Source organism: Gossypium hirsutum, chromosome A03 (assembly GCF_007990345.1).
Source record: "Gossypium hirsutum isolate 1008001.06 chromosome A03, Gossypium_hirsutum_v2.1, whole genome shotgun sequence".
Lineage (NCBI taxonomy): Eukaryota > Viridiplantae > Streptophyta > Magnoliopsida > Malvales > Malvaceae > Gossypium > Gossypium hirsutum.
The window spans coordinates 15362388-15434476 of NC_053426.1; the positions used below are offsets into that span (position 1 = coordinate 15362388).

General features: G+C 32.2%; 1 protein-coding gene, 3 non-coding genes and 2 pseudogenes across 4 annotated transcripts; 2 read left to right on the forward strand and 4 right to left on the reverse strand.

The window, feature by feature from the left end:
- Positions 1 to 29443: 29443 nt before the first annotated feature.
- LOC121225468 (small nucleolar RNA snoR31/Z110/Z27) lies at positions 29444 to 29544 on the reverse strand. The gene has a single exon (XR_005923340.1). It is a non-coding gene; the product is annotated as a small nucleolar RNA snoR31/Z110/Z27 (small nucleolar RNA).
- Positions 29545 to 29813: 269 nt separating this feature from the next.
- On the reverse strand, positions 29814 to 29916 carry LOC121225582 (small nucleolar RNA R30/Z108). The gene has a single exon (XR_005923444.1). It is a non-coding gene; the product is annotated as a small nucleolar RNA R30/Z108 (small nucleolar RNA).
- A 66-nt stretch (positions 29917 to 29982) lies between these two features.
- On the reverse strand, positions 29983 to 30087 carry LOC121225474 (small nucleolar RNA Z107/R87). Its single transcript, XR_005923342.1, has one exon. It is a non-coding gene; the product is annotated as a small nucleolar RNA Z107/R87 (small nucleolar RNA).
- Positions 30088 to 32995: 2908 nt separating this feature from the next.
- On the reverse strand, positions 32996 to 36127 carry LOC107891996 (UDP-galactose/UDP-glucose transporter 4-like; annotated as a pseudogene).
- Positions 36128 to 39820: 3693 nt separating this feature from the next.
- LOC107952334 (protein ORANGE, chloroplastic) lies at positions 39821 to 42723 on the forward strand. The gene is made up of 8 exons (XM_016887597.2): positions 39821 to 40282; positions 40386 to 40500; positions 40758 to 40874; positions 40990 to 41076; positions 41526 to 41602; positions 41957 to 42084; positions 42174 to 42310; positions 42504 to 42723. Exons 1-8 carry the CDS (start codon positions 40080 to 40082, stop codon positions 42579 to 42581), a joined length of 942 nt encoding a protein of 313 aa, XP_016743086.1. The 5' UTR covers positions 39821 to 40079; the 3' UTR covers positions 42582 to 42723.
- A 28976-nt stretch (positions 42724 to 71699) lies between these two features.
- The window catches only part of LOC107892073 (UDP-galactose/UDP-glucose transporter 4-like), a 1137-nt pseudogene continuing 747 nt past the window's right edge, over positions 71700 to 72089 (forward strand).

A 72089-nucleotide genomic window follows, 5' to 3' on the forward strand; every position in this document is an offset into this window, starting at 1 on the left:
CAAAACAATACCCAGGAAAGAATTAACCTAGACTTCATTTGTCATCATCAATCTAACTTGCATAATTTCTTCATTTAGTATCTTGATCTATAAAAATCCCTGAATTATGCTAATATCTCTATTCAAGACTAAGAGCAACTGACTCTAGGATTGATTAATTGAAATTACTTTCTAATTAAAACCCCTATTATCGCATTAACTCGATTTATGGATCCCTCTATTAGATTTGACTCAATCTGGTAGATTTCTGTCGTCCTATTTCTAGGATTGCATGCAACTCTACAATTACGCTAGATATACTCTTAGACAGGGTCTATTCCTCCTCTAATTTAAGCACATCAAGCATGGATTAATAGTCTAGAAATATCAAATCAATGAGTAAGCACACATAATTGAGAACAAGATCCAAATATTTGTTGCGTAAAATAGAAATTAAATAACAGAATCCATCTTAGGATTTATCTCCCTAGGTATTTAAAAAATTAGTTCATGATAGCAAATAAAAACATCCCAAAGACAACATAACCACAAGAAATAAAGAAACTCATAATAAACTTCAAAGAAATAAAAAGGAGATCTTCAATCTTGATGGAAATCTATTTCAAAGTCCACTTCAATGGTTTTTTCCAAGTTAATTTTTTGAGTATTCTATTACGGCTCACTCCTCTCTCCTCATCTTTTTCATGTACAGGTCTTAAAATCCTAAAAAGCCTAAAAACTATGCTTTTCTGTAGGTTTGAAGTGTGATTTGCAATTTCCACACAATCTGGCACATGGTAGTGTGGCAGCATGTATGGCTCTCACGGCCTTGTGTCCATCCCGTGTCGAATGGCCCAACCTGTGTGACTCTTGAAACTTGCTCCGATTTTATGGTTTTCGCTCCTTTTGCTTTCAATTGCTCTCATAAGTATAGAAACATGAACTTAAATGATTAGGAGCATAAAATTCACCATTTTAAATTGAACAGTCATCCAAAAATGCGTTAAGAATGAGGCTAAATGTAACACCCCTTACCCGTACCCGAGGCCAGGATAAGGTACGAGGCGTTACCAGACAAACATACAAACATTAAACTAAAATACGGGCCATAAAATTTCATTCATATTTCAAAACGTTCATTCACTTACACATAGTCCCTTATTTGAGTCTACGAAGCCCAAAACATACTTTAGAAAGGGTTCGGGACCAAACCGAGAACTTATGAAAATCTTGGAAATTTCATGCTTTAAGGCTCTATACGCCCGTGTCCCAAAGTCGTGTTCCATACACGGCTGAGACACATAGTCGTGTCTCTGCCTGTGTGGAATATACCTAGGCTATTTTCCAAGCTTTGGTTAACCTTAATCTCTTACACACTTATACAAAATCAAAAGCATTAATGATTAAATATTCTCAATTAAACCACAAACATAGCATTTTTATGTCATCATACATGTGTCTCTCATACTCATTTTACCTTGTTTATTATAGTACCACTTATACATTTATACCAAGATTATCATCTTACCAAATATCTTCAGCTTAATCATCAAGCATTCATATTTAAAACTAGATCATATCTTTATAAAATACCACAATTCAAATGCGCAAAATAACATGTTTGCCTGAAACATTTCAATTCAACTCCATACCCAACAAGCATTACATTGAGAGTAGTCATATATATATACATGTCATGATACATATCATTCTCTTTCTGTTTTCTTATAAACACATATCATTTATTTCATTATATCAATATTTCATATACCATAGTTTCCATGTATTCCACATATATTTATTTTCCTCCTCCTCCTCTCCATTCCACATCCTTAATGTATATAGCATTCTTGTAAGTACGATTTCACAATTTACTGATAAATGCTCACATCAAACTGTCCACACGAGTCATAGTCACTTACTTATTTATAATTCGAGCTAAAGAGCTCCAAATTAATATCCATAAATTTCCTCTGAAACTAGACTCACATATATTTCCACCATAAAATTTTCATAATTTTTTGTTTAGCCAATTAGTACAGTTTATTCATTAAAATTTCCCCTGTTTCACTTTCTGACAGTTCTAACCTCTCTTCACTAAAAATTAATTATCTCACAGTACAGAACTCGGATAATGTTCTTGTTGATTTATCTTGAAAATACACTCATTAGGGATTTTAAAAATATAATTTTAAGCCTCTAATTATTTTTATCCAAAATTTTGTGATTTTCCAAAGTCAAAATAGGGGATCACGTAATCATTCTGCACCAGTCTCACAAAAACATAAATATCTCAAAATATAGAACTCCTTTTCTTTCTCTGTTTCTTTTATATGAAAATAGACTCATTAAGATTTAATTTGATATCTCATTCAGTCTCTGATTCAATTTATACTATTTTTGGTGATTTTTCAAAATCACGTCACTGCTACTGTCCAAAACAGTTTTATTGCTAATTCACTCTTTCACACTTTCTTTGTATTAACCTCATTTTAACATACATATCACAAATCATTTTCACCATATTTCATACATCACAAGTATAGGCCCATGATCACAAGGTCACCATAAAATCATACTTGTTTATAACTTCACCACATCCTGGTCACTTAATGAACACATCATTCACATAATCAAGTTCCTGCACTTATTCATCACAAAACTCACAAAGCAATACATAGAGAGTCTCGCGTTGAACACTTCGGATCAATCCTCGATACTTGGTGGTTTCAGCACATAGCTCCACCCATCATATAGTTCGGCTCTCTTGTACACATGGTGAACACTCAGTACCACCCACGTGACCTAGCCAATTTATCTCGTAGCTCTCTTGTCTACATGGTGTCCTTCACCTAGAACCACACATGCGACCTAGCTACATATATCCCGTAGCTCTCTTGTCTACATAGTGTACACATAGTATCACCCATGCGACCTAGCTACATCATAATGTCTTGTAGCTCTCTTGTACACATGATGTGCACTCAGCACCATACATGTGACCTAGCTACATACTATCTGTATCATCCAATCTTTCCGAAGGTTCAACTGGGATTTCTCTCTCTTTTCCAACAATTTCACCAATCAAGTAATTATCCACAAACATATTTCTAATATTATTATAAAATATCATAATACAAGTAATATTGATGCATTACTTACATATAAACTTACATCTCATTTAATATCAAGGCAATAACATTAAATTACACATTGCCTTATTAAAAATCATATGAACTTACAATTTCCCATAATATCCATAATCATAGAAATCACATTTATGTATGATAATTCAATGCACTTCATTTACCATAGACATATTTTTAAATCAATTCATAAACTTGGCACCATAATCATTTAATTTAATATAATTTAATTAATTCACAAAATTTAACTTTCAAATATAAATTACAGCATTATTGCTGTATTATTATCATACCAACTTACATACTTTCAACACCTCGGAAATCATAATGAATATATCAATTTTAAATTGAAACATGCATAAATTAATGCTTATTATACATATGAACTTACCTCGATACTAAAACGGCTATTTTACTAACTTTCCCAATTTTCGATTTTTCTCTCATTTTAGGTTCAAATCTCATTTTCCGAGATCTAAAACATCATATTTTACTTATTTAATTAATGTACTATTCAAAACTGTCCTTAACTCAAACTTTGGAAAAATTACAATTTTGCCCCTAAACTTTTGCATATTTACACTTTTGCCCCTAGGCTCGGGAATTAAAATTAATCCCTTATTCTTATGTTTTATGACATTTTGATCACTTTTTCCTTCTATGGAAACATCAAATTCTCACTCTAACATATACTTATGACTATTAGGTATTTTTACCGATTAAGCCCTTCTACTCATTTTCACTCAAAACAGAGTAGCACAAGTTGTCTAACATAATTTAAAACCTCATATTCTATTATAAAACAGAAAAATAAACACATTTCACCTATGGGTATTTTTCCAAATATGAACCCTAGCTTAAATTATTGCTAGAATAAGCTTAATTAAATTACCGAGATTCCAAAAACGTAAAGAACTTGAAAAACGGGGTTAGAACGGACTTACTATTAAGCTTGGAAAGCTTGAAACCCTAGCCATGGCTTCCCCCATGCTAATTTCGGCCTCCATGAGAAAGATGAGTCAATTTTGGCTTTATTTTCCTTTTTATTTCTTTTAATTACCAAATGACCAAAATGCCCTTTCTTACTATACTTTCAAAAATTCCATCCATGTCCAATTTTTGTCCATCACTTAGAAATTGGTCAAATTTCTATTTAATACCTCCTAATTAATATTTCAAAGCAATTTCATACTAGAAACTTCTAGAATACAAGTTTTGCAACTTATTCAATTTAGTCCCTAACTTCAAATTGAACACTTTATGCATAGAATTTCTTCACGAACTTTTCACACAATCATGCAATCATATCATAGACCTCAAAATAATCATAAAATAACTATTTCTATCTCAAATTTTGTGGTCCCGAAACCTCTGTTCCAACTAGACCCAATTTGGGCTATTACACTAAAACATTTTACTTTTGGCATTTATCACATCCCCTCTCTCTCTTCTTTTGACCCTTTTCACCCTAACTTGAAATTTCACCTGAAACTCAAAACTCAAAGAGAGAAGATTACTCACTCTACCATTTTTATGTGTTTGATATAAATATCTGCTTTCAGTTCTTGTCTTTGAATGTGTAAATAAAAATTTTTGGTTTAATTTTGAGTTTTCATATCATTGATTTAGGCATGGGTAAATTAAGTAAAAACGAATATGAGCTATTCCCAATTGTACTAAATAGCCATTCTTTGTTGAAAGCATTGAATGGTTATGCAGGGACTTTGTTTGGTCCCGTAATACACCTTTCAGTGAAAGCTTTATTTGGTTAACTAAACACTCGCTTGATTGTAGTGGGCGGAATAAACACGGAGTGGTTTAGCCATTCTGTTGAACCAAACACATCATGAATGTTTCGGTCTCCACTACTAATCCATTCACATATTGATTTATGCATCCATAAAGACTCTTCTTGCTCTAGGATATCCTCAAGCTCAATCATTAATGCACTTTCAAGTGTATAGAAGTTTTTAGTATAGTGATTCTCCATAGCCCTTTGAATCCCTTTTAATCTCGCAACCATTTATCCTTTTTGAGCAAATATATTATTAAGGACTTCTTTGTTCCAAGCCTTGTAGCCTCTCTATAAACTCTTACATCATGTGCATGATATCTTCCTGATTTTTTTAGTTGTTTTGGGCTTTCTTTTTAACATTAGCATGCTGAAGCTAACTAGCAAAAGAGTTGAAAGGTCTAATATGTTCTGTGTCACAATCCTAATCATGGAATATCTAATGGCCAATAATCTAATTTTATTCCATGTAAATGGTGTGCTAAGGCTTAAGGGAATGCCTTATCCCATTGTTCATTACAGAGAACTCTATCAAGTCATTTGAAAAACATTTGATCTATTCTAGGTGAATGTTGACCCACCGACCTCATATCACACATTCTACAATCAAACAGGAAGTCTCTAAACACTTGGCATCCATTGTAGTGAATTTTTCATTTAAACACTACTCAAGAACCAATTGGAATCTTTTACAATCAAGTAAGGTTCATCTATATAATTCAAAATACTCTACAAAATCCATAACTCTTTTCTCTTGGTCTGATTAGGACTACTATAAATAATTATTAGTAAAAAAGATTTTAAGAGTAAATAATATAAACATGACAATGAAGTAATTAAGGGTGATGACCAAGAACATTAATTGTAATTAAATCTTTCCAACCTAACCAAATACCACCAACAAAACCCATACCTTTAATGCGATGAGAATTCTAAAATCTTATACTTCTTAATAGTAGTATTTGCCTTATCACCACTAATTTTAGTTTCAAGAAAGGCAATAACATCATAGTTGAATTCATTGAGATACTCTTTCAACAATTAAATGAAACTGGGGATGTCCATGCCCCCTTTCCATTCCAAACTAAAATACTAGAATTCATAACTAAAAAATAATTTAAAGGAATAAAAGAATCAGAATATTGTTGTCCAAGCTCATCTCCTCTGAACCATTCCCAGCCACTTCTACTTTATCATCTCCCATGTTCATATCGTCCAAAACTAGCTCTACCTCTAAGTGGGATGCAATATTGTCTATCGTCGTTTCCACCTTTAACATAGGTTTTGCTTGTGGTTTGGTTCTAACATATTTTTTATGTATCTCTCTAAAAGAATTTTGTCTTTGTTGTGAATCATCAAAAAATTATTTGGTTATAGTATATGTTGGGACCAAAGCTGTCTAATGTTGATGTTTAAACGTGTTTAAACAATTGTTCAGATAGACTTTCAGGATAGTCCAAGTGTTATTGGATGTTGGCATTTTTGGTTTGGACCTTTATGATTTTTTTCTCCATAAGCAAATGAATCCCAGAATGTGTTTTATTTCATCTCAAATCATGGTGATTGAGTTTAGCTAATTGTGGAAACTATGAGATCGACATGTCCTATTCTTTAAGGCTTATCCTTATCCTTTAAGCTATTTATTTGATGATTAAGTTTTTTATTTATCTTTGCTGATACTTATTTTGGGATAATTAATAGAGATAATTCATTAGATAAATTCATATTATAATTAAGAGTTTTACCTTGTCAAAATTACTTGGAGAAACTATCGATTTTCAGCCTATAAATAGGTTGCATTACCACACATCCTAGTTGTGCATGTCGAGTGTGTGTAGACTATTTTTTGGTTGTCTTTTGCTTTATATTTTTCGCTATTGTGTTAGCCTTTTATTAGAGTGAGGTTTTGGTTAAGTGAAATTGGGGCTATTTATTGGGGATGCAATTACTTCTTATGTAATGATAGATTGGATTTTAGTTAATAGGTGGTTAGATCAATTGTTGAATGAAATCATTCACTGAGTAAGGCTTTATTAAGTAGGATTAGTGTAACTAAATTGAATTAACAAACTTCGTGTGCTTATCTCTCTTTACCCTCTCTTTTTGCTTATTGCCTTTGTTCACTGTCTTGTTCAAAGTCATGTCTAGATATCAGATTGGACATCAATCTGAACAAGTATCAAACTGATTGCTTTTACAATTGGTATTAGAGAAGACTTCAAGAGTTGTACGAAGGTGATCCTTGGAACGACGAAAATATGCAAGTGTACACAATCGTATTAAGTAATAAAGTGACAAGTAAATGTCGAGTTATCGTACCCACAGGGGTTGTGCAAGAAAATATTTATGAAATGTAAAATAAAACAAGTTGGTGGTGAAAACAATAGTTAATTTAAAGAAGTGATCTAAAAACTAAAACTAATTTAACTAAGTAAAAAAAAAAGTAAAATAATCCAATGCATGATTTCTAGAAGATGGGTTTAAATTAATATGACATAAATGTGTTAGATGAATTACATTTTTTAACTTAAAATTACTGAACTCATACTCATGTTGTTACGAACAATTTCACGGTAACTTGGTATTTCGCTAACTAATGTATATACAAACATACTAAACCAATTAATGACTTGAACATATTTCAATATCAATTCAAATAATTAATCAATTTCGTAAGCAAGTATAAGATTAAGTGAAGTAAAAACATAGTCCTATATTGAAACAACTTAATCACAAGAATCTTGCAAGTTATGCAAGGCTAATGTACCATTCAATAACGTCGCTAATTTAACCTTCAACTACTGTTGTGTGATATTCGCGACAGGTTTAAAAAATTTATATTAATCGTTCTTGAAACTAACTATTATCACGATGAAGGCAAGTGTACCTATCGAACAGTAGTATAACTTTAGCAAGACCGGATTGTCGAACCCAAAGGAATCAAGAGTACTAGTAATTACTTTCTTTTTATTATCTAGCCTAAAAATTAAGGGATTTGTTTATCTAAACTAATTAACTAAACTAAGGGTGCACAGAGAGAAATTTGGGGAAAAGCTTTTGCGAAAACTTGATTGATTAAGACAATACCCAAGGAAAAATCCACCTAGATTTCACTTGTTATTTGACTGTGAATCAGACGATTTATTCATTTGACTTGATCCGTAGAAATCCTTAAGTTATATTATTATCTTTCTTGAGAATAATAACGTCTAACCCTAGGTTGATTAATTGAAATCTCTTTCTAATTAACACCCTAGTGTTGCATTAACTCGATTTATAGACTCCCTTATTAGGTTTCACCCTAATCCGGAAAAATCTTGTCACTCTATCTCTAGGCGTGCAATCAACTCCACTTAATTACGACAAATTTACTCTTAGACAGGGACTTTTGCTCCTCTGAATAAGCGCATTAACTTGAATCAATATCCTGGAATATTAAAACAAGAATTAAGAACACATAATTAAGAACAAGTCAAATATTTATCATACAATTCAGATAATAATAACAAGATCCGTCTTAGGTTTCATTCCCCTTAAGTATTTAGGGGGTTTAGTTCATAAAAGTAAAAGAAAACATCTTAGAAGAATAAAGATAACAAAACATAAAGAAAACCCAAAAACCCTTGAAGGAAATGGAAGGGAGATCTTCAATCTTGAAGGAGAATCAAGCTTCTAAGATGGACCAATCGGCTTCCTTCGAGTAATTCCTTACCTTCTACTCTCTGTGTCGCCTCTAATTGCCTCCTCATGTGTTTAAATAGGCTTTAGAATGCCTAAAAGCCTTCAAAAGTAGCCTTTTCCGAATAGGACTAAACTTGGGCTCAACAGGGACATGCCCATGTGACACGCCCATGTGACACGCCCGTGTGTGATTTCTTCAAGACCGTGCTCAAGGCTGTTAAATAGGCACGAGCATGTGGTTTACCCGTGTGAGGAGGTCCAAGCCGTATTAGAGCCTGTTAAACCTACACAGGCATGTGATCTACCTGTGTAAGGAACTCCAGGCAGTGCTGATTTCCCACGTTGGCCTATTTTCTCCGTTTTCTGCCTGTTTCTCGCTCTTTTTGCCCTCCTATGCTCACCTAAGTATAAAACATGAAATTAAAGAATTAGAAGCATCGAATTCACCAAATCTAAGGAGAAATCATCCATAAATGTGCTAAGCATGGGATAAAAATATGTATAAATTACGGTTTATCAACTACCTTAGAAGATTAAACATGCATCAATTAAATATTGTATTAATAATTAATTTATTTGTTACCTTACAATTATAATGCAAGTATAACATAAGCATGATTTTATTTAATTGAACAACTTACCAAGGCCTATAACAACACAAACATGATTTTAATAATCTTAGCGAACATAATGCAATCAATCTAACATGAATTAAATTTAAGTCATTTTAATTAAATCAACAACAAAAACACAACAAATATTCATGTTCATAATCTTAACATAGACAAGAAAAAGTAAAGAGAAGGGAACTAGGAAACAAATCCCGGTGTTTCTCCGAAGTTAGACTAGTGCGCTCCTCTTCTTCTCCACTTGTTCTGTCGATTCAAGGCCTTCAAGAACACTTAAATGTTGCTACTCCAAGGTGAATGCAAGCCCTTTTTCAAGAATAAAAATCAGAAAGGGAAGAGGATAAAGGAAATGGGAAAAAATGAAGGAAATAGAATAAAGAAATGAAGAGATGTGTGGGAAATGAGTTATGTGAAATGAGGAAGCAAAAAGGAGTATTTATAGGTGGGATTGGCTGCTAAAAATAGAAAAAAATTATCAGCCACTCCCTCTCCCTTGGCCAGCCATGCATTGAGCAAGTTTGAATGATTCAAACTTGTTATTTTTAGCTTGGGGCAAAAAGTGAAAGGCACAAAAAGTGGAAGTGTTTGAATGGAATTTAGGAGAAGTTCAAGGGTTGTTTTGGAAGTGTGAAAATCAGATAAAATTAACTGATTGGGTCAGTTATATGGACGGTTTGGGCTGCCCCATTCTTGTTGGATCAATCCTCTTTTATTTAGCACAATTGGGTCATTTCCTTCTTCAGACTTTATATTAATTTTTAACACAATTAAAGTTGGATAAAAACTAAATATAAAGTGTGAATAATTATTATTAGACTATCATTGTCTGGAAAAATAATTAGCCTTGCTCTTGATTCACTTGATGCACAAATTACCCTAAAGGTTCAGGCCTTTCGAGTTGTCTGTCGAGCCAATTTTCACGTTTGGCGTAAAACTGTCGAAAATAAACCAGATTTGTGAAATTTTATTATAAAAATAATTAAAATTCAATGGTTAATAATTTAAGTACAAATTAAATATTTTATAATTAAAGTATGAATTTCAGTAAAAATTACTACAAAACTATATGAATTAGAGCTCAAAAGGTGCTAAAAAGTCTATATTTTGTGTTTCCAATCCTATGTTTAGTTTGTAACCATGGAATCATGAAGGAAGGTAGTTCAATTACTTAACCTCCATCACTACTTAATTAAAAAATCATGCATATTGAAAGGTTTGTATGAAAGCTTTTATCATGTCTAGTAATGAAGCTACTTGGGAACTTATTGAAGAAGGGTGGACTGAACCCATTATAACTATTGTTGATGGCACCACACGTCCCAAAGAAAGAAGCCAATACATTGTAAAAGAAATCATGGAAACTCAAAAGCTTTAAACGTCATATTCAGTGGAGTTGACTTGGATCAACTTCAATTCATTTCTACATATGAATCTACTGAGGAAGCATGAACTATTTTGCAAAAATAACATGAAGGAAATGCAACTATTTGAATGTTAAAATTACAAATCTTGACTACCAGGTTTGAAAATATGAAAATGAATGAAGATGAAACTATTTCAAATTTCTATACTAGCTTACCCGACATATCTAGTAAGACAATCTGTCTTGGTAAACATTTTTCTGAGGTGAAATAGGTGAGAAAAGTTCTGAGGTCATTTCCATAATGTTTTTCTATCAAGGTTACAACAATAGAAAAAGCCAAAGATATTACTACTCTTAGATTGGATGAGCTAATAGGTTCTCTTAAAACCATTGAGCTAAATCTAATAGGTTCTCTTAAAACCATGGAATCATGAAGGAAGGTAGTTCAATTACTTAACCTCCATCACTACTTAATTAAAAAATCATGCATATTGAAAGGTTTGTATGAAAGCTTTTATCATGTCTAGTAATGAAGCTACTTGGGAACTTATTGAAGAAGGGTGGACTGAACCCATTATAACTATTGTTGATGGCACCACACGTCCCAAAGAAAGAAGCCAATACATTGTAAAAGAAATCATGGAAACTCAAAAGCTTTAAACGTCATATTCAGTGGAGTTGACTTGGATCAACTTCAATTCATTTCTACATATGAATCTACTGAGGAAGCATGAACTATTTTGCAAAAATAGCATGAAGGAAATGCAACTATTTGAATGTTAAAATTACAAATCTTGACTACCAGGTTTGAAAATATGAAAATGAATGAAGATGAAACTATTTCAAATTTCTATACTAGCTTACCCGACATATCTAGTAAGACAATCTGTCTTGGTGAACATTTTTCTGAGGTGAAATAGGTGAGAAAAGTTCTGAGGTCATTTCCATAATGTTTTTCTATCAAGGTTACAACAATAGAAAAAGCCAAAGATATTACTACTCTTAGATTGGATGAGCTAATAGGTTCTCTTAAAACCATTGAGCTAAATCTAAAAGAAGGAAAGCTTGACAAATTGAGACCAGAAAAGAGGATTGTCTTTAATGTTCAACCTGCTATTTGGACAGGAAAGTAGACTAGGGAGGCTATTGATAAGCTAAAGGAGAAATTAGCCTTGCTCATAAAGAGCATGAAGAGATACTCTAAGAAGGTAACAAAATCAAGTGAGATAATGAAGACTCATATAAAGAGGGAGAATTCACAACCAAAGAAAAACGTTATTCAATACATGAATGCAAGGAATTAGATTACATTCAATCAGAATGTGCTAATATTAAGAAGAATTTATCTATATTCACTTGGAGCAATGAAGAGACCAATTTAGATATGGATGAAACAACTATGTTGATTGTTGGAAAAAAAACTTAGTTTGAAAACGGTTTTCTTGCACAGCGAAAAATTAAAATTTTGAAAATTGATCCGGTTTGTGATATTTATTGTAATAAACCTTAACTGAATTCATACTGGTGATTTTAGATAAGCAGATTCTTAATTTTTTTTTTATTTTCAACGAAACAATCTTCTCCTTTATTCTCATACCATGAGCTACTTCGAGTGTTGGCTCGAACCAATTGAATCAAAACACAGAACTAGAAAAGTTTTCATTTTGGTGTGAAAACGAAAATTCTCTCTTCATTAATAAAAATCGGTAATTTTTTTATTCTTAAAAATATGTTTATAAGTTGAGAATAAATTCGTTCTATTTTTTGGTAGAATAACAATCTCTCAGAAGTTGTGCTTATAACTCTACCGGTGCCATCTATTTATAGAAAGAGAAGGTAAACCCCTTGTAGAGTTATAAAAGTTTATTTCCAGTAGAAAATGATATCCTAGTTTAACTAGGATATTGGGCGGCAACCCTAGTTAATGATACTAGGGTTTTGTCGTCCCACCTCTTTACATGATGGGTTTTGGGTCTCTCTTATATCAGGTCCAATTGCGAGTACTTCCTGAGCCTTTTTGACCCAGTAACTCTGTAATATGGTCCAACCTAATTCAGTTTTTTTCTATTTTCCGAAATAAACTTTAATATTTACATATTAAATAATTTTCCAAATTTACCCTAGTAAACTTTTTGACAATTTTACCCTCGATAAAATTTTAATGATTTTACCGCTGGTAAAATTTCGAGAAAATTCATTCAATATGTCACAACTCAACATGTTCACTATGACCAAATGGTTTATCTTCATTTCCGAGCATCAAAACAGTCTAAAATCATAAACTCATTCTTTCATCATTTTTTAAGTAATCTTATATAAGATTGCAATTTTCCATTTTCATTTTTATTTCCATTTTTAGAAACCTATATTCATTTCCAAATTATTTAATTTCTCCATTTCGGAGAAAACCATAATTATTCCTAAATGTTTATCATTTCTTTTTTTCTATTCATTCAGTTCATTTCTATTTAAACACGTAATTTATTTCTGGTTCCAACGAGCTAGCGGAGGAATCGATTGGACATATGTAGTTGAGGCTCAAATGATTTATAATTAAGCTTCCTCTTTTCACCTATTAATTATAAAATCATTTAATTACGAAGTCATTCTACTATATATCGTGACTGAGCTCTCCTTAACGACATACCATTACGAAAGCAACTACTCAATGCTCATTCAATGACCTTGTCATAAGTGTGTTACCATTATAGGATATCCTTGATCTATTTGGGATAATATTCGTTCTCCCAATATGATCCTATTTTATCTCATGGTAACAATTACATCTTCCTTCATGAAAAGTCAATCAATATCAAATAGTGATCAAGTCATCCATCACAAAGACAGACGACCTGTGGCCACTTCTACTTTTCATCAACCATGTAATGCCAATGAGAGGATATCATTTACCTATGTTTTGAGCTATGAGTTCCACTACTATGAATGACGCTACATACTGAGTCGTACACCCAACACAACAGCTTTCGATTCCTTGTTATTTGAACTCAAGCTTTTATTTACATCAAAGTGTGTGAGTCACGCATACATAGTCTGCCATCCACTTAGGATTTAGATATGTCACATTATGAATGTCACAAGTGAATAAATCCATAAACAGATTCAGGATCTATTATTCTTGAGTCATGTCCGATGTACTATCAGTCTAGTCAGTTACATCTATGTGCCTATCTTTTGGGAGTCATCTGCTCCGATGCCCAACATAAAGCAATTCCCCAAATTCATTTGATAGACGACATATAAGTCTTTCAATTGGTTTTCTTATTTTCGATTAGACTAAGGACATATTTAAGTTCATCTACTAATACAATTTGTCTTTTTGTACTACGACCCGAATATATAATACCACTTAGTATTAGTTAAACATTTAGGCAACCAATTAGCAACATTTGATTCTATTTTCCTATGTGTGCAAAAACCATGTGATGATAATAATACAAAGTATATTAATTTAATTAATTAATAATTTTATTAATCAAACTGTTTGAAACAATTACAACTTTACAAACGAGTATACTACACTCAGGGCACCAAATCTAATAGCTTTCATTGTTGCTGTTCTAAATAATGTTGAGATAGAGAATAGAACAGTTGAAGAACTTGACTGTGGCATTGGATCACTTGAAGATGAACAATTCCAAATGATTAAGAAATTAGAAATTGTGTGTCAAAAGAATGGTAGCTTGTGAGAAGAAGTGATACTTTGAAGAAAGAAAAAAGGGAAGCTTAAAGGGCTAGTTCAAGAAAATGATGATGCTTTAAAAACTAAAGAGAAGGAGTTCGCTTGTTCAAATATTGTATTGAAAAAGTTTGGAGGTAAAAATAAGAAGTTGCTACAAGCTGATGAAAGATCAAAAGTGGAAAAAAAAAAGGCATGTTCAATCTAATGTTGCAACGCTAAATAGAACATCACTTAAACAACAACATCTGTGGAACAAAAAGAGAGATAAACTGATATGCTTTTATTGTGGGAAAGAATGGCACATCAAACCTCATATTCTAGGATGATGAATGGCACATCAAACCTCACTATTCTAGGATGATGCTAAATTACACCTCATTAGTTCAAGTTTGTTGTAAAACATGCTCAAATGGTGAATAGAACAAAAAGACCATAAAAAAAGAATATATGAGTGAGAAAAGATCAAACATAGCTGAGTTATAAATATCATAAGTTATTGATGCTCGTGCGTTGCATGAGGTTGCAACTTATGTTGATGATATGTTGAAGATATTTCAAAAATCAAACATACTTCATTTCGTGGAAAAGGTACTTGTTATTTTACGAGCTACAACCTTTTTTGTGAAAGAGATAGCACCCATACCCTTGAATAAATTTAAGGCAAATGAACAAAAGGAACATAGAGTAGGGGGAGAAAGTTCGTTGTTTTTTGTATAGGTTTATTATCTTTTTTTTTAAAAAAAGGCCAATGGAATCAAACTGAAGCAAATGTGGATGCTCAAACTTCTTGTAACAGCTCATTTTTCAATGGTGCCAGAAATAACGATTTTGGAACCCTATTTTTGATGTACGAGTTTAATATTTACAAGGTTAGTATAAAGGTTAATTGAAGTTTTGTAATAGCCCAAAATTGGTCTAGTTGGAATAGAGGTTTCGGGACCACAAAATCCGAGATAGAAATAATTATTTTATGATTATTTTGAGGTCTATGATATGATTTCATGATTGTGTGAAAATTTTGTGAAGAAATTCTATGCATAAAGTGCTCAATTTGAAGTTAGGGACTAAATTGAATAAGTTGCAAAACTTACATTCTAGAAGTTTCTAGTATGAAATTGCTTTGAAATATTAATTAGGAGGTCTTAAATAGAAATTTGACCAATTTCTAAGTGATGGACAAAAATTGGACATAGATGGAAATTTTGAAAGTTTAGTAAGGAAGGGCATTTTGGTCATTTGGTAATTAAAAGAAATAAAAAGGGAAAATAAAGCCAAAATTGACTCATCTTTCTCATGGAGGCCGAAATTAGCATGGGGGAAGCCATGGCTAGGGTTTTCAAGCTTTCCAAGCTCAATAGTAAGTCCGTTCTAACCCCGTTTTTTAAGTTCTTTACGTTTTTGGAATCCCGGTAATTTGATTAAGCTTATTCTAGCAATAATTTAAGCTAGGGTTCATATTTGGAAAAAAACCCATAGGTTAAATGTGTTTATTTTCGTGTTTAATGATAGAATATGAGGTCTTAAATTATGTTAGACAACTTGTGCTACTCAGTTTTGAGTGAAAACGAGTAAAAGGGCTTAATCGGTAAAAATACATAATAGTCATAAGTATATGTTAGAGTGAGAATTTGATGTTGCCATAGAAGGGAAAAGAGATCAGCATGTCATAAAACATAAGAATAAGGGATGAAGTTTAATTCCCGAGCCTAGGGGCAAAAGTGTAAATATGCAAAAGTTTAGGGGCAAAATTCTAATTTTTCCAAAGTTTGAGTTAATGACTGTTTTGAATATTACATTAATTAAATAAGTAAAATATGATATTTTAGATCCCGAAAAATGAGATTTGAACCTAGAATGAGAGAAAAATCGAAAATTAGGAAAGTTGGTAAAATGGCCGTTTTAGTATCGAGGTAAGTTCATATGTATAATAAGCATTAATTTATGCATGTTTCAATTTAAAATTGATATATTCATTATGATTTCTGAGGTGTTGAAAGTATGTAAGTTGGTATGATAATAATACAGCAATAATGCTATAATTTATATTTGAAAGTTAAATTTAGTGAATTAATTGAATTATATTAAATTAAATGATTATGGTGCCAAGTTTATGAATTGATTTAAAAATATGTCTATGGTACATGAAGTGCATTGAATTATCATACATAAATGTGATTTCTATGATTATGGATATTATGGGAAATTGTAAGTTCATATGATTTTTAATAAGGCAATGTGTAATTTAATGTTATTGCCTTGATATTAAATGAGATGTAAGTTTATATGTAAGTAATACATCAATATTCCTTGTATTATGATATTTTATAATAATATTGGAAATATGTTTGTGGATAATTACTTGATTGGTGAAATTGTTGGAAAAAATAGAGAAATCCCAGTTGAACCTTCGGAAAGATTAGATGATACAAATAGTATGTAGCTAGGTCACATGTATGGTGCTGAGTGCACATCATGTGTACAAGAGAGCTACAAGACATTATGATGTAACTAGGTCGCATGGGTGATACTATGTGTATACCATGTAGACAAGAGAGCTACGGGATATATGTAACTAGGTCGCATGCGTGGTTCCAGGTGAAGGACACCATGTAGACAAGAGAGCTATGAGATAAATTGGCTAGGTCACATGGGTGGTACTGAGTGTTCACCATGTGTACAAGAGAGCCGAACTATATGATGGGTGGAGCTATGTGCTGAAACCACCAAGTATCAAGGATTGATCCGAAGTGTTCAACGGGAGACTCTCTATGTATTGCTTTGTAAGTTTTGTGATGAATAAGTGCAGGAACTTGGTTATGTGAATGATGTGTACATTAAGTGACCGGGATGTGGTAAGGTTATAAACAAGTAAGTTATATATGAGGATGATTTTATGGTGACCTTGTAATCATGGGCCTATACTTGTGATGTATGAAATATGGTAAAAATGATTTGTGATATGTACGTTAAAATGAGGTTAATACAAAGAAAGTATGAAAGAGTGAATTAGCAATAAAACTGTTTTGGACAGTAGCGGTGACGTGATTTTGAAAAATTACCAAAAATATTATAAATTGAATCAAAGACTGAATGAGATATCAAATTAAATCCTAATGAGTGTATTTTCATATAAAAGAAACAGAGCAAGAAAAGGAGTTCTATATTTTGAGATATTTATGTTTTTGTGAGACTGGTGCAGAATGATTACGTGATCCCCTGTTCTGACTTTAGAAAATCACAAAATTTTGGATAAAAATAATTAGAGGCTTAAACTTATATTTTTTAAATCCGTAATGAGTCTATTTTCAAGATAAATCAACAAGAACATTATCCGAGTTCTGTACTATGAGATAATTAATTTTTAGTGAAGAGAGGTCAGAACTGTCAGAAAGTGAAACAGAGGAAATTTTAATAAATAAACTGTACTAATTGGCTAAACCAAAAATTATGAAAATTTTATGGTGGAAAGATATGTGAGTCTCGTTTTATAGGAAATTTACGAATCTTAATTTGGAGCTCTGTAGCTTGAATTATAAATAAGTAAGTGACTATGACTTGTGTGGACAGTTTGATGTGAGCATTTATTAGTAAATTGTGAAATCGTACTTACAAGAATGCTATATACATTAAGGATGTGGAATGGAGAGGAGGGGGAGGAAAATAAATATATGTGGAATAATTGGAAACTATGGTATATGAAATATTGATATAATGAAATAAATTATATGTGTTTATAAGAAAACAGAAAGAGAATGATATGTATCATGACATGTATATATATATGACTAGTCTCAATGTAATGCTTGTTGGGTATGGAGTTGAATTGAAATGTTTCAGGTAAACATGTTATTTTGCGTATCTGAATTGTGGTATTTTATAAAGATATGATCTAGTTTTAAATATGAATACTTGATGATTAAGCTGAAGATATTTTGTAAGATGATAATTTTGGTATAAATGTATAAGTGGTACTATAATAAACAAGGTAAAATGAGTATGAGAGACACATGTATGATAACATACAAATGCTATGGTTGTGGTTTAATTGAGAATATTTAATCATTAAATGAATACCATGTTATATGCTTTTGATTTTGTATAAGTGTGTAAGAGATTAAGGTTGACCAAAGCTTGGAAAATAGCCTAGGTATATTCCACACAGGCAGAGACACAACCATGTGTCTCAGCCGTGTATGGAACACGACTTTGGGACACGGGCGTGTGGAGCCTTAAAGCATGAAATTTCCAAGATTTTCGTAAGTTCTCGGTTTAGTCCCGAACCCTTTCTAAAGTATGTTTTGGGCTTCGTAGACTCAAATAAGGGACTATGTGTAAGTGAATGAACGTTTTGAAATATGAATGAAATTTTATGGCCCGTATTTTAGTTTAATGTTTGTATGTTTGTCCGGTAACGCCTCGTACCTTATCCTGGCCTCGGGTACGGGTAAGGGGTGTTACAAGTTTGGTCTCTTAATTTCGTAAAATGGATAGTTAATTAGGTACAAGAACTAAATTGTAAAAATGGTCAAAGTTAATCGCTATAGATTTTTAATTAACTGAAGGACCAATTAAGCAATTAGGCCATAATTATATGGCCAAACTGTGGTGGGGACTATTTGTAACCCACCAATTTTTTTATTTAAGCTTAATTTTAATTAAACATAGGTTGATTAAGTTAATCATAATTAGTTAATAAACTAATTGAAGTATATAAGCAAAAATAAAATTAAAAAAAGTCATTTCCTTGTCATCTTCTTCTCAAAGAAAAGAAAAAGCTAGGGTTGAGCTTTCAATCTTTCGGTTCTAAATAGGAATGTTCAATTTAGTCATTTTCTTGTAATTTTTTTTATTTTTTTATGTTGTGAGAACTTAATTTAGCTAGCTTATGTACCAATTTATAAAACTATTAAAGTTTTTAAAATTTTCCATTGATGAATGCTTAATGAAATTGGTACTAAATTATTAGATTTTAAGCTTAGAAGTGAAAAACATTAGTTTGTAAAGTTTAATTGTTAGTTTTTGAACATAGGGAATAAAGTATATAAATTTCAATTTTGAGATGAAATTTCTATAATTATGGATAATATAGAATCTTAAAATGATGTAATTGAGATCGATTTCAAAATTATAGTTGAAATTTGAAAGTTATGGCAATTTCGGTTTTAAGGACTAATTGAATAAAATGTAAAAATTTAGGGGCATTTGAATAATAAAATTGAATTTATACATACATATAATAAGATTATATAAGATGTTTGGAATCGATAGATTGAATTGAATTATTATATAGATCAAGATTTGAACCAAATTGAGGATAATCGAGGAAAAAAAATTATTGATTAGCCCTTAGAGAATTGCTCCTTTGTTGTTTTGCCAGTTAAGTTCATATGAAATTTACTATGTTGTTTTATGTTATGTTTGAACTTTATTATAATGATTACTAGTTTCTATAAATGTAACTTTGGTGGTTTTGGCATCTAAAGGACTACATTGTAAAGTATGGAATATTTGGCAATTGCAAATAGGTACAAAATACTGAATGGATACGAAATGTTTTATATCATTAAATGATATATATATGATGATGTTACAAGGATTGAAATACGAATACAATATTAAAGCTCGTGTGAACTTTGTAAAGGATTAAGATACCTATGGCATTGCATTAGAGTCAAATATAAAAATGATCAGAGATTTACATGGTTATTTGAGATCTAACATTTGTTGCGGATTCTCGATTCAATATGTTAACTTGTGTGAGCAACCCTGATCAATGTCAGCTTGTGTGAACACTACAGTCCCGTGTATCTGACTTCGTTTTACTAAGGTCTAGTCAGGCTAGAAAACAATAATCTAATGAAAATGGAAGTATTGAAATGATTTGTGTGACACCCCAAACCCAATCATGATGGACCAGTGTAGCCACCTAAGTGACTCTTCAACTAACAACCTCCCAAGACACACCTCGACCTTATAACACCTCAATCATATCCATTTATTAGTTATTTATTAATGCGGAAGCAATTTGTGAACCAATTTTAAACTTTTTATAAGTAATTTAACCTAAGGGCATTTTTTTCATTTTATCACCTACGGTTAAACTAACAAGAATTTAGATCTATACATTTACCAACCCTCTTTTAGTAAATTTATGTAAGCCCTAAAAATTTCAGCTTAATCCTAATTTATTTTCTATGTCTAATTCAAGTTTTATCATTAAGAACTAAATCGTAACAATTTCAAACTATTAGTATTATGGTCGAATATTAAATTGAGTGTGTTTCTAACAAATTTGATCAATTACAAGTCTAATCCTAAAATTTTATCAAGTTTGCTTATCATTTACGGCTCTAATTAGACTTATCAAGTTACAAGACTAATTTGTAATATAAACGAACTAGAGAACCAATTTAAGAAAAAAACTAGAATTCAAACCCCTAATAGTCCATTGTAGTTTTTTTATACGAAAAATTCAATTTTAAACCCGATTTTGAGAATTTTTAATGGCCAATTAAACCCTATTTAGCTACAATTAAATATCATGCATATTCATACACCTTCAATTGAATTTATTAACATCGATTAAGCCTCAATTAAATAGAATTAAACATTCAATTTCATGCATATCACCCACCAGTTAATTCAAACAAGTGGCATACCTTAGTCGCTAGTAAGCCACTCCATGGAAGCTTCATTTAAAGAATGGTTAGTGTAAACATCATACCTTACACATCGTGTTATCAAGGAACAATACACTATAAATTATTCAATAATCATGTAACACCCCTTACCCGTATCTGAGGCCGGGCTAAGGTACGAGGCGTTACCAGACAAACATACAAACATTAAACTAAAATACGAGCCATAAAATTTTATTCATATTTCAAAGCATTCATTCTCTTACACATAGTCCCTTATTTGAGTCTACGGAGCCCAAAACGTACTTTAGAAAGGGTTTGGGACTAAACCGAGAACTTACGAAAATCTTGGAAATTTCACGCTTTAAGGCTCCACACACCCGTGTCCCAAAGTCGTGTTCCATACACGGCTGAGACACATGGTCGTGTCTCTGCCTCTGTGGAATATACCTAGGCTATTTTCCAAGCTTTGGTCAGCCTTGATCTCTTACACACTTATACAAAATCAAAAGCATATAACATGGTATTCATTTAATGGTTAAACATCCTCAATTAAACCACAAACATAACATTTGTATGTCATCATACATGTGTCTCTCATACTCATTTTGCATTGTTTATTATAGTACCACTTATACATTTATACCAAGATTATCATCTTACCAAATATCTTCAGCTTAATCATCAAGCATTCATATTTAAAGCTAGATCATATCTTTATAAAATACCACGATTCAGATGCGCAGAATAACATGTTTTCCTGAAACATTTCAATTCAATTCCATACCCAACAAGCATTACATTGAGACTAGTCATATATATATATATATACATGTCATGATACATAACATTCTCTTTTTGTTTTCTTATAAACACATATCATTTATTTCATTATATCAATATTTCATATACCATAGTTTCCATGTATTCCACATATATTTATTTTCCTCCTCCTCCTCTCCATTCCACATCCTTAATGTATATAGCATTCTTGTAAGTACGATTTCACAATTTACTAATAAATGTTCACATCAAACTGTCCACACGAGTCATAGTCACTTAATTATTTATAATTTGAGCTAAAGAGATCCAAATTAAGATCCGTAAATTTCTTCTGAAACTAGACTCACATATCTTTCCACCATCAAAATTTTCATAATTTTTGGTTTAGCCAATTAGTACAGTTTATTCATTAAAATTTCCCCTGTTTCACTTTCTGACAGTTCTGACCTCTCTTCACTAAAAAATAATTATCTCACAGTACAGAACTCGGATAATGTTCTTGTTGATTTATCTTGAAAATAGACTCATTATGGATTTTAAAAATATAATTTTTTAGCCTCTAATTATTTTTCTCCAAATTTTTGTGATTTTCCAAAGTCAGAACAGGGGATCACGTAATCATTTTGAATCAGTCTCACAAAAACATAAATATCTCAAGATATAGAACTCCTTTGCTTTCTATATTTATTTTATATGAAAATAGACTCATTAAGATTTAATTTCATATCTCATTCAGTCTCTGATTCAATTTATACTATTTTTGGTGATTTTTAAAAGTCACATCACTGCTACTGTCCAAAACAGTTTTATTGCTAATTCACTCTTTCACACTTTCTTTGTATTAACCTCATTTTAACATACATATCACAAATCATTTTCACCACATTTCATACATCACAAGTATAGGCCCATGATCACAAGGTCACCATAAAATCATCCTCATGTATAACTTACTTGTTTATAACCTTACCACATACTGGTCACTTAATGAACACATCATTCACATAACCAAGTTCCTGCACTTATTCATCACAAAACTCACACAGTAATACATAGAGAGTCTCGCGTTGAACACTTCGGATCAATCCTCAATACTTGGTGGTTTCAGGACATAGCTCCACCCATCATATAGTTCGGCTCTCTTGTACACATGGTGAACACTTAGTACCACCCATGTGACCTAGCCAGTTTATCTCGTAGCTCTTTTGTCTACATGGTGTCCTTCACTTGGAACCACGCATGCGACCTAGCTGCATATATCCCGTAGCTCTCTTGTCTACATGGTGTACACATAGTATCACCCATGCGACCTAGCTACATCATAATGTCTTGTAGCTCTCTTGTACACATGATGTGCACTCAGCACTATACATGTGACCTAGCTACATACCATCTGTATCATCCAATATTTCCGAAGGTTCAACTGGGATTTCTCTCTCTTTTCCAACAATTTCACCAATCAAGTAATTATCCACAAACATATTTCCAATATTTTTATAAAATATCATAATACAAGTAATAGTGATGTATTACTTACATATAAACTTACATCTTATTTAATATCAACGCAATAACATTAAATTACACATTGTCTTATTAAAAATCATATGAACTTACAATTTCCCATAATATCCATAATCATAGAAATCACATTTATGTATGATAATTCAATGCACTTCATGTACCATAGACATATTTTTAAATCAATTCATAAACTTGGCACCATAATCATTTAATTTAACATAATTCAATTAATTCACTAAATTTAACTTTCAAATACAAATTACAGCATTATTGTTGTATTATTATCATACCAACTTACATACTTTCAACACCTCAGAGATCATAGTAAATATATCAATTTTACATTGAAACATGCATAAATTAATGCTTATTATACATATGAACTTACCTTGATATTAAAACGGCCATTTTACCAACTTTCCCAATTTTCAATTTTTCTCTCATTCTAGGTTCAAATCTCATTTTCCGGGATCTAAAACATCATATTTTACTTATTTAATTAATGTACTATTCAAAACAGTCCTTAACTCAAACTTTAGAAAAATTACAATTTTGCCCCTAAACTTTTGCATATTTACACTTTTGCCCCTAGGCTCGGAAATTAAACTTCATCCCTTATTCTTATGTTTTATGACATGATGATCACTTTTCCCTTCTATGGCAACATCAAATTCTCACTCTAACATATACTTATGACTATTAGGTATTTTTACCAATTAAGCCCTTTTGCTCGTTTTCACTTAAAACCGAGTAGCACAAGTTGTCTAACATAACTTAAAACCTCATATTGTATCATAAAACACCAGAATACACAAATTTTACCTATGGGTATTTTTCCAAATATGAACCCTAGGTTGAATTATTGCTAGCATAAGCTAAATCAAGTTACCGGGACTCCAAAAACGTAAAGAACTTGAAAAACAGGGTTAGAACGGACTTACAATTGAGCTTGGGAAGCTTGAAAACCCTAGCCATGGAGTCTCCCTTGGTATACACGTCCATGGTGAAGAAGATGAGCAAAATTGGCTTTTAATTTTGTATTTTAATTCATTTTACCCCTAAATAACCAAAATACCCTTATTACTAAACTTTCCAAAAATTCCATCCATGTCCAATTTTTGTCCATAACTTAGAAATTGTTCAAATTGCTATTTAAGACCTCCTAATTAATATTTCAAATCAATTTCATACTAGAAACTTCTAGAATACAAGTTTTACAACTTATTCAATTTAGTCCCTAACTTCGAATTAAGCACCTTATGCATAGAATTTCTTCACGAAATTTTCACACAATCATGCAATCATATCATAGACCTCAAAATAATCATAAAATAATTATTTATATCTCATATTTTGTGGTCCCGAAACCTTTGTTCCAACTAGACCCAATTTTGGGCTATTACAAATCAAACTCAAACATACATATATGATATTATAAAACCATCCAAAATTAAAAATGTCCAATATTCAAGTCCAATTATGACCTTAAACTAAGTCCTAGAAGTTCCACAATGCCCGATTAACATCTCTAAGACATGTAACTAAATCTCTACCGAGCCTTAATCTCTTGGAACTCTCTTGCTTGGCTCCTCAGCTCCTTAATCTCGTCAGCTAACTGCACGAATGTGAGAGTGTGAGATTAAAAAGCTTAGTGAATGTTAAACACGAGTAAATTAGCACCCAAATCATGCTTAAATTGAAACCAACCAAATACAAATTTTCAATCATAATATCAATCCATAATAGTTCAATGTCATATGCTCAACCATGTATCAAAAATCATAATTAATCATGGCATATAATCATCAATTTAGCATACAACATTTCATACATTTATATTGGCATGCATATACCAACATGGCTTAATTGGGTGATCATACATCGAATAAATAGATCTCCTTACTCCCAATTAGAATCGAAATCATACCCGGATTGAATGGGCCGAGGCCACACGCTCCCTTGTATCACCTCAAATCAGTCTCGTTGAGTAGAGACACAAGCTCAGCACTCTCTTATCTACTCCAAATCAATCCACCTAAAGCCTCATTGCTCACAAATAACATATCAATATGGTGAGTACTCACAAATCCTATGGCATGCCAACTATATCCAATGGATCCACCATGCTATAATGCCAATAACATAATTTCAGTCAATAATGTGCTCAATTTAAAGTGCCAAAATGCATATGTGAATCATGTAACATAACCATTTTAACATCAAATTAAATCTAGCATACCAATTACCTATTATTAATGTTCATTTATCAATTGAAATATCAACATACCATGAACCAAAAACCCCAACATACTTGCTTAGCTCACCATTATAATCAATCAAATCAAGCATATAAAATCATTAGATGCTCACTTACCAACACTTAACAAAAATTTCATCACTTAAACATATATCAATAATCTTGCAAAATTAACCAACCAAAACTCAATTAAATATTTGCAATCATTAATTAATCATCCAATAAGCATAAGTAAGGGTCAATTTACCAAATCACCCTTTAATAACACTCACCATACAACTAACTCAACCAAAACCAAGTGATCAACCAAGCAAATCCAAGCTTCAATTTCAATTAGCTTGATCCTCTTCAAGATTCGAAGCTTCAACAGAGATAAAGTAGATATTACCACATTTCAAAAGATATAATAAACACAAATTTTCATCAACCAGGCTACACGAAATTCTTACTCAAAGTTACCTTACCGGATTTGTATCATAAAGTCGAAAACTCGATTCATCACAAAATCGATCACTCCAGCCCTCCTAATCACTTCCAAACATCAATACTAGACCAAATAAACATATCCTAAGCATCAATTTCACAAAAATCTAGAAAATCGGTTCATGAAGATGATGAAATTCGAATTTCTTTAAATTACCTTACAAAACATTTTAATCTTAATAAATAAGATAAAAAAAACCTTCTAATGGATCCATTTTGAGTTGGAACATCTATTGATTCGTGGATTTCCTCTCAAAATTCAAGATCCACCATTAAAGCACCTTAACCTTTTGAAGAAGATGACATTGATAAAAAAAATCATGTAATTATCACTCAAATAATGTAAATATGCTTTTAATCATCATAAAAATAAGTTTCGTAAGTGCGATTAAGACTCGATCTTATTTGTGTATCATATTATGAAAGTGTTTAGGACATAAATGTATGTTTGAATGATATATTTACTATTTATTTGATGGCAACGAATGTAACATCTTGTAGTTCGGACCCGGCAATCCGGTCGAGCAAGGGGTGTTACATTTCTGTTCAAACAAAGACTAGAGCATAACAAAAAAGAACAAGAGGAGAAAATGGTAACATAAATTTCTTTCTTTTTTTCCAATTTGATTGTTGGATATTGCTCTTGTTGGTTGGTTGCTATGATGCATTCCTCTTAAGGGGAATGGTTTTCTTTCGAAATATAGCTTGGTGATTGGGAGTCTTTTTGGTCTTGTGACAAAAAAAAGGGAGATAAATGAATGATAAGGAGTTTGAGTTTAATAGGTTGTTGCTGTTGTTGCTTGTTGCTGATGATTTTAGTTGTTGATATTGACTGTTTTAAGGGGAGGAGTTGAGTTGTTTCTGAATTTGCTGCCATAAAGTCTTCTTTATCCTTGTTACTGCTACTTAGAAGCTTTTGTTGCTACTTAGAAGTTTAGGAGGAGCTTATTAGTTTTATGATTTTGTTGTTATATTACTACCTTTATGCTATTATTTTTCTAATGATATATTAAACATATTTCTTAAGTTACTTATTCAATTTATATTTTATATCTTATGTGTGTTTATGGCATGAGGATAGGACTATTTGTCATTTTCTTATGTTTTATCAAAAACCAAAAGGGGGAAATTGTTGAGACCATAGTTGCCTAATGCTAATGTTTAAACGACTTGTTTAAAAAACTATCTAGACAAACTTTCAAGACAGTCTAAGTGTTATTTTGTTAGTTGCATTTTTTTACCTAGACCTCCATAATTGTTTTCTCTATAAGCAAATGAATTTCGGAACATGTTATATTTCATCTCATATCATGATAATCGAGTTTGGCTAATTGTGGAAACCATGAGATCAACATTCCATTAAGTTTCATCCTTATCCTAAGATATTTATTTGGTGATTAAATTGTTGATTTATCTTGGCTAATAAAACCTTATTTTGAGATAATTATTAGAGATAATTCAAAAGATAAATTAATATTATCATCAAGAGTTTTACCTTAACCACGATTACAATCAGAAACAGAATGAAGATAATGTATTGGTAAGAATGTTAGACCATAAAGAAGCTATCATATCTCATTTAAGTTAGGCTAGCCTATTTTTAGGATTCCATACTTTGGGACTTTATGTCCATAATGATGTCATGCTTGTTTTTGGGACTCCGAAGAAACAAATCTTGACCGAATCCATATTTTCCCAATGGATCTAATCTGCTCATGGTAAAACTTTATACGGGTTCAATATGCTTTATCTTCAATGAATGACCCAACATCCAATGCAAGTTGAAGCATATGGTTGTCTGGTTGGTTAAATGTTGTTAATGAAAATAGTAATTCATTATCCTTAACAATAGATTGCATTGCCACGCATCATAGGTGCTCATGTCAAATGATTTGTAACAAGTTGAGATTATCTATTGGGGGTACAATTACTTCTTCTGTAAAATGTAAATTGAGCTTTAATCAATAAGTGATTGAATCAATTGTCACAAAGTAAGATTGATAAATCTAAAGTGCATTAACAAATCTCTTTATACTTATTTCTCTCATCTTATTTACTTATTACCTCTATTCTATTCAAAAGTGTTCAAACATCTATTTAAATATCAATTTGGACATCAATTTAAATAAAGATCAAACCAATATTCTTACTATATTGCCACCTTTTTTCCTTGGCTTAAGAGTATAAAAGGCCCTCAAACATTTTCAAAAAAAAAATTAAGATCCTATTTTTTTCACTCAATTGGATACTTAAACTTTCAAAATACATAAAAAAAACCTCAAACTTTTTCAATAAAAAATAATTAAGCCCCTACTTTTTTTTGTTGCACTCAATTGCCAAAATGTATTAAAAAACTTTTTAACCGTTATCTTCAACGATTGATCATTAAAGATAAGCACCCCTAATTTTTTTAATTATAATCATCACGTATCACAGCTACAATATGATATGTGACAAAAATGATACGAAAATAAAAATTAATAAAAAATTATAAAATTTTATTAATTTTATTAATTTTAGTGGATGTGTGCTTCATATTGTCCAAGGATGTGACCACTTTATCAGCCTCACGATCTCTTGCCTCAATCAAAAGATATTACTTGCAGCGTATTTCCTTCGTTCTTTTTTTTTTTCTTTTTCTTTCTGCTGATATTGGTCCCATTAATCGAGCTCGCCTCGATTGGGCGTATGAACACTTAGTCTTTCTTAGTTTTTGAGTTGACTGGGCCAACAGATGCCCAGAATTTCTAACCAATTTTTTTGCTCTAATATGATTTGCTTGAAGTCACCAACGGTTCTTGTGAAATAGTAGGTATAACGTCATTGTTGCTTGATTGGTCTTCCATAGTGGGATCTCAATTTCTCTTAGTATTAGTTGCCTTTTAAAGGCCCTCAAATCTCAATCGCTTTTCCTTCAAAATAAAGAAATTATTCTCAATAGCTTTTCCCACGATCCTTGTCCTTCTCTCATTACCCTCCAGTCAATGAGGATCCATTGTATGAAGCTTTCCACCACTCTTCGAGCTACCGATGACTGCTTAACTTCTGTCTCATCCCAAGTACTATTGTCCCATTTGTTTCACAATCCAGTACAACATCTTTTTTAATCGTAAACCGCTTGTCCCTTCAGTATAGTGATGATTAATCCTCTCGATTCATAAATTCATTCAGAGCCTCCATGTTTCACTATGATACTGTTTACTTTAAATCGAAACATAGATTGGTGATCATTTGTTCATAAAGGTTGGATTCAGCAGCCAGAGCATGCATAGGATGTAAATACATTAAGAAACCATGAACAGAAGATGAATTAATGTGAAAGCTAATGCAAAAACTGTGTTTAGCCAAGTCAAAATATTATCTAAAATTTGAACCAATTGGATTTTTATTGGAACATATCGATTCGCCAATTTCCACTAAAAGAAACAGAATAATATTAATATAAACATTACTGTTATTATCGTCGTCGTCACCATCAGAAAGGAAATATTCTTCTCATCCATAGCCTTTAAAAAAGGCTATGTAGGAAGGTGTCCTAAGATATTTTTCCAATTTCATCACTTGATGACTCTTGAGGCAAGTAAATCATAACTTTCTTGATTGAATATTTTAAATCTTTCAAGAATTATAGAAGTAACTAAGCATAGATACACAAGCAAGGATTTGTATATCAATCAATAATGAACTACCACAGATCAAGAATCGGATTATTATATAAATCTATATATATATATTGGTTAATCCTCATCAAATTCCAAAACCAAAAAAAAAAGGATTTGACTGAGAAAAAAATTAAATTATTTTTGCGGATTCATAAAATCAAGAGAAACTAAAGAGATTGCTCAGTGGTGGCGATAAAGTTATAGGTTCGATTCTGCCAGCGATTTTTCTTCAACCAAAATTATCAGAAGAGGGAGCTGTGAATCCTCATCGCAACCTCAAATTTGTCACCAAAAAAAGTTTAATATCGGGAAAAAATGTTTTAACGAAATAGAAAAAGGAGCAAAGATCGCTCAGTTCAGCGGGGTGGTCGACACGCAAAGTTCTCAAAAAGATGAGAAGCCTGCATTCCGGTCTGTTGAGCTTGAATTTATGGAGTCATCACCGCGATCTACTATCAAAACAATATCTCCAATGAACAACAATTTTATTTTAAAATAACTCCGAAAATTGAAAAAAAAAACCAAATTCAACGGAAAACAGTGGTTAATAAGATTAGCAGTGAGGAGAGCGAGATGTGATATAACTGTGATGGCTATATATTTATAGGAGTGAAAATTAGGGTTTTATTAGAGTTCATAAACCTAAATTTGATGGGTAAACTGAAGCTCGTGTAAAATTATTCGGGTCTTAGTTCCGGCCCTAATTCTCTATTTTCTTTGGGCTTAACAGAGAAAACAGACCCGAATAGGCCTTTAAAGAAAAGAAAATTCCCCATTATTTTTTTTCTAAAATTTGCATAAATTAAAATTCATAAATTTGGAGGTTTCATTAAAATAATACGAAAAAAATAATTGCAATGGGGTGGAAAAAATAATTACGTTTCAATGGTACACACCAACTATAAAAATTAATATTTTAATAATAATAAATTAATAAAATGGATCGTTTTGAACAATAAAAAAATGATATCATTAACATGTCAAGCAATATTGCTTTTAAAAATAATATTTTAATAGTAAATATATTTGGTCACCAAATATAATATTGATATAGCTTTCTTTTGATTGATATAATAATAAATTTAGCCATAATATTTTACACATCTTATTAAGTTGATTCAATTTCTAAAAATCTTAATAGATTTCGCCCTCAACTCGTTTACACCTTATCAACTTGGTTATTATTCTAAATATTCAAAAATTTATAATTTTAAAATTTTAAAAAAATAAAATTATAAAAATAAAACAACTCAGCTATTTTTTTATGAAATAAAATTGAATTATAAAATTATAAATTATAAAATTATAAAACAAAAATATAAAATTAAAAGAAAAAGTGAAAGGGTGATTGTAAAAGGGTGCTGCCCCTTTTGGCAACACCCTTTTAAATTAAATATTATTTTTATTTATTTTATTTATTTTTATTCAAATATTTATTTTTATATGTGGTGTTATTTGACATGTTGGTGGTATCACTTTTTACAGTTCACAAACGACATAACTATTTTTTCCCACCCTATTTTGTAATTATTCTTTTTTTTCATAATATTTTAGTAGAACCCCGTAAATTAATATGATATATTATGTGATCAAACTTGACACGTTAATATAAAATTCATTTTCTTCAAGAAAATTAAATTGAAGGCTTCGCTAAACTATAATAGAGGTTATCCAATTATGGTTTTTTTTATTGGTTATTTAATTATGAAAAGTTATAAAATGATTACTTAACTATTTAAATTTATCTTTTTTTAGTCATCAGCTAGATAATATAAAAATAAAAACACCCAAAAATCCAAGACAGTTGGGTGCAGGAGCAAAGTTAGAAAAAAAAAATGTGGGTGGAATTAAATTGTATAGTTTTGCAATAGTAAAATGCAATTTCATCATTTCAATAGGCTATATCTTTCTAATTTTTAAAGGATTAAATCAAATTATTATCTTTTGGAGAGGGCAAAATGTAATTTTATCATTACTAATTTAAAATTTTATAATTTATAAAATGGACTAAATGGAAAATTTTCCATTTTAGGAGGACCGGGCTCCTGCCAGCCTCTTGGCTCCACCACTAGTTGGGTCACAAAACTGAATAGTTAGATGATTATTTTATAACTTTTCATAATTGAGTAACTAAAAAAACCATAATTGAGTGAGCACTGATGTATAGTTTACTCCTAAAGTTTTTAATTAATTTTGTTATATAACCACTCCAATGATATTAATGCTTTGTCCCATTGTTTTCAAAAGTGCTTTTAAAGGTAGAAGAAAGAATATATATATATAGCTTTTGCTTTTAAAAAAAAAACACGGTAAAATGAAACTTTTAACCCTTATGTATAATCTATTGAATTTTATGTAATATTTATATTGGGTATAAGATTGTTTTTTAATTGAAATTATTTTAAATATATAACATTATATATATTTAAATCTGTAATTTTTATATTTTAATAATATTTAGAATATTGATTATATATTTAAATTGAAAATTTTCAAATAATTAATATTAATTACTTATAATATTTAAAAATTATATTTCGTATATCAAAATATTAATAATGAGTTACAACAAATTATTTTTTATATTCTTATTATAATATCATAATATTAACAAATTTGAACATTATTTAAATGCATATTTTTTATTTCAGAACATCATGTTTAAAATGGACATTTTATTTCTCAAAAAGCATAAAATCAAAAATTGCATATATCATTTACGACGTTAATCACTTTGGCGCTTATTCTTTTTCTTAACCACTTTATAATGTTATTTAAATCAGACTAGCAGAGCAGATTGAAAACCGTCCAATATACCAGCTCGAAGAAAAAGGTTAAACTAATTAGCCTATAAACTGTATTGAACCGCAGTCGAAGCACAAACTGAAAATTGGTTAAACCGAGTTTTTTATTTTTCTCTTCAAAATCAGTAGGTGTTTACAATATTTTCTAACTTTACAAATTAAATTTTGCAATAATAGTAAATATATATACATTGGCTCTAGTGCTGGTTTAGATCTAAGAATATCCAATTTCTCAATTTCATTTCCAAATTGACCTATATATGATGTTGCTTTTTTGTCTACTTTTTCCCCTTTTAACTTCTATTAGTTTAGATTGTCAATAAAAACGAAATGATTAATGATGTAATCTTAGGACTTTTTTTAAAATATTGAATTAAATATAAACACAATTGAAATAGACAAAAAGAAAAAAAAATGGCAATCTTGAATTAAGAGCTAAACCCCTAAATAAAATGACATTTTTTTTAAAACTAGGGGTTTTCTCTTTTCATCCTGTTCATCTACTACATTTTCTACTTCTTTAAAAGAGGTTTTGGTTTCTTTGTATTTACATTTCATCCTTGAACCCTAGGTGATGGTTTAGTATCTGGCAACATCTTCAAAATGATTCCTATGGATATCAACAACAATCCTGACCCGTGGCGTTCGGTTAATGGTTTTGTAAATATCATGTACAACAACAACAAAGTTACAACTTTTCTAGCAGTTGTTGTCATGGCAATTGTAACTGAAAATAACAATCAAGGATAAAACAAACACTTGACTGATGAATGTAGCCATGGCTTCAAACACTAGAACACAGTAAACGTACGGATGTTGAGAACAAAAAATCCACGACTTAAAGAGTCTCTTGTTAGAACTATTGGCACAAGAAAGTAATCCCAATTATTGTTGAGCAATAAAACATCTCCATCTATGTTGTTTCTGAATTCATAGTGAAAATTGCTTTTGAAAATTTCCCAAAAATGCATTTGTTGGGGATCGACCCGATTAAATAATGAACAAGTAAAAATAGCGAAAGAAATTAAAAAATTGAACACACAAATTTAATGTGAAAAAACCCTCCAAAAAGAATAAAAAATCAATGGCAAAGATAATTTCACTATGATGGCAAAAGAACAAAGAGTACAAAATATGAAGATAAAAAACTAAACCCCGAAAACCTAAAAACAAAGAACCCTCGATACATAAACACAAAATCCTATAAAAGTGTTATGCGTTCTAATCTCTAATGGGTGTATTTTCTAAGGTTGTAGAATAACCTATTTATAGGCTAAATTCATAGGTTAAATAATAATAAAATAATCTCGATTAATTAGAATTTGATTGAAACAAATAAATAGAGTTTAACTAGAAGATTATTTCTCAAACTTGACAGAAATAGGATTATTTCTCAAACTTGACTGAAATAGGAGTCACATTTAACAAATCTCCACATTGACTCATATTTCCACAACGCCATCTTTGCAAAAGCCCATCACGGGCTTATCTTGAACTGTACAAGGAATTAACTAAGTCGAATCTATTCTTAGAAGCTGAAAGACTTCTAGCCTTCAACTTGTACACTGCCAAATCAAAACTAACTCGGGTTTGATTTTTACAAACACAGTGCCCTAACTTCTCAAAACATGCATCCAAAAGAAAACCTCTCTTTAAGAAATGATCATACCTTTTTCCATCTTATGACCAAGTTGCCTCTGCTCCAAACGAGTTGACTTTGACTTTGTAACGAACGAGGGACGTTCGATTTCACCGGTCACTATGGAACCTTCCAAAATATAAAGACTTTCTGTCATTTTACCTTTTAACAAAACGAGAACTCCACGAGATACCTTAATGCCGCTTAACTCAATATTGATTATGCATCCTTTCAAGTCTAAAATACTCAACGAGATGAGATTCTTTCGTGAATCAGGTACATACCTAAAATCTAAGAGTATCCTAATCGTCTCATCGTGCATTCTAATTTTAACAGTACCAATACTAATTACCATACTAGATGAATTGTTTCCCATGTGCACAACTCTACCTTCAACTAAACTGGAGAACCATTCTATATTGGAACACATGTAGAAAGAACATCCCGAATCTAGGATCCACTCGGACGTAAGCTTGAAGTTATCGCTCATTGTCACTAACAAGAAATCATCACTGCTTTCATCGACCAAATAAGCACCAGCTACATCTTCCTCGTTACTCTCAGCAGCTTTTTTATTTCGCAGTTTATAACAATCTATTTTGACGTGACCTAACTTTTTACAATAGCGACACCTTTTGTCTCGCTTCTTTGATGCTACCAAAATGGAAGCTTGCCTATTTGCCTTGCTATCCGAACCAAACTCATTGTCGAGTTTGTCTCTACTCAACAAATGACCATTCATATCTTCGAATGAGAGTTTGTCTTTACCATAAATTAGGGTCTCCTTGAAAGACTTATATGAAAGTGGCAAAGAGCACAATAATAGCATAGTCTGATCTTTATCGTCACTCTGAACCTCAGCGTTCTTTAAATCATTTAAAAGAATAATGAATTAATTGATGTGATCTTTAAGAAGCTCACATTCGTTCATGCGAAACGTAAATAGACATTGTTTCAACACTAAACAGTTAGCTCGCATAAAGAGTTTCTAACCTTTTCCTTAAGGCAAATAAGGTCTTCTTCATCAATACCTCCTACAATATCGTATTTGCGAGGCATAACTGGATTGCATACAAGGCATTTTCATCAAGATCTTCCTATTCTGTTTGATTTAGATTCTCAAGCTTTTTCCTGATAACAACCTTTTTCAAGTCGGTTTGAACTAGAATTGCCATCATCTGAACTTGCCACAGATTGAAATTTGTGACACCATCGAACTTATCAATTTCAAACCTTGTTACTGCCATATCTGAATGGGCTGATCTACAAAAATTGAACTAGCTCTGATACCACTTGTTGAGGATCGACCCGTTAAACAACGAATAAGTAAAAATAGCAGAAGAAATTGAGAAATTGAACACACAAATTTAACGTGGAAAAACCCCTCCAAAGAGGATAAAAAAACATGGGCAAAGATAATTTTACTATAATGGCAAAAGAACGAAGAGTACAAAAGATGTAGATAGAAAAACTAAACCTTGAAAACCCAAAAACAAAGAACCCTTGAAATGTAAACACAAAATCCTCTAAAAGTGTTACGAGTTCTAATCCCTAATAAGTTTATTTTCTAAGGTTGTAAAAGAATCTATTTATAGGCTAAATTCATAAGTCAAATAATAATAAAATAATTTAGACTAATCAGAGTTTACTTGAAAAAAATAAATAGAGTTTAACTGGAAGATCATTTCTCAAATTTGACTGAAATAGAACTCACACTTACCAGCATCCATGATTAAAGCACCCGAAATCATTATCACATCAGTTATGCTAAAATTTGAAGATGTTTGAGCATCTACTGAGGTGAAAAGGATAAGACCAACCACAAGAAGTAAAGCAGAGATGTATTCATGAAATGGGTATTTCTTTCGTAAGTAAAGAATGAAGCCACCCATAATCATAACTGGCAGTACCTTGGTAAATTTAAACATAATTTGGGCAGGATAGTTAAGGTAAGCCAACGAACTGTTGGTTAATCCATAAGAATACCTGATAGTTTGACATATGTGTCCCATGGATTTACAATTTGCTTCATAATAAAGCCTTGAAGTCATATCTATAATACCCCATACCCGTACCTGAGACCAGGATAGGATACGAGGCATTAACGAGATTTTCAGAATAATTTCAATTAATTTATATTATTTAGTATTCATTTTCATGTTTCATGTAACATTCTTTTCATATATTCAAAAAAAATATCATATAAAGTACGATACAATACTTAAATTTTCATATTTACATGCTCATACAGGATATACGAACCTACCTGACTAAATTGCAGAAATACCAAGATTTAGGGGCATATTGGTGATTTACCATATTCCCAAATTTCACCCAATCTTAAATTGATAATTTCATTCAATTTATTAATTTAGATAATAAAAAAATTCATTCCTTTCAATTTAGTCATTTTCGACATTTTTACAAAATTACCCATAAAGTTTTACTTTTATTCAATTTAGTCCTTGAGCCAAAAACATACAAATTAGCCATGCTAGCTGAATATTCATACATATTTTTCCTCCTCCTCCTCTCCATTCCACATCCTTAGTATAAACAACACACTTGTAGGTAACATTATCCATAATTTTCACTATCTACTTATGTGAATATTCAAGCTGTCCATCTGTGTCATAGTCACTAAATTATTTTTATCTTCAGCTAAAAAACTCCAAATTAAGATCCTATAATTTTCCCTGAAACTAGACTCATATACCTTCTTACCATAAAAATTTCATAATTTTTGGTTGGGCCAATTAATACAGTTTATTCATTAAAGTCTCCCCTGTTCTGCTGTCTGACAGTTCTAACCATTCTTCACTAAAAATTAATTATCTTCTTGTACAGAATTCGAATGATGTCCTCGTTTGTTTCTATTGAAAATAGACTCATTCAGGATTCTAAACATATAAATTTAATCCCATAATTAATTTTATCCAATTTTTTATGATTTTCCAAAGTCAGAACAGGGGAACTCGAAATCATTCTGACCTTGTCTCACAAAAGTTATTGTATCTCATGATTTACAATTCCATTGCTTACATAATTTCTTTTATAAGAAACTAGACTCAATAATATTTAATTTCATATTTTATTCATCCTCTAATTCGATTTCTATAATTTTTTGTGATTTTTCAAAGTTAGACTACTGCTGCTGTCTAAAACAGTTTTAGTGCAAAATGTTGATTTCCATTTTGCCCCAAATTTCACAATTCATACAATTCAGTCCTTGCTCAATTAACCTCTCAATTAAGGTAATTTTCTCAATTAATACTTTTTCTAGACATTATAAGTTATTTCATAACTATTGAAATTCAGAATTTCCATATGAAACTCTAACTTCAAACTCTTTTACAATTAGGTCCCAAACATTCACTTTCTATTCAATTCTTTCAATAAAATCAGCATATAAATAATTTAAAGCTCTAATTCCATGCCAAATCATCATATACTTCCATTACATATTCATATCAACTTTCAATTTCTTTCATAGAATCAAAAACTAATGAATTCAACAAGTGGACCTTGTTGTAAAAGTCACAAAAACATAAAAATTTCAAGGAGAAAGCAAGAATTAAACTTACATGAAACTAGAGTATGAAAACCAGCTTGAACCCTCCTCCATGGCTGTTTTTCAGCTGATTAATATGAAGAGAAATGAAGAGAATTCCAGATATTCCAATTTAGTCCCATTTTTATTTAGCCAATTTTGGCAATTTTCCAATTTTTCCCTTATTTCATCCATTTCCTGATTTTTCTCAGCTATTGCGGCCCAAAATATCTCCTTTAGGACTATTTTCACTTTAGATCCTTCCTCATTTGACAATTGAGCTATTTAATCCTTCTAGCAACTTTTACACCCTTTTCAATTTAGTCCTTTTTATTTAATTAACCACCCAAACGTCAAAATTTTCTGACTAAATTTTAATACTACCTCACCAACACTCCATAAATATTTCTAAAAATATTTATGGCTCGATTTATGAAGTCGAGGTCTCGATACCTCATTCTCGACCCAATTTACCTAATTAATTCTTTTAAATCACCAAATTCACTAATTCAAAAATGCTTTTATATTCGGATTTGACTCATAGGTATTAATTTATTAAATTTTTAACTCACCCGTTGGATTTGGTGATCTCAAATCTCTATTCCCGATACCACTGAAAATTAGGCTGTTACAATATCAATATCAGATAACAAATCCTTGTACAAATGTAACACCTCTTACTCGACTCGATCGCCGGACCTGAGTTATGGGATGCTACAATCGTTGCCGGAACAACTATAAACATTTAATAATCAATTTACACTATAATACATGCATTCCTACTCAAAACGTCTTATAATTACGTTATACGATCTTTTTCGAGACTTATTCAAGCTTACAAAAGCCCATTTACTAACTCGAGCTTAAAAAAGGAACAAATTGTAATTTTTCAAAGTTTTCAAAATAGGTATCTGGTACCCTATAAAGGTATTAATACCATTTTAGCTTTCAATATTTTAGAAAAATCGAAATAAAAATGAAGGTACTGATACTTAGAGGTGTCCATGGGCCGATTCGTGTTGGGCCCAACCAAAATTTTAGGCTCGTTTGCTAGGTTTAGGCCCAGTTTGGCTCGAAAAATGGGTCTAAGATTTTGCAGCCCAGCCTGGATAAAAATGTTACAATCCGAACTCGGCTCGCCCGTATTAATTTTTTATATTATTTTTAAAAAAAATATAATACACCAAATATACTGAAAATATTAAAAATAAATGTTTCCCACCAAATTGAAAATAAATATATATGTATACTTAAATAACACTAAGATGAGTGTAATTTAATAAGCAAATGCTTCTAAAATAGTAACAAAATTAATAATAAAACAATAACAACGAAATAGTACCAACATATTGAATGGTAGCAAGATAGTGGAAAAATAACAAGAAAATAGTAAAAAAAAAAGAAAAAAAGGAAAAAATATATATTTACATATTCGAGCCAAACAACCATATTAGTTACATACATTTGTTGACATGTTGGAGCACATTGGTGCACTCCTTTTTTCTTTATAGAAAAATTGGTTAATTTTTAATTTTGTTTCATCTTGAAACTTTAATATTTAATATAAATTATTTTTTTGTATTTTTATAATATTATCAATTAGCCTAAATAATTAATATTTTAATTTTTTTAATTAAAATATTATGTGGTTATAGATAATTTGAAAGGTGTTAAAGATGAACACATGACTTTCCATTTATTTTTTAGTTTGCCTGGCTTCTTTTTTTTTTTTATATCACAAGAAAATGATTAAACTTTAGATTAACCTTTATATTATGTTAAAATTTGAGATTTTTTTATGTACTTTAATTTTTGACATAATTTGATCATTTATTTCTATAATATTATTAGTTAGTTTAAATAGTTAATAATGTTAATTATATTATTCAAATGTTGATGTCAAACTTTTTTAAGAATATTATTTTAACAAAAAAATTATTTTATTATTAAGAGTTCAAATGTATGATTTTTAAAAAAATTTACATCCAATATTTTTAATATTATTTTTGTTGTTATGATTAGTAAGTATTTTTTTAAATTTCAAAATATTAAAGTAATAAATTTAATAGAAAAATTTTAATAATGATAACAATAAAAATTACAGTTCATATAATCTTTTTCTCTACGAAACAAATAATGAAAAATGGAAAGATAGTAGTATATAATAAAAACAAACCACACAACATAACCGACTCTGAACCGGTCATCGATGAGTCTAATGATAAACCGGTTAAAAGATTCCTACCACTCGCATTTGCATCAAAATTTTATGCTTCCACTTTGTCTTAAACCTTCTCCTCCCACTCTCCACCTTGTTCTGTTCCAAACAACATATCTTCTTAACCATGAAAACGATCGCTTAATTTATAGTTTCCCAATTGAAAAGTACAGAAGAAGAACAAGATTTGATTGATTGAGAGAGGAAAATAAGGTTGAAGTCCTTTCGAGGATGGTTTCTTTGAGTCGAGTCTTGGCAGTTTCCTATACGATAAAGCCATCCATTCCCTGCAACACTTTTTCTTTAAGCTCTAGATTTCCTCAAACGAAACCCAAACTGAATTCGAAATGGCGATCCATGGCGACTGAACCTGACTCTTCTTCCTTCGCGCCTTCTATTGATTCTGATTCTTCCGCTGATAAAGCTACAGCCGGGTATTTCTTTTTTTTTCTTTTCTCTGGCTTTGTTTAAGGTTTCATGTTGTTTTAGCTGCTATTTCTGATTTTCTTTTCTATGTGTGATATTAAAAACGTACAGATTTTGCATCATAGAAGGGCCTGAAACAGTCCAGGATTTTGCTAATATGGAATTGCAAGAAATTCAGGATAATATCCGAAGCCGGCGGAACAAAGTGTTTCTGCAAATGGAAGAGGTCACCCAACTGATTTCATTTTCTTGCTTTGGTTATTTCCATCGAGTTTTTTTCCAGTATCAATAGGAGATGTTTCTGCATCAAATTGAAAGTTGTGATTTTCATTGAGTTTTAAACACCATTAGCTGTGTTGCTGCATAGCTTTTGATTTCCATTGAGTTTCCGGTATCGATAGGGGAAGTTTCTGCATATGCTCATCAAGTAGTCAATGTTACTGGAAAGAACCATATGCTAACTTGAAACCGACCCAATTCTAGGTTCGGAGGCTAAGGATACAACAACGCATTAAAAGTGCTGAACTTGGCGTTTTAAAGGAAGAGCGAGAAATTGAACTTCCTAATTTTCCATCATTCATCCCATTCTTGCCTCCACTGGTAAGATACATTTTTTTTTCTTTTTGTTTATTCCCCCCCCCCCCAACTTGTTCCTAGTTCCACTGTTTTGTTCATTAATCATATTTAACCGATGTATTATGTTGTGTACATACAGACCTCAGCAAATCTCAAGGTTTATTACGCAACTTGTTATTCTCTTATTGCTGGGATTATCCTTTTTGGTGGACTTATAGCACCCACTGTGAGTCACTCATGTTCTCAACTCTCATAATCTAGTCTCTCCTCCGATGTGAATGGCTGAGTTAGTTGTGGTGCTTTTAAGTTATGCTACCCGTACTCTTTGTGTTAAACACATCCAAATGTGTATTGGGTATGATCTTCTAAATATGTGAAAATATTGAGCATACATGGACACATATCCCTAATTAACACTAGTCCTAAATTCCAACTAACATAGCTTTTAGGAACAAAACAAAACAATGTGTTTTCTGTTGAGAGGATAAAGTATTTGAAGGGGACACTTCATACAGGTAAGGAATGACAATGTTCACCTCGTTATACTGATGCAAGAAATTTTCCTTGTAGCAATTTGGGGATGGACACTTTCGGTGATGTTAATATAAATTATGAAGACCTGCATATCATAACTTATTTTGCTTTATCTTGTTTCTTTTTGTTCCCACATTATAGCTGGAGCTTAAGTTAGGACTAGGGGGCACTTCATACGCAGATTTCATCAGTAGTATGCACCTGCCAATGCAATTGAGGTATGGCAATCCTCTTGTTTGTAATGTATGATTATTATTTTGAAGATGTTGAACTGAGCTGCTTGATTGCTTTCGTTTTTACCATGAAGTCAATGTGTTTTTGGCTTCCTTAGTTGCACTCGTTTCTGTCAAGCATACCCTTGACGGTGTTGAGAAAGATGACAGATGCAGTTGGTGCAAGCCAGCTTATGAAAACAATATTAGACATTTTGTCAGAAAGATTAATGGCTAATTAACTTACAAAAGTTTGCTTCTACAAAGAAGAAGCATCTGTTATTTGTCTTCAGTTTGGTATACTGGATGCAGTTTTGTTTCATGTAGTATTAAACATATTTTAGTTGGTGGTGAGTGCAGTCAGGTTGATCCTATAGTGGCATCATTCTCTGGAGGAGCTGTCGGTGTTATTTCAGCCTTGATGGTAGTTGAAATAAACAATGTTAAACAGCAGGAGCATAAACGATGCAAGTATTGTCTTGGAACGGGTATGTATTTTTCCTGAAACTTCCTGTTTTTTAAATCCCCTACTATGTTCCAGGTACTGTATTTTCATCAAGGTCAATGGTAAATGCAGGATATCTTGCTTGTGCTCGCTGCTCAAATACTGGATCACTTGTTCTTATTGAACCAGTCTCAACAGGTAATGGAGGAGATCGACCTTTATCAACTCCCAAAACAGAAAGATGTTCAAACTGTTCAGGTTCTGGAAAGGTTTGGCTTCTAAAAACGTGTAGTCTCAATAGTTTGTTGTCTACTTATGCATATCAACTGGGGAATTTTAACGAATGGAAGAATATTTTCCTTATCCAATGTGGGAATTTTAGGGTTAGATTTGATGGATTTCATTAGTTCACATAATCCGAGTGTCTTCTCATAATCAATATTTGTTTGAATACTTCGGCAGGTCATGTGCCCTACATGTCTCTGCACTGGAATGGCAATGGCTAGTGAACATGACCCACGAATTGACCCATTTGATTAGAGCTGCAGTATCACCCTCTCATTCTTTGTATGGAAATGTAGAGCTATTGTTGATAAGATAACCAATCTTTTGATATATACAAAAATATCCAAGCACATTGAAATGAATGTTAGTGAGATAATAATACCTACTTTCGAAATCATTTAGCCATACGATGTCATACAATTGATGATGATCAAGGTTGGTTATGTTTGACTGCAGCTAGGTATTCGTCAATTTGGAATTAGTGGTACATTCAAATAAAGAAATAAAAACTTCCAACTTTGATCAATTATGTTTCAAGAAATGGGAGTTTTAAGTACTTCATATCTTTCGCTTTGCTCTTCCAAAAGGTGTAAACTGTAAAGCATTTGTTGACCAAATACAGCATTGGTTTCTTCTGATATAGATTCATACCTGCGTTTTGTCTGAAGGATGGAAAAGTTTACGGACTCTAAAATATCATTTTGATAATTTAACTCAACTCACAAAAAACAAGTGTCCAATTAACTAATTAGATTCGCAGTTACCAAATTAACACAATGAAAAAGAAGCCATGAGTTGACTAAAATCTAAAACTTTCTATTAATTATTTAATATCAACTTTTTAAGATTTGCTTGCGTAAGGGCGTTCAAATAAAGGTTTTTATGCAATTCCTTCAGCATGGATGTAAAAGGATTCTATAATTGCAATTCTTTCGTTTTGTTTCATGGGCTTCGTCCTTCTTGGTGCAAAATATGGTAATGGAGGTTTCATGTGGTTTACACTTGATGAGTCAAAAGCCACTTAAGAAACCATGTGTTTGGTGTGGATGAGACTTGATAATGCATCTTAGTTTGAAAGTCCATCCAAAATTTAGGAGGATTGGGACAAAATAATTAAATAGAAAAAAAAAGGAAAAAATAGGCCATTTTAAAATGTGAGTTGAGCTCGGGCTTGAGTTGTCTTGCCCGTTTTTAAGTTTGTAATATTTTATATTATGTTATTTTTATATTTTATGTAATTTATAACACAAAAATTAAGTCTATAGTAGTATATAATACTATTATAATGTAAATAACAAAATTGTTAAGATGACTATATATAAAATTTTAATAATAAAAAATATGTTATATTATTAAATATTAAATTAAAAATAATATAAAAATATATTTTAAAATTTTTAAAAAATAATATGAGTTGGCCTAAAATGGGTTTGGATGAACTATTTACAAATATAGGCAGGATTGGGTAAAAGTTTAGGCCTATATTTTGAGTTGAACGAGGCTTAGGCAAACATAAAGTGTGTTAATATCATGCTTAAGCCCGACCCCACCTATGAACACCTCTAGTATGAATCCCACCTATTGAGTATCCTTTAGAGTATGGTTAGTGATTAGGTCATGGAGAACCCAAGTAAGATGTGGCTAGATATTATGTGATAGGACCTGACACGATTGTGTTCAAGCTTAAGGAGTTGGTCAATGGAGCCTTAGAAGTGATGAGAGTTTATGTAAATGTGTACCAAGAATATTTCCTCGATATTTTATAGTGGCCACATGTTTTCTAAATCACGAATGTTCCAATATGGTGAGCCCTATCTAGATTCTCCATTTTGACGCTCCATTTGGGCTAGGGGAGATAATTATGGAAAAAGTAAGTTCCCTTTGTAGGCCATCTCCTTTTTCAAGTGAGGAAAGCTTGGTTATGTATAACAATTGCCTCTTAATTGAGGGATAGATTATAAAATGACATTCTCAAAATGTTTTGCTTGTCGTAGTGGTTTGAGTGATACCATGTTGCTTTTGGTGAACCTTGGGGATTTCTTTTTAGCACTAGCAAGCTTTTCATCTTTTTAGCAGATATTAAAAGGTGAGTTGGCGTGCGTGTTTGGATGCACGTGTAGTCATCTTTTGTTTTTGCTTGTGTAATATGCATTTAATGCATTTTCCCTTATTGTAAACTGAAACGATGCATGATTTAACTTTTGTCTTTCTACCTATTGTAGGCTACTCTATGGGCCCTATTAGTTGTTGTAGGTTTTTACGAGTCATTTTATTTTAGTGCCTATGAATGCCACAATTGTATTTGTTTTTCATTTTTTTTAGTTTTCTAAAGAAACCTTGGTGTTTTTTTCGTTCAAAGTTTTTATTTGTGGGTTCTTTTGGAGTTTATGCGAGCACTAATGGAAGTTCAATAATATATTGTGTTGTGGCATGTCATCATGTTTCACTCGTTGATTTTGGGAAAATTTTCATGCATTAAAATCAATGGAAGTATATTTATGTAGAAAGTACTTGATCTGTTGTAATTTGATATGTCAAAATAAGCTCTCCATTACACTTGAAGAGCTTATTCTTGAGCAATTTGGATGTCTTTTTTGTGTTTTTATTTACTTTTAACTTTTCACTTGAATAAGTGGTTTTCTATGATTTATGCTATTTTTGAGACCCAAGTTGGCCAAATGCGCCATAAGGAACCTAACAAGTTGATTGAATGTGTAGGGAGTTGATGGTGGCCCGAACGTGAAGAAAAAATTACCTAGAAAGGGGGTATCTCAATATTGATAACTCTAAAATATAGAATTATTTTTAGCACTTTTTAACATATAAAATATTCAAATTCTGGGTAGTTGATAACACTTATAGTTTTTATTTATAATTCTATTATATAAATTCAATACTATGAAAATGTGTTATTTTAACTTATTTTACACTAAATACTTTATTTCTATTTTTTTGAAGAAATAATGGATTCATTACGGAAAAGAGAGTAGAAAGTCAAGCGTTGGGCTGATTTGTTAACATCTTTAGACAACCCACTAGGAGATAAAGGCCCAAACTGTCTAACCAACGGAAAATTTATCCACAAGACTTTTACTTCAACCATATTCCTTGAATCAAGGAACCACCAAGAGATAATCAAGGGGACGACATCACTTCCTCGTCTAAAAATAGTAAACCGTCCATTCCTCTTCCACAAAGTAAGGGCTGACCACAAAAAGGAGAAAAACAAGGGATTTTCATAATACTTTTAGCATGGGATGTTGGGGGCTAAACTAGTATAAATAGGGCATTCATTCATTCATTCACTTATTCATTCATTTAGGGGAACACACTACATTTGAGAGGAAAAACATCAGACTTAAAAGAAAGCAGAGAATTTGAGAGTTGCCAGATTTGGCATTAAGAGGGTAATTCTGCATTGGAGCAAAAGAGAAGAGCAAGGGAGCAGCAACATGAGTAGTGTCACAGAAATCACCAAAATGGGCTTCTGGTTTCTTCCTTTTACTCCTTTATTTTGTTCCAGTTGATAAACATGATTGCAACTTATTCTTTCACTTTCTATTAAATGATTATGACTTAATTTTGTTGATGCTAGATTAACTGCAATTCTTTAATTTAAATTATTCATACTCTGTTAATGTTGTTCTGTGTATTGGTTCATTTTACTCATTCAAATAAAATCATGCTCATGTTGACTCATGCATAATTAATGTTGGGAAACATTTGAATTAATTATTTAATCCAAACAAGATGATAATTAGTGGACACAATATTTGAATGATACATGTTTGATTTCTTTGAAATTAAATTAGTAATGGTATTTAGCAATATTTTTTTACCTTGCATAAGCATGAGGTTTGCTTATGAAACTTTGAAGTTAATTGAACATAGAAGTATGCTAAAGAGGCTTGAAGGTTGAAAAGTTTGATTTCATAACTTTTAAATTCTGGGTTAGTAAATAGACAATTTGCCAACTGATTTACTGTAACATCATTAACATTTTTTTTGATAATTTTAAGTTAAGGGAAAGTAATTAATCTAGCTTCTTCATGTCATAGTAATTTAATCTTGTGTTTTGCTGATTTTTATTCTATGTTATTACTTTCATTTGTTTAGCATATTTAGAGATTTAAATTAGGTTAATTAGTAAACTAAATTCACATTTAATTATTTCTTTCACCAACTTGCAATTTGATAATTTCACAATATTTGCCTCACATATACAATCCCTGTGGAGATAATACTCTTTACTTACTACTTTATCACTTGTAGATGACTGTGTGGACTCGCACATCATCGATTAATTTTATGACATATATCGAAGCATGAAAGTCGTGATACCCCTAATGGTGTTGAAACAAGAAAAATTGATGACATATTTAGTGGTATCGCGATACCAACCATAGGTATCATGATACCAAGACCCCAAGGTTCCCCCATGCCAAGACTACTGTGGGTATCACGATACTGGAGCCTGGGTATTGTAATACTCCTACTGAGCGGAGACAAAAAATTACTGCAATACCAGTCATTTTCCAACCTCAACACCAATCAAAATTAGGCATTGAGGGATATTTTGGTCACATAAATTGGGTTGTAATAAGCTGAAAAGCTATCTTTTGGCCGAGAGAAATACATACTTTTACATAGCAGTAGTCATTGTCCAACCTCAATACCAATCAATATTAGACATTGAGGGATATTTTGGTCACATAAATTGGGTTGTAATAGGCTGAAAAGCTATCTTTTGGCCAAAAGAAATACATACTTTTACATTCTTCAACTTTTATCATCTTTTTAGCTTAGGGTTTAGTTACTTTCTTTATCTTTTTAGGGTTTAGACTTTAACTTTTCTGGTTTTTGGTTATGTAGTTAGTTAGTTAGTTAGTTAAGTTTATTGTAGCTTGGTGCTAATTTCTATTTAATACCTTAAACTTTTTTTGTATTTGCACTTCAATCCTTAGTTTTAATATAACTCACCCTTGTTTTATTGCACCTGTTAAAAATCTTACCTTTTGTGTTTTTATTTGCTACCATTGCTGCCATTATTGTTTTCGCTTAAGTTTTTCTTCTCAACTTTTCTTTGAGTTTACTTTGATGCATATTTTGGTTGAATTTTGGATATTTACCTATTTAGAATAGCTAAATCCTAGGTGGTTGGTTGACAAAAATGTTGTTTAGTTAATTTTTGGTTTAGATACTAAATTGCAAAATCTGGACTAAATTGAATAGGATTCAAAACTTAGGATTGACGCCCTTAAGGGAAATTTTAGATGAGTGAGACTGAGAAGAGATCTCATTGAGCACCAATTTGATAGTCCTGGATTAGATTGGTGAGGTTAAGAGATAAACTAGACTAATTTTTCTAACTTGGTAAAATTGTGACCGTGAGGTAAAATTAAACCAGTTTAGGAGTGTAAGTGATTTAGATCCCTGGTCCGAAGGTTAATTAACAACATGAAAGTCAACCAATTACTGTCTGTTATTGATTTGTTGATTTCGTAATTTTTCTTATATTAAAATTTAGTCATTTTCTATTTTAGGTACTTAATTAGCACAATTAACCTTAATTATGGTCTGCCGTAATATGACACTTAATAAGTAGTTAGCTAGACTCCTTAATTGTATGCCAATTGTTTAGGGATCACTCAATCCCTGACTTCTATAGGTTTGATCCTTGGAATACTCGGGTGTTCCATTGAGCATTACAAATATTACAATTGACCTGTCACATTTACATATACTGCATTATATTTGATTGTTTAGTGTTGATTCTTCGCTCCGATGTTCGTACGTCGGTAACGGAAGTGGTAAAGTTGTTGGCGTTGTTGTTGGGAGTCAGTGCATGATTGAGTAACTTTTGTGTGGTTACTGTATGCTTTTTAAGGAGATAATTGAACAAAACTAAGTCCATAGATGCAACATTTCTTTTTGTTGTGTTTGTTTGTTATTTTATTTGAAAGCTATTTGTTGATTTGTTGGTGTGCTTTTTTTTTAGTTTGCAGGGATAGTGTATGACTCGAAGCAGTAATGGGATCGGACCATTCGAATCTGAACTAAAAAGGATCTTAACACACGCTCGAAAAGGCCAACTTCCAATAGTAACCCAACCTTCAATGACAGACCCATAAATTGCTAATCCTCCGATCGTGAATCGGAGTGTAGAGGAACACGTACCCCTACTTCTCCAAAGACAAATAGAGCAATGTACATTGCGAGACTATGCTATGCCCAACCTAGAAGCACTTCAAAGGAGCATTAATCATCTCACGGTGAATGCAAACAACTTTGAGATAAAGTCGACATGATTTAGATGATTCAAAGGACCTATCAATTTTGAGGATCGATGAACAAGAATCCTAACCAACATATTAAGCGATTGCTAACTTTATGTGAGAGCCTTAAGTATAACGGGGTACCCGATGATGCCATACGTATTTGATTATTCCCTTTCTCTTTAACTGACAACGGTTTTATATGGTTAGATTCGCAACTAGTAAATTCAATCAGTATGTGGGATGAGCTGACCAATCGATTCCTTGCCAAGTATTTCCCTCTGAGCAAGACTATAAAGCTGTAGATGGATATTACCAACTTTCGCTAGCTCGAGGGGAGTCACTTTATGAAGCGTTTGAGCACTTTAAGTTAATGCTACGTATCTGTTCCTATCATGGTTTGCAGGATTGGTTACAATTGCAAACATTTTATAATGGGTTCGATGGGAACTTGTGATCGAGTCTTAACAAAGTGGGGGTATTCATGTCGAGGACTTATGTTGAGGGGTGTCAATTAATCAAATATATAGAAATGAACTCCTATAAATGGTTGACTGAATGATTCACATATCAGGCTAAACAGTCGACTGTGAATGTGATCGACAACAACGACAAGCTTTAACAAATCCTCAAGAGGCTTAAAAACCTCCAAGTTAGCTCGACCAAATTTCAAATTCCCAACCAGTCCCTTCTAACCAATGCAAATGTAGGGCGCAAAAATGAAAGCGCAAGTTGGGGTGACCTATATAAGAATACTCATGTTGAATTAAATTACCTAAGGAATAGAGCGTATAATCCATACTCTAACACCTATAAACCAGGATGGTGAGATCACCCTAATCTTAGGTGGGGAGGGAACCAAAGGGGACCCTCCAATCAAGGAATGCCTAGCTTCAATCAACCTAGACCCAACCTTCTGTACCAATCTTCGTAGCCATATAGACCACTCTAAGTAGTAAATAGGAAGCTCATTTATAGTAGTGACCCTCTTATGCCCATCTGAGTGAGTAAGCTCGAAGAAGGAATGTATTCGTTGCAAGAGAGCATACGCCAAATGCAAGGTCAACTGGACCAAATTCTTCAAGTGTTGCAAATGAATCCCACATCTAGTATCCTTAGCAACACCGAGCCTAACCCGAAAAGAGTGTGGAAGTAACATGCCAAAGCTATCAATCTCTGATCCAGAGTGGTGATAAAGGAACCGATGAAACCCGTAAGTGAAGAGGTAGGAGAAGGAAAATAACACTTGCACTATTAGTGTTGGAGATGGGGGTAGGAGAGAGTGTAGAAAATGAAGTTGAACCAAAATAGTACGAGCCTAAGGATAGGCCAACTATACCAGCTAGCTAAGCACCTGTACCTTTCCTGACTAGGCTAGAGGAAAGAAAAAGAGAGAGAGAGTGAGAAGTTTCTAAGTTTCCTCAATATGTTCAATAAATGTTAACCTCCCTTTACTTGAATTCCTAGAAAAAATTCCAAAATATTCAAATTAATTTGAAAAGTGATGTCTAAGAGGAAGAAAATAGGAAGAGGGGAAAGTTTTGCTCTAAATGTTGAATGTAGCATTGTAGTGTCTAGAAAGGTCCCGTTAAAACTCAAGATAGTAGGGTGAACTTTGGAAAAGCCTTTTGTGACCTTGGGGCTAGCATTAACCTTATGCATCTGTCAATTTATCGTAGATTAGGATTAAAAGACCTTCAGGAGACCTCGATGACTTTGTAATTAGTTGGTCGTTAATTAGCCCATCCTACAGGAGTCTTTGAGGATGTGTTAGTTAGAGTTTGGTAGTTCATTCTTTCGGTAGACTTTATAGTGCTGGATTTTGAAGAAGACTTGGAGATTTTAGTTCTACTAGGGAGACCATTTTTGGCAACATCTAGAGCCACCATTGATGTAGGAAAAGTGGAATTGACTATGGAAATTGATGGGGAGGTAGAAGTTTTTAGATGTGTTGATCCTGATCCTAGATCTAAGGAAATTTCACCCTCTCTGGGGTACAAGTGTCAAGCCATTAATATGTTGTCCTGTTATGCTGCTAACTTTGCAAATTGTGTGAAATGGTGTGAAATTGCAGGTTTAAAGTTGACACCAAGGAGGATCCGTAAGACGAAAAAGGCACAATACCATGGCGATCCTCGAGTAGCCTCAGTCCAGTGATGAAAAAGAGGCGGCTTTTTTATTCAAATAAAAAACAAATTATTAACTGAAATGGTATCTCCATGGCATTATTTACCAAAACGAGTCGTTTGCAACAGTGACCATGGGTGGTGCTTAACAAAGTGGCAGCACCACCCAAATTTTCCAATAATCATTAGGCCATGATTAGGCCATAATTGGGTTAAAAAATCATATTTTATTAGTGGAGGGGCATTATACAGCGTCACCGATATGCTTATATGAGTTAAATATGAGTAAAATATAGGTCTTTAGAAAATTAATTTTTAATGGTTGGAGGTGGGTGGTCAGGCAGCACCAAGGGTTGGAGGATGGTTGTCAAACGACATCGGCTGGATGGAGGCAACTTGTTAGGTGGCACCTGCAGCGGACGTGGCCTATCAATCATAGGGTCATTTACTTTCTGGCGGCCTAAAAAAGGAGATTTCATGAGGAAAAAATAAAGGCCCCTTATAAACCATGGTCCACTCAGATCCTCAACCATGGTGCTGTAAAAAAGGAAGTAGCAGTTTAGGGAGAAAGAAGGGAGAAGAGAATAGAATAGGGTTTTAGTGTGCTAAAAAGGGAGAGGCAGTAGAAGGTTATTTTGAAAGGTAATTTTTTTAATCATTATTTATTTGTTTAAGGCTTTAGTTTACTTATTAGTGTTTTATTTTGTGGTTTTGGGTGGAGAGGATGCAACAACAAATTTTATTTTAAAGGTAATTTTTTTTTGTAATTGTTATTCACTTGTTTGGGGTTCTGTGTTACTTATTATTTGTTTGATTTAGTGATTTTGGAAGGAGACAAGGCAACAATAAATTTTGTTTTGAAGGTAATTTTTTATTTGTAATTATTATTTAGGGTTTAGGGTTCTTTATTATTTGTTTGATTTTGGCTTTTTTACTTAAAATATTAACTAAAATGGTAGCAATAATTTAATTGGTTTCCCTAGACATTTTTAAATTTATTTTTGCAATTATTATTTATTTGTTTCTTTTGTAATATTATTATTTGTCCGGATTTATGGTGTTGTGTTATTTACCAGTTTGATGTAGCTATTGAGTTGATATTAGATTTTAGAGTAATTTGTGTGTTCTTGTACATTTAATTTTGACTTTTTTACATCAATAATTCAAAAAAATAATTAAATGTCAAAATGGACCACCTACAAGTTAATTACCGAAATGGGTCATTTGTTACAAATTTATAGGGTGACCCATTTTAGTATTTAATTATTTTTTTGGATTATTGTGGTAAAAAGTACAAATATACACTAAATTAATTGTCTTCAAGTAGAGAAATTATTAGAATACTTTCAATTTTTATAAGAAAATTATTTTTTTATGTCCACTTGACATTTGATTAAGATTCACTATGTATATAGAATGAATTTATACATGTTACCTTAAATTGATTGAATACTAATTAATCGAATTCAATTGGCTTTACAAATTTTTAGAATCTATGTACGTTGAATATCCGTTATGTACATCTACATGCGGATGCATATTTTTCTTTTCGTAATAAAAATTTTGTTATTGGGATAAAAAATGAAAAAAAAGGTAGCAGAGATGGCTGAGGGACTTACATTGGAGTTAAATATTAGATGATTTTTAAAAAATAAATGACCGACTTAAATTAGAGTTAGTGTATCTAAAATTACGTTGTTATTGGGTAAAAATATTATTAATGCTTCCAAATAAATTACAAACGGTATAAAATGTAATTTCATTATTTGTATATTGTTTATTTATTTAGTTGATGATTAATTCTTTTTGAAACTTCAGATATCCAAATGGGTTATTTGATTAGAGAAGATGATCACACAACAAATATGATTAATGAACCGGTAAAAAAATTATTATTTATTATTCACGGGTCCCCTTATAAAGTTGCATGTCATTTTTTTATTTAATTGGGAAATTTTAACTAGTGCGGTATTTTAATATGGTCAGGATGAGTACCGTGTACTGAGGACTTGTGCCAACGGTTCACACTATCAGTCGAATGAATGTGTTGTGCCATACTTAGAAGCATCCATATTCGGATCAGCAGCATTGATTCGAATGTTCGATTTCAGGCCGTCTTGGTATCTGCTTGGTTGAACGATGGAGCCTGGAGACCTACACATTTAATTTTCCGTGTGAGGAGTGCACCATCACTTTGGAAGGTGCTGCACAACAAATCAGGCTCCCAATTGATGATAGTGCGATCATGGGCACAAGTAAAGTGTTCGAACCAGCAATCTTCTGCTATCACTTACTAGGACACTCGCTTGGTGATAGTGGAGATAATTTTACAATTTCGAAATTTTCATTGTTGAAGGCAAATTTTAAAAAATTACCGAGTAGTGCCAATGAACGGAAGATGATGTGTGCTACTCAAGCATATATCATGCATCTGTTAGGGATGTACTCATGCTGGATGCAAATAAAAATAATGTCCATTTGATGTACTTGCCTTTATTATCTGATTTGAAGATCACCCGTTCGTAGAATCATACAATTGGGGCTCAGTAGTACTGGCCACATTGTATCATGAGCATTGTCAGGCGACAAAGCACACAACATAAGACATAGGCGGGTGCCTGATATTGCTGCAATGCTGGGCGCTATACAGGATGCCATTTTTGGCATTGATTAGTCATCAAACATATGTCTTCCCACTTGTAAATAGGTAATAAAATTGTAGCATTATTTATCGATTTTTATTATGAAAATTTGTTCTAAAAAGTTTAATTTTGTTGTAGATGCTATACTTGTCCAGGTATCGGAAAGTCCTATGCACTTGTGATTTACCGACAAATGATTGAGAAACATGCCGAAGAGGGGTTAATTTTTCCTAATATTCATGTAATGTAATTACTTTATTTATGTTATTTGACTTATACTAATATGACTATGTTATTAACTGTATAGTTAGTCTGGATGCCATATTCTGCCCCAGAAATTGCAGCTGTTATTCCTTCGTATGCTCTCATCCACTTATACTTGTGGTGTATTAACACACCCATATTGAATTTTTCAACAGTAGAGTAGTACAAAGAGGACCAACAAAATTAACAAAAGGGGGAAAGAATAAAAAATTGGGCATTAGAGAATCAACAATATCTTGCATTGTGGAATGCTCGAATGTATCAAAGACCTCGGATGGATTTTGATCTTGATTTGCGGCCCTCGGTCGAGTACCAACTTTGGTACATTGAGAATGAGAAACCATTTTGATATGATGGTCAATTGATGGTAGTCCCTCCACACATGCATTGACAATGGCACCAACACTATCGACAAGGACATTCGCCTCCAGCACCGCAACCCAAGCTCAAGCTTGAGCCTGAGCCCGAGCCCGAGCCCGAGCCCGAGCCCGAAAGATCTTATACGCAGTCTGGGGGTAGTTCTTATCATCAAAATTTGGGGTTAGATAATTATTTTCCAGGGTCATCTAGCTACGCGTATGGGTCAGAGATTCCCGGTTCCAGTTCTTATCATCTAGATCTGAGATAATAAATGATTGATATTTTCAACCTATTACCACCCCAGTACTCCACCTCTCCCAGACAAACCTTTGGGACTTTTGACTTTTCGAGTATGTTTAGCACACACCAAGGTTCACTGATGGATGCTATGAATGATGTACCGGGTGAGGGTAACAATGACCGTCACAAGCACCCTCAATGACAACGTCGAGCACCACAACAATTTATCCCACGAACAACACCGTCCAACTAGTAACTTTAGCACGCATAAAATTATCTTTATTGCATGTGTTTTGTATTTGTAATTCAAATTTTCTGGTTTGTATAATATATAGCTCAGACATTTTCTCTGTATTCCAATGTAATATACATTGAAGTGCAATCTTTTCATTTTATAGTTGAACATGTTTAAGCAATATCAAAATTCCATCATAATCAAATAAATTTTAATAAAACTAAAAGTATACATAAAAGCTATATAAAATGAAATATTACTTTAATTGATAACAATATTTCACATACATTTGAACATGGAGTACATTAATTCATATTCCATTCGATCGAGACAATTATCTAATATGGTAGGTTCGATGTGCGAATTTAGTTTGATTATGACCAGCTGTTTTGCACACACCACAAAACATAGGGTTTGTTTTCTCCTTTATGTCCATTTCACCATGGATCCTGGTGACGTGCAGGTGACCTTTTGGCTTCTTACGTAACCCCTTGTTTGGGGCAGGTTCGAAATTCGATAGAGGCACTTCCCATGTAAACAAATCATGTAAGACGGAGAAATCATTTCCTCAAATACGCAATGTGCATTCTAGAGTGTACACCTCATTGATATATTGTTCAACATTGATTGAGGCACATGAGAACAAGCTGTAGCGACGTGCGTACAAGGGTAAAAAAGTGTTTGGAACTTCCTGCAACCGGACCATCTATTTAGGAGATCAACTTCGTTGAACCTAGGTGGGATACCGGATCAACAACCGATGGACTTCGTAACTCGAAAAGTTTATAACTGTTGAGAATATATTTGCAACATCCCATTTTTCAGTGAAATCAGAATAGTGCTTTCGAGACGACAAATCCTATTCAAAAATAAAGTTTATTTCTATTTTATTATATGATCCGTATTATGATAGATACGTCGTATGAAAATTTTGATATGAAAATTTTATCGACTAAGTGTTTAATTACGAGAAGAACTAAATCGCATAAAATGCAAAAGTTGAATTCTAGTAGCTATAAGGATTAAATAGCTATGAAATTCAAAACTAGAGGTCCTTATATGGTAATTAGACCATTAAAGAAAAGTATGTAGATATTTGGTGACTCATCCATGGAAATTTAGAAAAAGGGCAAGGACTAAATTAGAAATTAAAATAATTAATTAATTAAAAAGATGATAAAAGATATCTTATTATTTTTGTCATCTTCAACCCTAAAATTATATGGAAACCTTAGGAGAGAGAGAAGAAACTTTTAAGGGTTAATTGGGTAAGTTTTCTTGTCCCGTTTTTAGTAATTTTGATATTTTTGAAATCGAGATAGCTTAATCTATCTATTTGGGGGATCAATTTAAAAAGTTACCAAAGTATGGAAAATGGGTCATGGATGTATATGCTAAAAATTAGAAATTTATGGTAGAAAATGAAAGGTTGTTGATAGATAAACAACTTTTACAAAGTGATTTTTGATGAAAACATGATTTAGGGACTAAAATGTAAAGTTGTGAAATTTGATGAAAAATTTTAAATTTTTATGAAGACATGTGCTATAAATTTTGTAATTGGATTTTGGTTAGGCTTAGAATAGGGAGTAAATTGCACAAGTTTCATTTTCTGAGCCTAGGGACGAAATTGAAATTTATAGAAGTTTGGGGCAAAATGGTAATTTTACTTAGTATGGAAATTGAGTCCAAATAAATATGAAATATGTGAAATTGATGATTAAAGCTATTTATATAGATTCGAACAACACAAATTTGAGGTTAGACCGAGGAAAAGAAAATGTTTTGGATCAGTAGAGTTTATACGCGAACAAGTGCCGGAGTAAGTTCGTGTAACTTAATTGAGTATGTAATTATGTTAATTGAATGTTGTGTTTGTATGTAATGTGACTTATATTGAAATGCATTACTTGAATGCTATAATGGAAAATTTAATACATGCTTGAAATGGTGAAAAATGGTTAAGTCCCGATTGAATATTGAATTCCGATGAATATATGTGCTTTCCCAAAATGGATGAGGTCCTACGTTTGTTGTGGACAGAATTTAGCTAGGATGAGTAATCCTATTAACCTCATTATAGAAAGGATTTAGGTCGGACGGGTAATCCTGATATAATACCTCTCGAGTATACGTTATGATTGGGGTTTACCCTAGACTAGTAATCCTAACTGAGCTTTTTTGAGCATACGTTATATAAAGGATTTAGCCTGGACTAGTAATCCTGTTATATGATATGTGGCTCGAGAGTGTGTTCCTTGATTAAATTCCCTAATAGGTACCCTTGAATAAGAAATTGGCGGATTATTGAATCGTACACCTCGAGTGTACTACTTCCGCATCCCTCAGAATTTCAATGATTCAACAGACATAAAACTCTTGACATGGGATGGGAATTATGAGATAAAATGATAATGACTTGAGAGAATATTGCATGATGAGCTCATCTATGTTTACTTGATTGATATAAAGATTTTGGTGACTAACATGTTTGATTGAATGCATGTGTTTAGGCAATTTTGCCAAATAGATGGAAAACATGATATTGTATGCTTAGATTTAATAAACGGGATTGGTAAGTTTTGTTTCTGTTATACGAACTTACTAAGCATGTAATGCTTACTCCATTTTATTTTTCCTGTTTTATAGTGCTTGGAAGCTCGCGAAGGTTGGAAGATCATTGGAGCATCGTCACACTATCAACTAGCTTATTTTGGGTATACATAGTAAAATCATTTTGGTATAATGGCATATATAGGACAACTTGACCATTAGTGGCTTGATAATGATGCTTGTAATCTAGCCATTGGAATGGCTAGTAATGGTTGTTTTGATATATTTGAAATGTCATGCTATGGTAGCTAAATATATGTTAATTAGTTGATCAAATTATGTCTGATATATGCATTGAACTAAGGTAAGATTGTAAGCATGTATGCATGCAATGGTATGCCATGTTGAATGACAGAATTTTCTTAAATTGGATGCTTGGAAGGGATGGATTGTACTTGGTATGTTTTGGTGCAGGAAAAATGGTAAATTTGGGTGACAAATGAGGCTAGGAAATAGCTTTATTTTATCCACACGAGCAGACACACGAGCGTGTATCTAGGCCGTGTGTGACACACGACCGAGTACATGGGCGTGTAGTTAGGCCGTGTGTCCGCTGTACCTTAATTTTGAGAAACAAAATATTCAGAATTGAGCACACAGGCAGAGACACGGGCGTGTGTCTCAGCCGTGTGTGCTACACGGCCTAAAACACGGGCGTGTGTCTTAACCGTGTGAAACCTGCACCTAATTTCAAATTTAATTAATTAACCACATGGTTTAGTACACGGGCTTATGGCATGTCCGTGTGCAAAAGTTAGAGAGTTAGACGGGGTTGAACATGGCCTGCGACATGGGCGTGTCCCAGGGTTACACGGGCGTGTCCCTCGAACCATACTGGCGTGTGAGCCTTGCACCTTGGAAATTTTTTGTAATTTTGCAAAAAATTCTTAGAGATTCCAATTAAATCCCGACTCAATTCTAATGCTCGTATTGGGTCTTGAGGGTACAATTAAGGGACGTTTTGAATGATCTTAGTTAATGAATGGTAATTTACATAAATTATTTGTAAAATGTTCTGAAAGTTTCGGTAACGCTCTGAAACCCTATTTTGACAACGGATACGGGTTAGGGGTGTTATAATATTTCTACATTCATTGACCTTGCTCTCTGACGGTTTGTATCCATTTTCTTCTTAACCTCCTCAAAAAAACACGTGTCTTCCCTTAATCTGTTTTACTTGTTTCAGTCCCATTCTTGGCATCAATGTTGCTAGCCTGTAGAACATAACTGAGAAAACATATGAAATTGGAAGATGTCATGTCCGCTTCAAGATGGAGTTAACAGCTTCTGCTAGGTTGGTGGTCATATGACCATATTGAGACTCGCTATTGAAACTCTGATCTCTTTGCCACGGCTCCATGGTACCCAAACACTTTTGGAAAGTAGTATTCGTTTCACTGTGCATATCACCCTCAAGCCCGGTTGGCCTTTATTTCAAACGGTGTTGTTCTAGCTCGTACACTACGTATGTATTCTAAAAAGACATGTTACATTTTCAAATTAATTTATGGAAGTATTAAGAATATTTAAAAAATATGTTGAAATCAAAATTTATCCATGTTCACTATTTCTTTCCGCCAGTCTGCATTATTGTAGTCTTGGTGGAAATTGGCGGCGATATGTCAGATGCAGTAAACGGATATCCACAAATATTGGAATATCTACTTGCCACAATTAGTCTCTTCAATCTATTGGATCTAATGCAAATATTGTCTTCTTTAACAACAAATGTTTACAAGTTCGTTAAGAAGAATTCCTCTGATTCCATGTTCTCCGACTCCACAATGGAAAACGCTATCAGAAGCAAGTTTTGGTTTCCGTCTTGAGCAACCCAATAAGTAAGATATGTATATATTTTCCATATAGACAGATTCCATCAACTTGCACAAGTAGCTTATAGCAGGGAAAGGCCCACACGCATGGATCAAATATTAAGAACATCCGGTAGAAAATTCTTCTTCAAGGTTGTAGTTGGCCGTTTGGGCTATAATAAGTTCGTATCTATCACTCAACGACAGTCCTTGACACATACTCTTGCATAACAACTATCCATCCCTGTAATTCATTATACGACGCATCCCAATCTCCGTACAACTGCTCAATGGCCATCTGTTTAACTATCCATACTTTTTGGTATGGCACTCGATACTGGAATCGTTCATGCATTTTGGAAATTAGTACTGATATAGGAATGGTCGGCATGTCCTTCACCATTGGCATGATGCAGTTGTAGATATTTTTCGCATCAAGTTTGCGGGGATCTTACGTCATACATGTAGAAGTGCATGTATGAGGCCTAACAAATTTTTGGATCTCTCATATTTACGACCTCTAGATAAATGCAGCTCATACCCTCTAATTGCACCCTCCTGCCGACCTCCAACACTCCCTAATATACAATATCGATTTAGACACAAAGACTTTGTATTCAATCGATACATTCATGCTCTACCGCTTGATTTCAAATATGTAGTCTTTCTTGGTCACGAATTTTTTGCCCATAAACAACTCCTCATGTTCGAGATCTGCGGCCAATCGATGAGCACTTAGTATATCAGGGTACTCAAGGAACTCGGATGCATGTGACGCATCGGGATCTACGATTGACATGTGGGCCCCAAGATCATTGCGTATGACAATGCCTCGACGCGGGTTCCCAACGAAGTCATGTAAACATTTCCATCGTTATTCGTGCCTTCATCGTTGATATCATTGAGGACCTTGTCTACATCGGGATCACTATAATCTTCAACCTCGTGATAAGAAGGACCATTATAATCATATCCATATACGACATCGACAACGGTCTCAACAACCAATGGATGTATTTGTAAATGGGGAGCCGAGTTAATGTTATTAGATATAGTGTAACACCCCAAACTCATCTCCATCACCGAATTAGGGTTACATAGTTTTATAGTATAATTAAAAACAGTTAACTTCAATAGAAACAATCATTCAAATTAAATAATAACACTCAAAAACACATTTTTTTTGTTTATATCATAAATACTCTTATGGGGCCTTAAACCGACCTTACCGGGCCCTAAATATAGCTTGGGAACATTCAGAGACTAATTTGAAATAAAACAGAAAATTTTAGAAAAATTGATAATCAAATAGGGGTCACATGGCTGTGTGACATAGCCCAGGCCGTGTGACTTGAAAACATGGTCATATATACAAATTGAAGTATGTGACACATGGTCGTGCCCCAGCCCATATTTCAACTTTTGTGGGTATTACACGGCCTTGTCGTAGGCCGTGTGCCAGACCGTGTGTGCATTCGAAGTTAGATCACATACTAGTGTAACTCTTTGTGACGGTGTGGTTCATCCTGCACTTAAAATTAATAGGACACGTAACCGCTTGAAGAGGCCATGTGTAGCACATGGCCATGTGTCAGCCCATGTCCTAGGCAATATGCATCCATTAAACCTCTAATGCAAGCATAAACAACAAGCATTTCTTGAACAACAGATAAAACCTGTTCCAACCAGATTCACATGGTTAAAACATATTCAACATACCAAAAATATGCCAAAATCATTCAACCTATGTGCCTAGCCAATATGTCATCACTTGGCACCACAATTCAAACACCAAATCAATTAAAAAACAACACTATAAGTCCAAGCCTTAAACATACATCATACACACTAGTTAACCATTTCATTTACATTCCAATTCTACCATAAGTCACCTACTTCAAAGGCATAAATAGGTGACCAAAGACAAATATACACATAGACATTTACAATCCAAAATCAAAGACATATATACATACAAGTAAGCTAAGCAAAAGCTCAAACCACATCATTTTGGAAAAATAGTATAAAAGCTCCTATTACATGCCATTTATAACCATTAACCAAAGTTACCAAAACTACCAAAATGATGGATGGATAGTGTGATTGTACTTCAACAAGGTTTCAATTGGTCGAGCTTTCTAATGATCTACAAGAAGAGAAAACAACTAAGTAAGCCACTAGTGCTTAGTAATACCCGTTGAACCAAATGAAACAAATGACTTTATTATGGCATAAAACATTACAAGCACACATATTCAAAACTCAATTCAACCTTCTATTCACATAATAAACTTCAATCCTTGATTATAATACTCATAAGTTCTTATTCACATACCGAACCTTAGAACATTGATATAATAGTCATTCGATTGATATCCTTTTCAATTGTTTCATTGTTCCGAGGATGTCGTGGAATCTTTCAACTAAGGTCTTTCACAATCCCGAAATGATGCCATAGTATCTTTCAACTATGGTCTTGATCATTTTCCGGTATAGTGTCGTAGTATCTTTCAACTATGGTCTTTTCCTTTTCGATTATATTGTCATGATATCTCTCAATCATGGTCTTTCCCTTTTCTCAAACAATGAATCCAATCACTGATTTTTATATATATCAACTTACTTCTAGAAATCAAATGAATTATTTTACTTGAAATACGAACTTACCTCGACTAAAACGATTGCAAAAACAGAGTCGACAACTAGTCCAAAACTTTAGCTTTTTATCGATTTAAATTCGGTCGTAGTGTTTCTTGATCTAAATAGTAATTTTATTCAATTAATACTTTTCTAGCACTTAAATAAGCAATTTTATACAATTTAGCCCTTCCACCACTATTTTACAAAATTACCCCAATATTTTAACTTTTGTATAATTTAGTCCCTAAACCCAAAACTTGCCATTTTACCATTTTTAAAGAAAAATCGTGCTATCTGAATTTACTAGGGACCCTCTACAGCCCATATTTATCATGTTTTTACAAAAATTTCAAGAATTTTTACTATTTAAATAATTTAATCCCTAAACATTAAAATTACTAAAAATAACTTAAGAAATACTTTTATTTAACAACCAAGATTAATAATCTATCAATTAAATTAACAAAAAAGACCTCCATTCATGAAAAGTCCCTAAACTTTTAAAAATATCACGAATTGGCCCTTAAGTTAGCTACATTAACCTAAAACAATAAAAAAACATAAAAATCATTAAAAATGGACCTTAAAATCTTACACATGATGGGAGAGAACTTGAGGGAACCTCCTTGGTGTCAACAATGGTGTTCTTTTGGTTTAGAGAACATGAACAAAAAAAAAATGATAAGTTTGTTTATTTTATTTTATTTTAACTTAACTTTTCTTTTAATTTTTATTAAAATATAACATATAAATTAAGAAATGAATACATTTGTCTATGGTATAATTTCCACATAAACTCTTGTGACATTATTAATTTAACTATTTAACACCTTTAATTAATAAAATTAAAATTTTGTAACTTTTACAATTTAGTCCTTTTCAATTAATTAACTATCCAAACATTAAAATTTTTTAATCAAATTTCAATACACCTATATAATCATTCAATAAATATTTAATAAAAATATTTACGGACTCGGTTTATAGAAATAAGGTCCCGATACCTCAATTTTAAAAACCACTTAACTCAGGGATTAACCACTTGAACTTAACCATACAACCAATTAATAAATTTTATTAAATAAAAATTTCACTAATATTATACTTGACTCATAAATATTAATTAATAATATTTTCGAACTTACTTGTTGGATTTGTGGTCCCAAAATCACTATTTCCAACACCACTGAAAAATGGGCTATTATTACACGCAGGTGGATCATTAAGATAGATGTCGAACTCGCGTACAGAAGATCACCTATCAACAGACGTTCTTGAAACCTCCGTACACAGATCTTGAACTTCATGTTCTTCACTTAATGGAGTGAAATCTTCAGCTGGCTCCACATCAGTTAACTCATCAAACAACTGAATCGATTCAGTGTGGACACTCTGATTCTGATAATAAAGTGCAACCATTGTCTCCACATCTTCATCGTCTACATTTTCCATCTCAGTGAATTTGATGGGATTTGATGAAACTTAGAATTTGTAGAATAGCTTCAAGATCTTCCTCCCACAACGTCTAACAATTTTTATATTGATCCTTTCTTTCATATCATCAACTGACACATTTTTATTAAATCTTATTGCTATTTGTTGGTGACATTAAAATATACAACCAACTTTTGTTGTTAAAATTACTCCGTCGAATTAAACGCATACAAAGATTTGATTATCTATCTTCAATACTAAAATTGTAAAAAATATTTAAACATAATTAAATTTCTCAATAATTATTTAAAAACAGAACAAAATTCTACTATAAAAAATGTAATAAAAAAATTAATCACTGTACAAACATTACAAATCTTTCTGACTTTTCTTCTTTGTTTTGTCCTTTTTTACAAAAAAATTTCATTTCCTTTCTTCTTATCGGTTAGCTGCTACAACCATTCAACAAAACACTTCTTTTTGTTATCAAATAGAAATAGGTAGAATTGTTATTCTAGAAAAACATATTTAATAGTTGAGAGTAAATTCTCTCTATTTTTTAATACAGTAATAATATCTTAAAGTTTTGTTAAATAACTATACCAATGCCATCTGTTTATTAGAAGAGAAAGTAGTACCCTTGTTGAATAATAGAAGCTTATTTCAATTAAAAAAAATGAATTCCTTATCTAATTAGGAGTATAGATAGTGACAACCCTAATTAATATTAACTAGGGTTAGTCGTCCACCCTGTTAATGTAAGGGGCTTTTGGGCCTCTTCCATATCGGATCCAATTACAAGTACTTCCCAAGCTTTTAACCCAATACTTTATAATTTGATCCAACCCAATATTTTTTTTTCTATTTCTCAAAATAAGCTTCAATAAGTATATATCAAATAATTTACTCATCCACAATTTACCCTTGGTAAAATTATGACGATTTTACCCTGGTAAAATTTCGAGAAAATATATTTAATATTTAACCATTCAACTTGTTCACTATGATCAAATAATTTATTTTTATTTTTAGGCTTTATAATAGGTCAAAAAAATAAACAAAATAAATTTATTCTTTTGATCATTTTTGAGAAATCCATGTTCATTTGCAAATGAATCATTTCTCATTTCCAATTCTATTTCCATTTTGAGAAAACTATATTTATTTCCAAATGATTTCATTTATCTATCTCGAACAAAACCAGAATCATTTTTGAATGTTTTTCATTTATATATTTCTATTCATCTTGTTTATTTCAATTCAACATGCAATTCATTTATGGTTTTAATGAGCTAGAGAAGGAACCAATTGAACATATGAAATTGAGGCTCAAATGATTTATAACTAAGTTCCAGCTTTTTACCTTTTAATTATAAACTCATTTAGTCATGAAGTCATTCCATTATAGTATCGTGACTGAGCTCTCCTCAACAACATACCATTATGAAAGTAACTCAATTAGTGCTCGTCCAATGACCTTGTCATAAGTGTGTTACCCTCATAGGATACCCTTAATCTCTTTGTGATAATATCCATTCTCCCAATATGATTCTATTTTGTCTCATAGTAACCATTACATCTTCTTTCATGAGAAGTCAATTACTATCAAATAGTAATCAAGTCATTCATCACAACGAAGAATGACTCGTGGTAATGTTAACTGTGCATCAACCATGTAATTCCAGTGAGAGAATATCATTTACCTATTTCTTGAACTATGAATTCCACTATTGTGAATGACACTACATATTGTAGAAGTTGTACACCCAATACAACAACTTTTAGTTTCTTATTTATTCGAACTTAGGCTTTTACTTACATTAACGTGTACGAGTCACACATACATAGTCCGTCATCCACTAAAGATTTAGGAATGCCACACTATGAACTTCATAAGTGAATAAATCCATAAATAGATTCTAGATCTATTCTTCTTAGGTCTAGCTCGATATACTATCAGTCCAGTCAGTCACATCCTATCTTTTGGGAGTCATTCGCTCCGATTCCTAAGACAAGGCATCTCTCCAATTGGACCTGATAGAAAACATATTAGTTTTTCAATCAGTTTGCTTATTTTTTATTAGACTATAGACATGTTTAGGTTTGTCCACTAACATAAGCTGTCTTTTTGTATTATAATCCAACCTTGTAATACCGCTTAGTATTAGTTAAACATTAGAAAACAAGTGAGCAACATTTGCTTCCATTTTTCTTTGCATACAAAAACTATATTTAGGGCACCAGATCTGTTCAAAAAATTACAAGTGTACTTAAATGAAAATACTATACTTAGGGCACCAGATCCAATAGTTTCCAACTTTCTCTAGTAAAGTAGATAGTCATGTTTCACATTATTGTGCCCCTCTATATGTTTCCCAAAAAGCTCTCTAGCTAGTAAAGTATTGGCAAAACAAATCCCAAAGGTCTGTCCTCAGATATGATCTTTGACTACATCCACTATTTCGTCAAACACTACGATCTCCCTTAATGTGTTTCATCCTTATGTGATTTCTTTTAGGTTTAGCTATATTCGCGCTATTATAGTATCATAGCTTTTCCATACCTCATATTTAGCCCTCCATAGTGAATTTAGTAGTGTAACATTACTTGACACTTATTCACACTTTGGACTTGCAGTTTAGGACAAAAGCATAGTCCAATGTTGACTTCCTCAAATCTTGACATGTTTGGAAGTTAGAATCAATAGTAAGATCTCCTCCAGGATACACAAATATATAATCCCTCGTTCTTTGTAAATAATTGAGTATATCTTTAAATGCTTGCCAGTGTCTCGATCCTAGATTCGTTTGATATTGACTTACAAATCCCATTACAAAATGGATATCTAGGTGTGTGCATAACATAACATACATGAGACTTCCTACTTTTGAAACATAAGCAACTTTTCTCATGTTCTCTCTTTCTTCCGCTATCTTAGGACAATCTTCCAAAGAGAGATGAAATCCCGATATGGAGGTTTGATTTCCCTTCTTTGAATCGGTTATTGCATAATGCTTCAACATCTTGTCTATGTATAAAGCCTAAGATAGTGCTATCACTTTGTTCATTCGATCCCTTAGGATTCGAATGCCTAGAACAAAATTAGATTCTCCCAAGTCCTTCATGCTAAACTATTGACCTAACCACAATTTAAATGATGACAATGTTTATACATCATTCCTAATGAGTAGAATGTAATCTACATATAGAACAAGATTCTTTTACGTTTTGCTCAAATCCAAAATTCTTGATTGCTTGATCAAATCTTTGATTCCATGAGCGAGATGCTTGCTTAAGTCCATATATAGATCTAAGTAGTTTGTAAACTTTATGCTCGTTTTCTTTAGTATATATCTGGTAGGTTGCATCATATAGATGCTTTCTTTAAGATAGTCGTTCAAAAATGTTGTCTTGACATCTATTTGCTAGATCTCGTAATTGAGAGCTGCCACAATGGATAGTAATATGGGGATTGAATTGAGCATGAAAATCAGAGAGAAGGTTTCTTCGTAATCGATACCTTCTTTCTGTTGGAAAAATCTCGGTTTGAAAATGATTTTCTAGCACAGTGGAAAATTAAAATTTTGAAAATCGCCCGGTTTGTGATATTTATAGTAATAAACCTTTATCGAATTTGTACGTATGTTTTCGGCTTAGTGGACGTTCGTTGTTCTCGACTTTCAACCAAACAATCTTCTCCGCTATTCTCATATCACGAACTGCTTAAAGTGTGAGCTCGAACCAATTGAATTAAAACATAGAACTAGAGAAAGTTTTCTCTCCTTTTTGGGTGCAAATGAAAATTCTATCTTCTTAATAGAAACTAGTAGAATTATTATTCTGAAAAAAATATATTTGATAGTTGAGAATAAGTTCTGTTTATTTTTCGGCAGAATAGCGATCTCTCAAGAGTTGTGTTAATAGCTCTATCAGTATCATCTATTTATAAGAAGAGAAGGTAGAACCCTTGTTGAGTTGTAGTTGTTTATTTCAAATGGAAAAACAACATCCTACTTAGAAAAGGACTAGGGTGGACGACACATACCCTAGTATTCCTACTAGGGTTGTCCCCTTTTTGACCCAATACTCTGTAATATGATCCAAGCTGATTCAAATTTTCTATTTCCAAATATAAAATTTAATATTTATATATAAAACTGTTTTCTCATCCATATCTTACCCTTAGCAAAATTTTGATGATTTTACTCCTAGTAAAATTTTGATGATTTTGCCCTTTGTAAAATTTCAAGAAAATATTTTCAATATTTCACAACTCAACATGTTCACTATGTCCGAATGGTTTATTTTCATTTTTGGGTTTCAAAATAGTCCAAAAACATAAACTCATTGTTTTGATCATTTTTTATGTAATTCATATAGGATTGCAAATGGATCATTTCCATTTTCATTTCCATTTCCATTTTTGGAAACCTATATTCATTTCCGAATTATTTCATTTCTCCATTTCAGAGAAAACCATAATCATTCCTGAATGTTTTCCATTTCCCCTTTCCTATTAATTCTATTCATTTCTATTCAAACACGCAATTCATATTTGGTTTCAATGAGCTAGCGAAGGACTGATTGGACATATGTAGTTGAGTCTCAAATGATTTATAATTAAGTTCCGACTTTTTGCCTATTAATTATAAACTTATTTAATCATGAAGTCATTCTACTATAGTATCATGATTGAGCTCTTCCCAACAGCATACCATTTTGAAAGTAACTATTCAATGTTTGTCCAATGACTTTTTCATAAGTGTGTTACCCTCAAAAGATATCCTTAATCTTTTTGAGATAATGTCATTTCTCCCAACATGATCCTATTTTATCTCATGGTAACCATTACATCTCCTTCATGAAAAATCAATCATTATCTAATAGTGATCAAGTTATCCATCACAAAAAAAGACGACCTGTGGCCACATTTACTTATCATCAACCATGTAATGCCAATTAGAGGATATCATTTACCCATGTTTTGGTTTATGAATTCCACTATTGTAAATGATGTTACATACTACAGAAGTCGTACACCCAATGTATGAGCTTTCGGTCCCTTATCTATTTGAACTTAGGTTTTTACTTACATCAAAATGTACGAGTCACACATACATAGTTTGCCATCCACTTAGATTTAGGTATGATACACTATGAATTTCACAAGTGAATAAATCCATTAACGGATTCAGTATCTATTCTACTTGGGTCCTATCAGATGTATTGTCAGTCTAGTCAGTCACATCTATATCTCTATCTTCTGAAAGTTATCTGCCCAAAAGCCCAAGACAAGACATCTCCCCAATTGGACTTGATAGATGACATATTAGTCTTTCAGTCGATTTGTTCATTTTTTATTAGATTACAGACATGTTTAGGTTCGTCTACTAATAGAAGTTGTTTTTTCGTACTACGATCTTACAATGTAATACTGCTTAGTATAATTTTAAACAATAGACAGCCAATGAACAACATTTGCTTCTATTTTGCTTTGCACGCAAAAACCATGTGAGAATAATATTCAAAGTATTAATGTAATTCATGAATAATTTAATCAATCTGTTCGAAAAACTACAATTGTACTTTGAAGAAAATATCACACTAAAGGCACCAAATCCAACATTTTCTGAGTATAACATTTTTCCACAAGTCTGGCCTTATATGTTTCCACTTTTCCATCCACATTTTTTTTCCTCCCACAAATCCACTTACACTCTATGATTTAACAAGTTTACAAGTTCCACATTGAAATAGAGTCCATAGAATCCATCTTAACTTTCATAGTTATTTCCCAGAGCTTGATATTTGTAGTTTACATCATTTCGTCATATATGAGTGGGTCATCATTTTCCTGTTCAATAGACTCAGTGTTAAAAAAACTTTCACCAGATTAGAAGAACTCAAGCCTACAATAGACCCTCCCACCGCGATGAATCACCCTATGTCGCTGTTCGTTTGCAAGTCTACTATTAGGAGTTGGTTCTGGAACCATTTCTATAGGGTGTTGTATATTTCCCTAAATTTCCTTGAGTACTTTTTTACTCCAAGACTAACAATTTGGCAATAAAGAAAAACATAATCTTTAAACAAGATTTAGTAAAATATCCCATCATCGTTTAGGGATTAATAATGAAACAACAACAAAGATGCAAACTTTTAGAGATTTCAAACTTTCTACATAATACCATTTGTATAAAGGAAACATCAACAAAAGGCCAAAACCTTAAAAAGTTGCAATTAAGTAGAACCCGAATGCATTTCCTCCCACCAAAGAATAAATGAGACATGCAATTGACAATGTAGTTCACCAAATCTCCCATTCCAACAAATATATAGCTTAACCATCTATGGGCTCCATGTAGAAGTAGAATTGGCATAATTAATTCCATTTTGTGCTTCTTCAAGTAACCAATACAGAATTCTAACAAGTTGGTTGAAAATAGTACTAGAAACATTTCAAGATACAAGCATATCAATCCCACATTAACATATCAATCCCACATTAAGGCAATGCCTTGTTCCAACACATGTGTATATATAGTTAAACCTCTCATTAATTTTCCATTCTAACGTTCATATGACTAAAATCAATAATTTTCCAATTCCTTGCAAACACGTTTTCAATCATCACTTCAAGGAAAGAAAAAGTAAAGTATTAAAAAAATTCAAAATGGGGGATGTATGGAACAATGAAAGCCAAAGGAAACTATAATGCAATTTCTTCAACAATTCAAATAAACTTCAATATTTTGATTTAGAACATATAAATCAACAATTTAAAGAGATGTTCCCATTTTTTCCATTAATATCAAACAACCACCAAACAAAGGATCATCAACTATCTAGAAATCAAAACCATATAGGAAACGTTTTCCCAATAAAATATAATAGAAAAATAGAAAAGAAATTAATAGTAAGAAAATATGAAGGTAGATATATATACAAACACACGTACACCTTCACCTTCACCTTCAATCTTAAACAAATTCAAGGAAAAATAGTAAAAACACCCATTAATCAATCCCCGCTCCCAAAATAAACAAATTTTTTGAAACTAAAATCAGAGGAAAAAAAATTCTTTCCACAAACGTCTTCACAAATATCATCAGTCTTTTTGAAATTAGAATACCCGTAAGAAATGATTAGGTTCTTTTGTAGAAACCCAATTCCAATATCTCTAATCATCAATTCCATTTATTGTCGTCCCTTTGACATATGTTTCCATGCATATACTCTCCCGATTACTCTGTCCAGCCATACTTCCTAAACGTGCTCTACCCTAATCCCTCTAAAGTTCATAGTCAATGATCCTGGTAAACAACATTCCTGGGTTTGGTCCACGCTCACCACACCATTGTTGGAACAAAATTTAATTCGTCAGGAGAAAAAAAAAGGGGGTTCTTTGATGAAGAATGAGATGAAAAGAAGAGTGTCTGGAGCGCAAACACCCCTAAATAGGGTCTTTAGAAATGTATATAAGGAGGCTTTTCCGAGTCAAATTCTGAGTCATTAGAGCGAGTCGAACTTCGAATCGAGTTATGATATATTTTATTATAATTATATAACAAGGTTAAAATAATAATTTAAGTTATTCTATTTGATGTAATTTTTTAACTAATATCATTTTATTTTCTCCATCCAAAATTAAAATAAAACCTCATCTCTTCATAAATAAGTGTCCTTTGCACGCCTATTAACCTTCTCTCTATTCCCTTTAAATTCCCAAGAAAAAAACTTTCTTTAAATAACTCTTTGGTGGAAGATAACCTTGTTCACCCTCAATTTTTAATGGCAAATCTTGATTATCCATCTAAATTCATGAAAGATTGGTTTTATTTTCAATTAATTTTATTTCATTTGATTTTATTTTCTTTGAATTTACATATTTAGCAAAATAATTTCATTGATATAAAATATAAAATTCGATATATGTATTAGAGTTAGCTTATGATGTTAGGAACTTTTTAATCTTAATATTGAATTGTTTTAAATTATTGTTTTTTTACCTCTATAAATGTAACTAAATAGTCTTGTTTAGCTTGATAAGTTGGGAACGAAACTTGATCTTGAGCGACTCTTTTACTTTTGTTTTTCTCAAACCTCCTATGTTTTATTTCTTACCCTTTTTAAGTCGTATGTTCTGTTTTCATTTGCCACCGTTTTCCTAAGGAGAGAAAGAAAACAATAACTTAAAACCTCCATAAATCTCTTTTTCGCCTTTATATTTCATACAACTTATTGAGAAATGATTATATGAAACAGTGACGACACGTCATCTGTATCCCTTTCTAATAGTTTTATGCCACATCAGTATTCTTATCCTGAATTTCAGGATTTTATCCTGAAGAAAATCAAATCCAAATTAAAATACTGAAATTCAGGATAAGAATACTGATGTGGCATAAAACTATTAGAAAGTGATACAGATAACGTTGCGTCATTGTTTTATACAATTTTTTCACAAATTATTTATTTTAGTGAGAATAGACAAGTCCTTTTCATTCTTCCCTTTTTCTTGTTTTTTTTAATGATTAAAATCTACCCTATTTTTCAAGCTTTCTGCTCAGGGTAGCTAAATTTAGAAAGTAAAACGTTTTATTAGAAAACTTATTTTCCATCTGTTTTCTAGCCATAGCTTTAATTCTTTGGTTAAGGGTTTGATTTTTGCTTTTTAGCAGTTGAGGTTTTTGGTGCTTTGTAAATTAAACAATCAGGATTTGTTGAAAGGAGATGAAAAGCGAGGATCAGACAAGATTTTTGCTTGGAATTTCCCTTTCAGATAGACCAAAATGGCAACAGTTTCTTATTTGCTCATCTGGGTTCTTCTTTGGTTACCTTGTTAATGGCATTTGCGAGGAATATGTTTATAATAGGCTTCAGTTTAGCTATGGATGGTATTTTACTTTTGTACAAGGATTTGTTTACTTGATATTGATATGGCTTCAAGGCTTTACAATGACGCAAATGGCGAATCCATGGAACACTTATGTTAAACTATCAGGCGTTCTCATGGGTTCTCATGGATTAACCAAGGGTTCATTGGCTTACCTTAACTATCCTGCCCAAATTATGTTTAAATCTACTAAGGTACTGCCAGTTATGATTATGGGTGCCTTCGTT

Bases quoted from the DNA above. Each gene is read 5' to 3' on its own strand.
- LOC107952334 (XM_016887597.2), top strand. From the start codon at position 40,080: ATGGTTTCTTTGAGTCGAGTCTTGGCAGTTTCCTATACGATAAAGCCA. The intron at 41,077-41,525 runs GTGAGTCACTCA...CCCACATTATAG, and splicing joins GTGGACTTATAGCACCCACT to CTGGAGCTTAAGTTAGGACT. The intron at 42,085-42,173 runs GTATGTATTTTT...TGGTAAATGCAG, and splicing joins CAAGTATTGTCTTGGAACGG to GATATCTTGCTTGTGCTCGC.